The 72,089-nt window shown below is 43.2% G+C and overlaps 1 protein-coding gene across 2 annotated transcripts; it reads left to right on the top strand.

Annotated features, from left to right (window-relative positions):
- Positions 1-1,200: 1,200 nt before the first annotated feature.
- Positions 1,201-38,537, top strand: ARHGAP40 (Rho GTPase activating protein 40). 2 transcript variants are annotated; one of them, XM_083446895.1, is made up of 15 exons: positions 1,201-1,799; positions 17,702-17,898; positions 21,313-21,533; positions 23,362-23,437; positions 24,468-24,628; positions 24,778-24,943; positions 25,663-25,754; positions 25,898-25,975; positions 27,703-27,862; positions 28,805-28,887; positions 29,135-29,341; positions 30,450-30,590; positions 32,041-32,201; positions 34,295-34,350; positions 35,420-38,537. In XM_083446895.1, the coding sequence occupies exons 1-15, from the start codon at positions 1,690-1,692 to the stop codon at positions 35,524-35,526; spliced, it is 2,016 nt and encodes a 671-aa protein (XP_083303021.1). In that variant the 5' UTR covers positions 1,201-1,689; the 3' UTR covers positions 35,527-38,537. The 2 variants fall into 2 exon arrangements, with proteins under 2 accessions (XP_083303021.1, XP_083303022.1); XM_083446896.1 differs by having other exon boundaries at positions 1,384-1,799; positions 24,471-24,628.
- Positions 38,538-72,089: the final 33,552 nt, after the last annotated feature.

A 72,089-nucleotide genomic window follows, 5' to 3' on the forward strand; every position in this document is an offset into this window, starting at 1 on the left:
CCTAAGAGCCTATGATATTAGCAGTGTAGACCCAGACTAGGCCTCTTTCCTCAAAGTAACAAATACCTGTGTGTTGGGAAAAGATTTTGCTTGAGCCGTCTTTCTCTCATTATAATGTGTGAGAGAGTTGGCTCTCCTTCCATTGCACCTGATTAAGATGTAAAATGAAAATTGACAAGATGTCATGTTATACCAGCAGGCATTGATATAAGGGAAAGGTGCCATCTTACATATTTTAAGGTTGCTTCTCTTGTGAAATATATAGAGGGGTGTGTGTGTGTGTGTGTGTGTGTGAGAGAGAGAGAGAGAGAGAGAGATTAGATTTCTTACCCACCCTTCGCATAAGGTCCCAGGGAAGGTTACAACAAAACGATTCTAAAACAAAATGGTTACAACCATAAATTAAAAGAAGTGTTCAAATGGCGACTTCATTATACATCTGTAAGCGCCATGCGAAAACGTTCTTCTTCAACCAGGCCTTGGACTGATTAACAGTCTATGTCCTTTTAAATGTGTTTGCAAGAGGGTGTGTGTTTTGTTTTGTTTCTGGTTATGTTCTTTGTGGTTTTATTCTGTATTTTATGCTGTGAACTGCCCTGAGATCTTCAAACGAAGGGTGGTATACACATTTAATAAGTAATAATAATAGTAATAACAAAACAGCTTCATTTGTAAAACAATCACATTTATTAACAAAATGCAAACATTTAAAAAATAAATCTATAAAGTCAGTTAAAAATAGTTCTGAGACAGATGCAGACTGGGATAATGATCTCCACTTAAAAGACTTGTTGGAAACATGCGGGATATGTTTATCATAATGAGATCTGGGGTTCCTACACATCATATATTTAAAGTACATCCCTACCAAAAACCCTGGGAACTTTACCCCTCCGAGAGCTACAATTGCCAGCACGAACTACAGTTCCCAGTTTTTACTTTTGCGGGCTAGAGGGAGAGAAGAGAAATCTGTTTTAAATGTGTGTACACGGCCAAATTGTGAAGAAGCAGACTTCAGACAAAGGCACCGTGCCGTCTTTTTGAGTAGTGTGTGTGTCTTTCTTGTCTTTCTGGATCTTCTAGTTGTAGGCATGACTTCTGGAGCCGTACCAGAGCCTTTAAAGTGTAATATTTAAGCTTTTCACTCCCTGCCGTCTGACTACCAAAAGTAACTGTCTGTACCCTGATAGCATTTGTCGGGGCTAAACTTGGTTGTAGATTGACCTGGCATGGACAGGTATTTCCCGTTTTGTTCCCGCCTCGCAGCCGACAAGAGATTGCCCCAAAGCAGTCAAAGTTTGGATTCTGCTGGCTTCGCCTGTCACCGGTAAAGCCTTGCATTTCCAGCTTGTGCCTTCTTTATGAGCCTTCCAAGCACGAGGTGGCTGATGACTGTTCTTGGACCGAAGTCATGGGTATGTTGGCTAGATTTTTATCTCTCCGTTCTCACCCTGCCGTATATGAGAGGAGGAGAAGGAGGAGGATTTGCCGTCTAATTAGCAGCATTCCTGAGAGGTGACTGGGTGGTGCTGCAGCCCTGTTGCGTTTGCTGCAGTCAGCTGCTCAACAATCCAAAAGTGTTCCAGGAACTTACTCTGTTCTGGGACTATTTGAAGAGAGACACAGATGGACTGGTGTTTGGTGTTTCTCTCCGCCGAGAAGAGCAATTTGTACTCTGTATAAAGGGATATGGATAAATTTGGAAAGCATGGCAGGTCCGGATTTGTTAGGACTCGCATTCCTAGACCTCAGGTCCTACTGCAGCCAATCCAGCCTTCTGGTCATCCAGGTGTTTGCAGGTAATTCTCACATCTTTGTTTTGGGATGCCTCCTTTTTGGTGATTTACACTAGCGTAGAAGGTGGCATGGAGTTATTGTGCTCTGCTGGTAGTGTAATCAAATGGGAAATCCCAAATTTAAGAGACTAATAAAACTCAGTACGCAAAGATTGTAGCAATTACCGGTAATTGATATCGCTTATTTGTCTGTTTTTTTGCAATCACAGTCTAAATTGGTGCATTTTTAATGAGCTTCTTAGTAGTCTGTTTCAGGAAATGCAAAAAGTTGTTTCAGTGTTAGAAACTACTGCATAAACCCTTATTAAAGAAATGATAACTTGTCTTGGAAACTGTTTCTGAGTAAAGGGAAGTAAAGGGGATAGCATAACTTCTAATGGACTGAAATTGTCTCAATCATAGTTTAGAGCCAAATGTGGGAGTACGCCCAGAGTTTTTATATAAGATATACATAGGCTACATTTCTCAGCACCTTTGTTTGCTTGTTGGGTCCAGTGAAAGCAGCTGGACAAGCTTCCAAGGAGATATACCGGTACTTAGGATCACAGTGTCTGTATATTTATTGTGGTATTGTGGTATCATGCACTCTGACTTGGGAAGTACTTTTCATTTCCCATATTAATATTAGGCAGATTGATACATCAATACAAGTTTGGTAGTTTTGTTTTTGTTTTGACAGGCATTTGTTACCAGGAGTTTTTTCTTTGCTTTATATACTTCTCATTCTAACAGGCTAGTTTCGGGTTTTTGGGTGGGGAAGTCATGACTTGAAGGATGGGCTTATGGGAAATTGTCAAGAAGCAATGGCAAATAAAATAAGAGGAGGGTCTACTTCATTTTGAAAACTTTAGATGGCACAGTTTAAGATGACTGTGGGTTTTTTTTATTTTTTCAATATATCTGTTGTTCTTTTTGCCTCAAACTGCATCATGTATGGGATTTTAGTATTAACCAAAGCCTGATGATGGAAATTCAAATATACTGCTTAAATTGAAATCATGCATGCATGCATGTAAGTCACCCAGTGCTTGCATAATGAATACTCTGTTACGTATTTGCAGGCATGATTGATGGTGCCTGTGACTACATGATGCTTGCAAAAGGATATGCCAAAAATCCCAATAGTTTAATTGCTCTTCTGAATGGCCACATGTTCAATTAGTGTCGTAGTAACCACAGCATCCGTACTGGATTGCCATTAAGATGCCTAGCCTTGTTGAACCCCGCAGTCTTCAGTGCTATTCTTTCCAAGAACTGTTACTAAAGCTGTGGTTATTGATCCAGATTCCCTTGCATCATCTCCCTCTCCTCCTCACCCTCCCAAATTCAGGTTGATGAAGCCTGTATTTCTAGTGTCAGCACACCGACTGAGTGCCAGCTGTGCTGCATTTTCTCACAATTCAAAAAAACCTGACTCGGTCACATTCCACAAGGTGACCAAACTTCATGCAGAAACTATTTGGTGCATTTTTGTGGCGGGGTTAACTTGTCTTCGAGATAAGCCTTAAAATAAACACCTATCCCTTTTTCTCTTTGTCTGTGACCCTGAATTTAACCCCATCTGTACATCTCGCTTCAAAGAAGATGTACTTCTAAGTGGCAGGTGCAGCGCTGAAGTCTGGATTTGGTTTTGTGAGCCAAACTGACCCCTCTCCATCTGGGGGTGGGGGGGAATGGTGACTGCAAGGAGCTTATGGATCTGTGCTTTTAATTTGCATGGCCCGCAAATCTCTTTAAGCATGCAGCTTAAGTGGATCCTTCTTGGGTTCTGTTTTGGTGGCATTGGAAATAGTTTATTCCTCTTCTGTTTACATCATTCCTTGCTAATCACTGAGCCGGAATGGTTTCTGTTTCCCAATGTTCTTGAGCAGCAAATGCTTCCCAAAAATGGGGGGGGGGGGGAGAGAGAGAGAGAATGCCTCCATTGTTATATGGTAGAAATTTGGTCACCTCTGAAGGATGGGGTTGCAAAACCATATTAAATTATATGATAGGTTTTGTACTGATCAAGTTAGTTGCAAAACAGTCTAAACCGGCTTCATCACCATAACAGTCTAAGCCAGCCAGGCACCCTCCAGCTGTTTTGGACTACAAGTCCCATCAGCCCTGCACACACGCACCAGCTGGGGCTGATGGGAACTGTAGTACAAAACAGCTGGAGGGCAGTGGGCTGGTCTAAATATGGTGGGAAAGGCTTTCTGTCTAAGAATGAAAAAGGAGAATAGCATTATTTGTACATTATACATGTTATACTTTCTGGTAGAAGAGCGTGTTAGACATGTATCGAAATGACTACAAGGCCTGATATTCAAAGCACATGCTGTTTAAAACCCAACTGGAAAACGGTGGTTACCCTTCCAAACTTGTGAGGTGTGGGAAGTGAGAAAGGCCTCCTTTGGAAAGAAATTCCAGAGGGATTTGGTGGAGGGGAGAGGAAGGAATCATAAAGGTTCCTCTTTAAAAACCTTTCAGATTCTGACTTTCCTTTCATTTCAGTGGCACCACTAGTGTCCCATCAGGCCTCTCAGTGAATTTTAGATACATAGAATTGTGGAGTTGGAAGGGACCACAAGGGCCATCTAGTCCAACCCCCTGCAGTTCAGGAATCTTTTGCCCAGCGTGTGGCTTGAACTCACAACCCTGAGATTAAGAGTCTCCTTCTCTACCGAGTGAGGAAAGGTATGCAACTTCCTCTCTCCCTGGATCACTCCTACACTTGCCAGCGAAAGTCTGCCAACATCTCAGTGTGTGTATTAGTTATGCATTGGTTGACTAGCATGAGTTATAGCAAGCACCCTGCAGGGTCAGACAAGTATTGAAACAGTGTGCTCAGCTGCTTTTGAACCCTTTGTTTGTTTGTTTCATAATATTTATACAGTATGCCGTTTGATTGTAATTTTTAATTTGATTTGAATTTTATTTACAACATAACATAAACCCCCATCCCCCCATACACAAATCCACCTTCATTAAACATGAACATAACATAACATACAGTGAGCATAACATACAACAATACAAACAACCAAATAAAAGACTTCCTTTTGATTGTAAAAAACACACAGAAAAGAATAAGCAAAAAGAATAAAACAATAAAGTGATCAGTCAAGAACAGCTATATAAAACAATAAATAAATAAATAAATAAATAAAATTAATGATAAGAGAAGCAGAGATTAAAACACATGCCAGAATTCCAGATATCTGAGTAGGCTTGCCTAAACAAAAATGTTTTTATAAGGTGCCAAAAAGTGAAAGTGTCTGCCTGATGGCAACAGGCAGGGAGTTCCATACTAAAAGATCAGTTTCTTACTAATGCAGAAGGAGTATTGTGTGGCAGTTATGTAACACTGCCATTTTCGCAGTTTGAAGTGGTCAAGTCATGTAAGGGGTAAGGTGGTCCTGTAGGTAAACCAGTCCCAAGCCGCGACAGGGTCTCACTCCTGCCAGCAATCGTGCTGCACCATTTTGCACACTAACTGTAGCTTCTTCAGCCTGGATAGCTCAATTGGTGGGAGCATGGTGCTGATAATGCCAAGGTTGCAAGTTCGATCCACGTATGGGACAGCAGCAGATGCTTGCATTGCACAGGATTGGACTAGAAGATGATCAACTCTGCAATTCCATGATGCTGTGATTCTAGATCACGTGCAAGAGAAGCCCCAGATAGAGCATTAGAAGTCGTCTTCTCTCCCCCACCTCCTCTAGATGACTGGGACAAAGGCCTTTATTGTACATCTATTGATTTACCGAAGTCTAGTCAAGGAATTGGCAGCTGAGCTTAAGAGGGAACCTAGATGTTTGCCTTCCACATCCCATCCAACCGTCTTACAACTTGAGCCACACTGTTTCCAAAACAGTTTTGAAGTTCAGTGGTACCTCGGGATGTGAACGGGATCCGTTCCGGAGCCCTGTTCACATCCCAAACAGAACGTAAGACACGACAGTGCGTCTGCGCAGGTCGCATTTCGCCTCTTCCGCACATGTGTGTGACGTCATTTTGACCATCTGCGCATGGCCGAGTGGCAAAACCCAGAAGTAACGCGCTCCGTTACTTCCGGGTCACCGTGGAGTGCAACCCAAAAGTGCTCAACCTGAAGCATATTTATCCCGAGGTATGACTGTAGTTCAAAACTGCAAAAACTTCTTCAAATTGAGGAAGAAAAGCTGCTGTTTGTTGTCAGGTGAAGCAAGGAAGAGGTGAGGTTAGGCAAAAAACAAACAAACACTGATCTTGGAGGAAATACAAATCGCCCCACATTGTGCTTTTGGCTCAGCAGCAGAGAAAGCAGGAGATCATCATATACGTAGTAAAAGCTGTTTCATTTTTACCCCTTCGTTATTGATAAATCAGTGTAACAGGAAATGGAGGACACAGCTCATTCAGCATCCAGTTCCTTGGCGCATCGGGGATGACTTTGCAGAGGGGCTCTCAGCTGCATGGGCTTCCTTTGAGAGAAGTTCTTCTCTGAACTGTGAGAAAGCCCGTGCATTTTGTAACTGGCTAAGTAGCCTGTCAGGGTTACATTTAGCAGGTGCCAATGCCATTAATACATTGATTTGGAAGTGAAGGTAGTCCTGTCTCACTACCCTTTGATTTTGACTTGGCTCATAAATTTGATAAGCAGGTGCTCTCCTTTTGGTTGACCTAGTTGCCACAAATGTTGAGAAACTGAATGCCATTTGTGCCTGTAGAGGCAACAGCCACCCTAGTTCATATAGGGAAAAACAGAACTGGGAGTGGTGAGAACTGCCCTGTGGCTGTTACACAATTACTTCACCTCCCCGTTCATTGCCTAATCTTTTTATCCTTTTACGCTAACAGTTTCCATCCACGTTAACACTGAATTGGCATTTGTGGAACACCTCAGAGCCCTGCTTTGAGCATGTCTACTTATTGGAGTTTTATTTATTTTACAAGGAAATTCACCAAGATAAAAAGAAAAATCCAGGCATAATTAATAACGCCAAACAGGGAGAAAGGGAAGAAAGAGCTTCCATTAAGCCACAGGTCATATATGGCTATATTCCTTAGCTCAAAATCAGTGGTCACACATATGCTGATTAAACAATTTCATTTTCATTCTCAAAAAATTATGAAGTCATAACTATTATACAAGGATCAGCCTTGCGTTCTACAATGTTGAATAAATACATTCAGTCAGGAAATGTGTATGAGAAAGAAATTATGTTCTCTTGCTCTGATGAGATACCTTAGCTTGGCCATCAGGGTATAATCTCAACATCTATTAAAGCACTCTGTGATAGATGGAATGTTCCTTGACATCCATTTGGAAATAGGTATCTATAGTATTGGAATTTTGATCTATGAAATTCTTAACCTGTTGTGTTGCTTTGTTGAACTAGTGGCTGCATACAAGAGCCACTTATAGTGGAATTAGACCTGAATTTAGATCTGTTAAAACTATTGGATGGCCATTTGCCCGTATTCTGACTGACCTCCTTTGCAGGGTTTGTGAGAATAACATGAAGGGAGGTGGAAGAGTGGAACAATACGATAATCTTTATTGTTGTTGTCCCATACAGAACAACAAAATTGAAAAATCTACATAAAACATTCAAAACCCAACAAGCCTGCTATCCCAGCTATCCCAACCTGGTTAGCCCCCTAAAAACTCTGATACCCCATTTTTAAATACAATATACTCCCATAGAGACTCCTTATACTGTGTTTAAAACCAAAATCGCATTTGGGTAGAAACTGTTTCTCAGGCGGCTAGTCCGAGTCCTTATAACCCTGTACCTTCTTCCAGAAGGCAGAAGCTGAAAGAGATCATTTCCGGGGTGTGCACTATCCTGCGCTATCTCTGCAGCTTTCTTATGGCACCCGGAAGCATAGATTTGATCCAAGGTGGGAAGAGTGCACCCAATTATTCTCTCCACAGTCTTTATAACCCTGGACAGCATTGTTTTTCCCTGACCGTTCAGCTCCCAAACCACACACACAGACCATAAGTTAATACACTCTCCACAGTACAATGGTAAAATGCCATCAACAGGTCCTCTGAGCGTGCTCCTCTGAGGTCTTCAGAAGGGTAGGATAAAATGCAATTTAAAAAGGAACTAACCTCCACTGGCATCTTGTAATGTAAAACCATAAAGCAGATAAGCATCATAAAACAGCATTCCAGCAGCAAAGGGAACCAATTCTTTGAATCAGTTACCTCCCAAGACCTGAAGGAAGTGATGCATCTAAATGTGAAATCAGACAACAAGCAATGTGTGGGGACAACAGTCAAGTCCACGAGCTTGCTTGTGTCTCAAGTTGATTCTTAAGCTTTGCCTGAGCAGATTCACACAACATACTAAGCCACACTTTAGCTTAGCAGGACCATGCAAATGTGCAGATTCCTGGAGGGGAAGTCGCATCCGCTTTGCTACTCTCTAGGGCTCCACACTAAGCAAAGCCAAGGTTTGCCTTCACACAACCTTGAGTCTCCGTTCCAGTGGCCTGCTAAGCCAAACCGGCAGCAAAAAGGATCTGGGAGGAGCAGGTCGGCTCTGGAGCCCAAACAGGAGCCCACCTGTTTGTGCAATCTCACAAAACCAAGGTTTAGCTTAGCATGCTGTGTGAACCAGGCCACTGGTACAGTGAACCAATGTTAAGAGCCCAGAAGTTCGAACCCTGTATGGGACAGTTGCATGTGCTGGTTGGACTAGATGAGCCATAGAGTCACTTCCAACTCTACGATTCTGTGTATGCATAGTCCTACTAAGCCAGTATTTGGCATGTTGTGCGATAACAGTGCCAGAGGCTGCACCAATAGCCTCTGGGAACTGCAGATGTTTGTGGAGAGGCAACAGTCCTGGTTGCAGATAATGGGCTGTCATCTCCACACTGTTCTAATACAGCATCTATACCGAACAGGTCCTTAGCAGTTGCTAGCCTTTTGCATTCTTGATTGTAATTCTGTTGCATGCAGCTGTGTCAGAAATAGAGGGTTGCCAGGTAAAAAAAAAGCCTGTAAAAACATTAGAGCCTGCTAGGTCAGGCCAATGTTCTACCTGTTGTATGGAGATCTCCACACCAAAGATTCAAAACACATGGCAATCTCCCAAAGGATCCTGGGAACTGTAGTTTGTGAAGGGGGCTATAGCAATTGTAGATCTTGTAAAGAGCAAACTACAGCTCCCAGGATTCTTTGGGAGATGCCATGTGCTTTGAATCTTTCATGTAGAAATCTCTATACAACAGCCAAGTTACTGTGGCATCATCTGAAGTAAGCCCTACTTTTTGCCTGGCTGGAATGTGCCCTGGACATCTCCTCCTTGCTGAATAGAGGTGTGTGTGTGTGTAGAACCCTCTTGTGTTTTGCATGGGCAGAAAGTATCCTACTGTACAAAGATAGGCGTTGGATCCACTGCTGCTTCTCATTTCGGCTACTGGGTCCTGCCCAGATCCCCACAAGGGAATGTTACTCACTCCTGCCCTATCACCATATCTCCCCTTGCCTGTGCCCCTGTTGATCTGCACACCCCAACTTTTCTTCCCTCCCTCTCCACTGTCTCCAACTTTTAACTCTCCAAGGCACATATCTTCCTGTTTTCTCACTTGGCTGCTTTCCCCACCTCTTTTATGATTATTGTTGTTGTTATTGCTGCAAAGTTTCTGCACTGCAAGGAAGACCTTGTATCTGTTGATCAGGCCAATGTAGGCTTAAGTAATTGCTTAGTACAATCCGTTATTGCAACGAGAGTGCTCCAGGCATAAACTTGGAAGCAAATTAAAGAGGGACTTAGTTTCCCACTTCATTAACCCCCTCCCCCTTGCTCTTTTTTTTTTATCCCTTTCATCCATCCTGTCTCTGCTAACTGATTATTTGACCTTGAGAGACTAGTTGAAGGTTGGCGGAAGAGCTGAATTTTTGAAGCTGTCTGTCATTTCCTCTGACTTCCTACAACTCTCCGCGCCCCTCTTTACCAAATCCTTCCCTGGTTATATGTGTGGTGTGTGTACTGTGTATACACAACTTTGTGGCCTGATCCACTTGAATGGTCAAGCTTTCACCGGGCTCCTTGCTCAGCTGTGTCTGAATAAATCCTTTCTGCTTAAGTTCTGATAGCATCAGGCTAAAGGACCATTTAGTTCAGCATCCTGTTCCCACAATGACCACAACTGCCATTCAAAGGTAGACAGTGGAGGTACTTTGCCCCTAGAAATTACTCTAGTATTCGGAATGTTCTTCCAGTGTCATTGGCATGAATGTCTTTGAGATGTCGCCGTCACCATTTCCGTTTTTATTGCAAGCTAAGTTGGAACCACTGTGAAGTGGATCACATTATTGTTGGCTTCTGCTTGTGGCAAGCAAGTCTACCCTTTAAAGCAGTTGAGAACAATAAGAGGAAATGCTCTATTAACGCAGCTGCTGAACTGGAAGGCTGTCTAATTCCATCCTCCATGTGGAAAGGGCGTTGAGAAACACAAGGCAGGATTCCAATAGCTTGCGGGGGCGGGGAGCATCTATTTGGGTGGAATGATTCAACCTTGGAACAACCGACTGCATAGCAACCTTGGCTTATGTTTACTGGTCAGTAACCAGTGCAAAGGGCATATTTTGGCCTCGTGTGCATCTTTTCCCTTTTTTGGGGTCTGTTTTTAAGGTGATGAATATTGAAAGTTACTTGATGGGCTCTAATGTTGAGTTAGCAACTGGAAATGTCCTCTAGGGTTATGTACACATTAGTGGCTTAAAATGCAGCAAATCTGTTTTCGCCTTCTGCGTTTCAAGTCATATTTGCATGGTGCTGTACACATCGTAAGTGGAAGTGGGGATATCATCATCACCCAATATGCACGGCCTATTCAGACACACATGCCCCGAACTCCTGTTTATGAAGCTGTCATTTGCACATGTGCACTTATGAGCACACGTGTGATTGCTGTCTCAAATGTGCACGTATGTCTTAAGTTCAACGTGACTGTGGCCTAAGGTTTCTAGTTGGATTGAAGCGGGTTAGAGAGAGGGGGGGAAACACATCAAAAGCAATAGATCTCCAGTAAGTGAAGGAATGATGTGGTTTGTGGCTACCATCATGTGTATATGACTTCAAAAACTAGCAGAGGGAGTACGCTGGATGCAAAGTAAGTAGTAATGCACACACAACCCTAGATTGCAATTCTCTGCATCCTTAGCTGGGAGTAATCTTCTTTGAACACCACATCTGACATAATAAGCATGGGATTCATCTGCTTGGATGACTTAATTTCTTACAGGCACACCACAAACCAGGTTGAGAAGAAGAAGAAGAAGAAGAAGAAGAAGAAGAAGTAGAAGAAGAAGAAGACAACGACGACAGTTTGGATAGGAAATTAACAGCTAACCACTTGTGTTCTGGGTCCTTAAGCACATATAATGAGATTTAGGGCAGAGCTATGTCTTCTTTCTTCTCTTTCTTTGGCGATCACTCGTAGCCGAGTAAGATTGTCTTCCATAAACACGGTTTTAACAATGAGTCCGTAAGTGACTGTGGAGGCCAATAATGGATCCACGCGTCCTTTCACAGTGGGGACATTGGTTTCCGAGCGGGAGTTGATCACGGTGTGGATTTGCCAAGCGTGCCTTCCTCCTAGCACGTTTCTCCCTTGCGTCCTGAGTTTGAGTGTCTTCAAAGTCCATGACACCTTTGGTAAAGGCTGTTATCATAGCGTTGACAGGCCCAGGTTTTGACTTCCAAAATGTATGCATTTGCTGCAGGAAAAATGCTGCTGTGTAATACATGCAGGGACGCAGGTGGCGCTGTGGGTAAAAGCCTCAGCGCCTAGGGCTTGCCGATCGAAAGGTCGGCAGTTCGAATCCCTGCGGCGGGGTGCGCTCCCATCGTTCGGTCCCAGCGCCTGCCAACCTAGCAGTTCGAAAGCACCTCTAAGTGCAAGTAGATAAATAGGGACCGCTTACTAGCGGGAAGGTAAACGGCGTTTCCGTGTGCTGCGCTGGCTCGCCAGATGCGGCTTTGTCACGCTGGCCACGTGACCCGGAAGTGTCTCCGGACAGCGCTGGCCCCCGGCCTCTTGAGTGAGATGGGCGCACAACCCTAGAGTCTGTCAAGACTGGCCCGTACGGGCAGGGGTACCTTTACCTTTACCTTTAATACATGCTATTCCTAAAACATCAGTGCATAGAAATGAGGGCAGTGCTATATGCGACTTGGTTGTTGGATTGGGGGCAATGCAACGCCAGCACTTAAGGGTTCAATCCAAACTCGCAGTCGACTTCATGTGTGTCGGATAGGGTGAAGTTCTCCCTTCACTCAGCTCAGAACAGCTCCCTGCCTATGGAATGATGCTCCCTGCTCTGCCCACAGGCAGAACTACTGCTAGTGTACTCTTTATAAAGCCTGGAAATGGAGCATCTGGGCAGAGGGCAGGGGTTGACCCAGCCTGGGAACCACTGGTGACATCATGGCCTTCCTACTTGACAGGGGTTTGGATTACCCAATAAGGTTTTTTAAAATAAAAATAAAAAATCGAAAATTAAAATATGAGAGTTCAAGTGGACTTGATTTAGTCATCTTCTTCTAACCCTCTTCCCCACTGTGCTATTGTAGCAGCTGCCCCCAATGTTTCATTGCCAGAATAATCTGCACTTTATCTAAATTGCTACTTGCCAGACATCACTCAGTGTTCCTTCCTTGCTGCCTTCAAAGGGAATTTGACTTAACTTCACTGACACACACGTTGATTCAACAACCTCCATGTTTCCAGATGTTGCTTATTTGTCAAAGGATTTCTTGAATCACATACATTGTGTTTCCATAAAACAGAGCAGATTCTCATCTACATCAGAAACAGCAACTTTGAAGTGTGTGTTCAATTTTTTTTTTGAAAGCATAATTCTCTGAAAATGTAGCACAAAGCAGATTCTTCCATGACTGATACTATTAGTGAGCAAAGGCATTCAAATGCAACAAGTTTAAAGTTGCACTCCTTCTCTATGCATGGTTAGTCCCTGTAACTCATTGCCATAGGACATGAGTAGGTAAACAAAGGCCCAATCCGGATCAGGCCCAATCGCCTTCTAAGTCTGGCCCACGGATGGTCTGGGAATCAGCATGTTTTTACATGAGTAGAATGTGTCCTTTTATTTAAAATGAATCTCTAGGTTATTTGTGGCGCCTGCCTGGTGTTTTTACATGAGTAGAATGTGCACTTTTATTTAAAATGCATCTCTGGGTTATTTGTGGGGCATAGGAATTCGTTCATCCCCCCCCCCAAAAAAAATTATAGTCCGGCCCCCCACAAGGTCTGAGGGACAGTGGACCGACCCCCTGCTGAAAAAGTTTGCTGACCCCTGCCATAGGATGTGATGGTTTAAAATTTGGGTATCTTTTTAATGAGTTATAATGACCTACATCTTCCTACCAGGAGTGCTTTAGTCTACATAAAATTGGAAGTGGATAACTTAGCAGAAGTTTTGTCCTGCCTGATTAGCATCCTTAAAAATCTGGTCCATTGTCCTTTATCCTGTAGCGGCCTATCGAGTACCTAGAGAAAGCACACAAGCAGGAAATGAAGGCACTAACCCTGCTCTTGCTGCTGTTCCCCAGGAGCATGCTGGATTTTGCATATAGTTGTAGCCATTGATTTCCCTATCCTCCAAGGATTTGTCTCATTGACTTTTAAAGCTATCTGTTGACTGGCTGGTAAGATACTCTCCCAATAGCTAGCAAATAGCTGGAAGGCTCAGCCTGTCTTCCAGGCAGCGATCGCTGTTGGGGAGCTAGTCTAGCACAGGTGGGGCAGCACTGGTTCTAGGTTCAAAGTCAAGTCCTGGCTCCAGTGAGCAGAGCTGGGCCAGAGTCAAATTCCAGAAAGGCCCGAGAACACAACTCTGGTTCCAATATAAAAGTCAAATATAAATGGCCGCTATGGGTGAGGTTCCAGAAATGTGCCCAGGCAAAGTCAAGTTTAGGTCTTTGATAATCGGAAGGAGCAGCATGGAGAGCTTTGAGCGGTACTGAAAGCTGGGCAAATTGAATTTGGACGTTGTTCTGACGACTAGCAGATTCAAGTGGCTGTCTCCATCCCCACAATGAATGAGGATTTCACTGTGAATGGGGAACTGCTTACTTTAGGAACCCCTGAGTGTGGAGGTGATGGCAGCCTACTGGTAGCTATGGTACTGGATTTCAATGATGGGTACTACCTTCTCAGCACAATGTGTGTGTGGGGGAACTGTTTTGTTGTCCCTTCCCACACAGGAGCTACCTTTGTGGCTTCTCTCACTTCAATTAAAAGTGGATGATGTGATGTGGTAACTTCTCCCATGGGTCTTTTGTTTGTTTTGTTTGATAGCCATGTTCAAATATATAAAAGGATGTCACATAGAGGAGGGAGAAAGGTTGTTTTCTGCTGCTCCAGAGAAGCGGACACGGAGCAATGGATCCAAACTACAAGAAAGAAGATTCCACCTAAACATTAGGAAGAACTTCCTGACAGTAAGAGCTGTTCGACAGTGGAATTTGCTGCCAAGGAGTGTGGTGGAGTCTCCTTCTTTGGACGTCTTTAAGCAGAGGCTTGACAGCCATATGTCAGGAGTGCTCTGATGGTGTTTCCTGCTTGGCAGGGGGTTGGACTCGATGACCCTTGTGGTCTCTTCCAACTCTATGATTCTATGATTCTATGATTCTATGTTGGTTTGTTCAGGAATGGTGTGCAGCCAGAGAAACTGCAGAGCGCCGGATAAATCAAACATTTGCAAATTCTTAAGTGTACTGCAAAAGAGGCAGAAATACAAAAACGCCTTTTGCAGGTGAAGAGAAATTGGAAGACAGTTTTGGCACAGCACAAGATCTATTCAGCACATCTTATTTCAGGTGTGAGAGTGAGGCACTTCCTTGGGCCTCTTTCGCTGAGGAGGTGGGATTAGGGCCCTGGTTCATGACATCCTTCTTAGTAGAGGCATACCTTTCTTGCCCTCCCTACCTCAGCTAAGGAAGATATCATCTGGGTCTGTGCCCTTCAAGGGAAGGGAAGCTGGAGTGTTGGTGTGAGACTAAGTCAGAGAACTAGCTGTGAGCTCTGGAGAACACCTTTTAGGGCAAGCTGATACAGGCACAAGAGACTTCACTCTTTGTAGAAGTAAAGCTTTGTGTCCACATATGCTCAACGTGGTTATGGCTTGCTTATGTGGTATCTTTGCCTCACGGTGCCCTCTCCTGAAATACCAATTTTGTCACAGTTACCAATGCCTGGCGATGCCTACATTGGATTATGATTATTTTAATGTTATTTATTTATTCGAGATATTTCTACACTGCTTAATTATTCCCCCTTCTTAAAAAAAAAAAAACATCAGAAAAGGGGACAATAAGACAATAAACAATTATTGTGAAATTAAACAGAATCTTGAAATGCCTGTTGTAATGCATTATACACGGGGCTGCTTGTGAAGAAAGTTCAGAAACAAAATGGGAGAGGAAGGTTATGAAGTTGGAATTGATCAGATATTGTCAGTATTGAAAGACCTTCTTGGCTCCTGAGTGGTTTCCAGGCACAATGCACTGTACCGTTGTTTTGTTTTGTTTGCCTGTCAAACCACAAATAGCCTAGGACCCAGATTATCTGAAGCACCACCTGCTCGCAGATGAACCTATCAAAGTGTAGACGTAGTCAGATAGGTCCTGCTTTTGAGGTCCACCAGCTTCAGGAGTGTGGCTTGTCATTGTTGGTAACTCTTGCAAACACTTTTGCCTGGTGCTCACCCTACTATTCCCAAGGCACCAGGTGAAACCTGCCCTACTTTCCAAACTTTTTGGCAGGATGGAATGATGACATTGGTAGATGACTTTTCCTGTCAATGCTGAAGCTTTTCCTGCCTGATTTGGACAACTTCATTTTGTGTTTTCTTGCTGCATTGTCTTAGCTGTGTATGTAAGTTGCAATGGGAAATTATTGATTTGGTATAAATCATTAAATAACAAAAAGTTTGGATTTGTGGGTGAGTTTAGGCAGGTTTTATGAAAGCTGAATGCAGTGGGAAATGAATTACAAATGCTTTGAACTAAGTGACCTCAAGACATATTGTTTCAAATGAATTAAGGAGGCAAATAGTATACAATCATTCTGGATGATTTAATCGTTCTTGAGTGAGTTTGACTATATATCATTATCTTGTAGCAATTTTTTGGCCCCCAAAGGAAAGGTGGCTGCAGGAGGTTTTCCTCCTCACGTGACTGTGATTTCCCTCCCCATTGCAGCACTGGCTGCATGGAGGGGTTCCTCTTTGCCTTTCAGCAATATGAGGGGAATTTAAGATGGGTCACCTGAGCTCTGGGATGGGCTCTGTGACTGCACTGTGCTAAGAATATAAGAGCTTGCTGGATCAGGCCAATGACTCATCTAGTTCAGCCTCCTGTTCTCATAATAGCCAACCAGAGGTGTGTGGGAAGCAAGATATGAGTGCAACAGCGCTCTGCCTATCTCCATTTCTGAGCAACTGGTATTCAGAGGCATACTGCTATTAGCCATTATGTGTGTGGTGTACAGACATACCTCGTGTTGCGTTAGGTTCATGTTGCGTCTTTTCAGCTTACGAAGGCGGCAAACCCGGAAGTGTGTATGGATCGTGTCCGCAACTAGAGGTACCACTGTACAGTGGTACCTCTGATTATGAACTTAATTCGTTCCAGAGGTCCGTTCTTAACCTGAGGTACCACTTTAGCTAATGGGGCCTCCCGCTGTTGCCATGCTGCCGCCGTGTGATTTCTGTTCTCATCCTGAGGTACAGTTCTTAACCCAAGGTACTACTTCCGGGTTAGCGGAGTCTGTAACCCGAGGTGTTTGTAACCTGAGTCTGGGATCTCTTCCGGAGCCCTGGACGCTCAATGAAAGGGACACTCAACAAATCGCCACTCTGCGCACGCGTGTGGAGTGGTTTGCGCTTCTGTGCATGCGTGAGCGGCAAACCCAGAAGTAACCCATTCTGGTACTTCCAGGTTTGCCGCTGACATTCGCTGAAATGGACAGTCGACGGGGCGGACGTTCGCAGAGGTATTACTGTATGTGTGTGCATGCGTGAAGTTAAGAAGTAACAATGCCCACTGCATGCCTGCAGCCCTGGGGGTTTTGCAAAAGGGGCAATGTGACCCTTGGGCTGAAAAAGTTTACCCAACCATATGTCAGGAGTGCTCTGATGGTGTTTCCTGCTTGGCAGGGGGTTGGACTCGATGGCCCTTGTGGTCTCTTCCAACTCTATGATTCTATGATTCTAACCCCTGTGGGTTGAGTATGGCAGGGTGCTTTAATGGGTTGTATGTGGCTTAAAGTGAAAGGAGATGAAAATAAATAGCCTTTTTCAAGGTCAAAGGCCTACCGCATATATTCAGCTCCCACTTCAGTTTTATGTGGGCCCTAAGTGCTACCAATTCTTAGTTCTCTCCCATCACCCTGCACCCAAATAGGTACACATAGAGACCAATGAAGTGAAGCCCCTCTTGTGCTTATGCCATATTTAAAAGGCTTCCAGGTCAGACTCTCATTTTCCTGGGATTGCAATGATTTTCCTCTTCAAGTTTTGGAAGCTTTGACTCTCACAGGCTTAAATCAGCTCTGAATCTTTCCCAAGAACCAGAAGCTCTGGTGCTTCCTTTGCATTCTCCGCAGAGTGTTCCCTTCTAGGTCATGTACAGGACAGTTCAAGGAAGTTTGCATTGTTGCAGCTCCACTCACGTCAAAAGGCTGGGCTCGGTTTCATCCTTCAGTCCACATTATCGCTAAACAAAAACAGAAAAATCAGACACTTTGGAATTTTATCTATTTTCTGGATGTCATCTTTGTAGGGAGAATGATGGGGGTTTTTTGTGTGTGTGTGCACGCAGTAAGCATGAATGCCAAGCAGATATTTTTCAGTCTCTGAACCATTTGCTTTGCTTTCCCCTCCTCATTAGAAATTGTGCTTGCAGAATGAGCCGCTTTCCTCGGAAAAGTTCCTCGGAGCTGCTGCAGTCAGAATGCAGGCATTCCAGGGCAGATTCCTCCAGCAACTTAGCAATGGATACTTTTTGGCTAGAGGTGGAGAGCATCAAAGAGAGTACCGAATGTGAGCCGGATGAATGCAACCTTACAGATGCCAAACCCCCAGAAGGTAAAAAGTTTCTGTAGCTCCACTTGAGTTGTGGGAACAAAGAATAATATGCAAAAGTGCCTGTTTACTGGAGTCATCAGCTGAGTAAGATGCTTAAAGGGGGGGAGGCATATTTTATTATTTACTGTATTTTTCGCTCTATAAGATGCACCAGACCATAAGATGCACCTAGTTTTTGGAGGAGGAAGAAAAATATTCTGAATCCCGGAAACCAGAACAGCAAGAGGGATTGCTGCACAGCAATCCGTCTTGCTGTTCTGGCTTCAGCGAAAGCAACGCAAAGCCTCTTCAGGGCAGCAGGAGGAACGCTCTCCCTGCCCTGAGGAGGCTTCGTGTGGCTATACCAGAAGCCAGAACAGCAAGAGGATTCGCTGCACAGCGAAAGCAGTGATCCCTCTTGCTGTTCTGGCTTCAGCGATAGCTGCGCAGCCTGCATTCGCTCCATAAGACGCACACACATTTCCCCTTCCTTTTTAGGAGGGAAAAAGTGTGTCCTGCAGAGCGAAAAATACGGTATTTTTGTGCTGCATTTATATCCCTCCCCTTTCCTCCAAGTTTCATATATGGTTCCCTCCTCTCTCATTTAATTCCCCTGTGAGGTAGGTTAGGCCAAGGTTGCAGGTTCAATCTCCTTAAAGTACAGCTGCATATTCCTTCATTGCAGGGGTTTGGAATAGGGTCCCTTCCAATTCTGTGACTCTATGAGATCCTTCTTTTTTTGAGGGGCAGAAGAAGTCCCTGTAGACATGTGACTGGTTCCCAGATGATGAACTGAAATTCTGAAAACCAGTTTCTGGATACCGCAGGAGGGGAGAGTGCTCTTGTGCTTGAATCCTGTTTGTAGGTTTCTTAGAGGCATCTGTCTGGTCAGCAACTGTGAGAACCGAATGCTAGACAGATGAGCCATTGCATTGATCTTGTGGGCTCTTTTGTGTTCTGTGTTTTTAGGGGTATGGAGTTTGGGTTCATTGTTGTGAAACTTGGGGCATGGAATTTGTTTTGAAAATAATGCTTAAAAGTACCCTTCATTCCCCACTCCCCATTTTTTAAAATAAGATTCTTAAAAACAAACAAACCCGGACATATTAATAATCGGTTGTGTGCACACCTTTCTCCTTCACCAAGAAGAATTGGGCTCTAAATGGATGCCGAGTTTTGTGGTTAGATCCCCCATACATGTTGCATGTCTGGCTAGACTTAAGGGGAGAGGAAATGAAAACTCCTATGGGGAAACAACTACCTCTGCCTTTAAGAGGAACTGAGTAATAATCATTGCTTGCTTGGAATTTCTTGCTTGTGACCAAAGCTTGTCAGAAGAAAACAACTATATAACAGAAGGTGGTAGGCTGCTTTTCATGTTAATACAGTTGTACCTTGGTTCTTGAACGGAATCCGTTCTGGAAGTCCATTCAACTTCCAAAAACATTCGAAAACCAAAGCACGGCTTCTGACTGGCTGCAGGAGCTTCCTGCACTTAATTGGAAGCAGCAGAAGCCGCTTCGGACATTCGGCTTCCAAAAAACGTTAGAAAACCAGAATACTTACTTCTGCGGCGTTCAGGAGCCAAAACGTTCAAGTCACAAGGTGTTCAAGAACCAAGGTACAACTCTATGTCTCTGTGTGTATATACACACCTTAGTTTCACAGTAAATGCTGATGCTACACAAAGCCTAATTGTTTGGACCCACTAGGTGGTGCTACAAATAATCTCTTTTCCAATAGCCTGTTTCTCTGTGTGTAAGCATCTTAGTTGGCCCTACACAGGGCCTAATTGTTTGGGACCACTGGGGAGTGCTGCAGGTAGTCCATTATCCAGTAGCCTTTTTAAATGTATTGGAGGTTTTCCAGAGCAATCATAAATTTGAGCATGGGAGGAAATGTCACGTCCTGCATAGATGAACAGCCGCACGAAGAAAATAGTTGGGGATATTATCCTCATTTTAAGAGACATTGAATTTTATTCTCAGCAGAAAACCATTGTTTATCCATGGATAAAACGCTAGAACATACAGACAGACAGAACCAAATATATCCATAACACATATCCAACACAAAATTGGAGAAACTACAGTCATGGTGAAGGTTTGTTTTTGGCGCAATTGTATTTCCAGATGAGAAAAGGCTTAACCTGTTGAAGTGTTTGCCCAGAAAATAAGACAGACACAGGAAAAGTGCATTAAAAGGGAAGGGGAAACAGCAGGTCTTTAGGACCCTGAGGGTCCTAATTATTACCTGGTGTTCAGACAACTCACCAGCCAGAGTTCTGACTTTGGCTAAAAGAGCTGGCAGGGGGGATCAGCCAGTCTTGCTCATTTTACAGAAATTGCTTAGAATGGTGCCTGTATATTTTACTGCATAACTTGCTTTAGAGGAGAGCTTGAGACTTTGTTTTTTAAAACAATGAAAGCTCAGAGTCTTGCGACTGTGGGGCCCAGGCTGGCGACCTCAGATGTGGAGCATATAATCCATTGCAGTAATCTATTGCAACTAAAGCATATGCTTCCTTAGCTAGATAATATTTCCCCAGGAAGAGTCACAGCTGGTGCACCAGACTAAACTGAGCAGAGGCACATTTGGCCACTGCTGCCACCTGGCTCTTCAAATGTAAAGCTGCACCCAGGAGCAGTCCTAAACTGCAAACCTGATTCTTCGAGGGGAGTCACCCCCATCCAAAACAGGCTGAATCCCTCTTCTGTCGCCTGATTTAGGAGCACAACTGTCCCGTCTTGATTGAGGCCTCCTTAGTCCAGCTCCAGAACTCTACATCAGTGACAGTTCATAGACTCATCATTATTTTGTGGGTTTTCTTTGGGCGTTTTTTGTATTCCAGCTGTTGAACTGCCCATGATAGATGCTGTGTAACTGCTTTTGGAAACCTCAAAGGAAGGCCACCTAGGTATGTGGTTTCAGGTAGTTTGATGGAAATGCCTTGGCTTGCCTCCTTTTCTTCATGAGAAGGAGGGACCACATAACATATATCTTGCTTATGGGAGTTCTCAGGTTCAGTCCCCTTGCAGTAAGAGAGGATGTTGGGTAAGGAGGACTGGCAAAGACCCCTCTGCCTGAAACAGTGAAGAACCACCACCACCTGGCATAGTCTGTTTGCACCAGATGGACCACTAGTCTAGCCCAAGACTTTATCTGCTATGCACCTTTAAGAGCTGAATGACAGGCAGAAATTCAACACACTTCCATAACTCCCTAGCTCTGTGTTTGGGAAAGCTCAACATGCTGAAATTAAAAACATCATCTTGGCCAGATTTTGGGGAGGTGATAACTGAACCTAGCTAGGATAAACATGGTAACCTGCCAGAAGGCTGGGAGCTGGGCAGTCTAGCCTACCAGGATTTACCAACTCTGTGGCTCTTCTCATTTTTTGACATTGCCTTCCTCCTTGTTCCTTGTGCCTCTCAGAAGGGGAAGCCGAAGCTGAATGGCTCCAAGACGCAGGGCTTTCGGATCTAATTGGGGACCATGCTGCAGAGAATGGCAACAGTGTCCTGCTTTCCACGTTGACCAAGACTCAGGCTGCAGCTGTGCAGCGACGGCTTGACACTTACACCCGCTCTCGGAGAAAGAAGAACAAGCAGCCTGTCCGTGATGTCCGAGACATCTTTGGAGTGGTTGGCTCTGCGGTGTGTTTACTTCACATGCTTTGCTCTGCGATCGGCCCCTGACCCCACTTTTCCAGCTCTTGTTCCTCCGTTAATAGAATGGAGTTGAAATACAATCATGGAACTACTGTACAGTCACAGAGGTATCCTGATTCAACCTGATAAGGGCTGAACTCTGCTGCACAAATATTCATGATGTGGGCATACAGTTCTCTCTTACTTTCCTTTTTGCTTTTCTATTATACTATCACACCTGAACTGAAAGTGTTTTTTAAAAAACAACAACAGACAAGTGTGCCCTTAACTTGCAGCCCCACCCAGTGGGTCATCAGCTGATGGAGCAACCCAGTTTTAAAACAACTGTAGAGCTTACAGTCCTAATATTAAGCAAATTTAACAGTGCCCTGGGGGAGAAATGTACTTAAACTTACAGTAGATTTGTTTTGTGTGTGTGAAAAATTTGTTGAAAAAACAACTGGGTTCTAAACTGTAACCATGAGCAGCCAGTTACAGGACATCAAGACTTGTCTGAATTTCTCTCTTTTGGTTAAATACCAAGAATTGTCTCTTTTGCCCCTAGCAGCTTTGATTTAATTTTAGAACTTTTGCACCCCACCTTGAGTAATCTATTTTTGGTTGACAAAACAACCTGGTGGCTGAGTGCCACACACCCAGATTGTTCAGTGACTCTCTAAAAATTTGGAGCATTTCAGCATCACATAGCGTGCCTTCTGTGTACTGACCCATAGCTACTGTGTTCCTGGGACGTCTGCAGGTCTTGTTGAAGGAAAAAGAGAACTTCTCTGACTCAGGTTGTCTCACTTGATTTGCGTTAGCACTGATCCGCTTTTTGCGCTTTGATCTATGGCTGTATGACATCAGTGTTCAATTTGAAATAGAGCTTAGCAAAGAACCTTAATTCCCAGGTGAAGCACTGAAGCAAATGCAGGAATCATGACACCACCCAGCTACGCAAAGAATGCCCTTTCCTTTTAAGCATAGAGATTAGAGCTCATAATTTCCAGGTGGGAAGACAAGGCTTTCAGGTGGGATGGGTTCCCTGGCCCCTCTCTTTGAAACTATACCTTGATGCTGCTGTACCATAAGATCTAGTGTACCTCCCTTAGAAAATATGAACCACCTTGTGGCAATCATAATAATGAATAGTTGGAAGCAGTTTTGAATTTGGGGAAAAGAACTGGCTGAAATTATTCCATGTTGACAGGAATCCTGCCTAAGCATGGAGGTTGGATCTAGCTGTTCATAACCATTAGGCATTGGAAAATATATCCCGTATGTGGATGTGCTTAAAAAAGGAGGTTCATTCTTCATGTGTTGCAGTTGCCTATTCATTTTGAGTTTTACTCAAAAAGCTGGTAGAAGTTCTGCATTAAAAAGCTGTACTTACGTGCATATACCTACCAACGATAGCATATTCTTGATGGGACTATGCCACTGACCAGCAGTGAGAGTTTGGAGCGTATCAAGATTCTAACACTTATTCTGGACAACGAGTTCCTTTTTAATATTCCCAGCTTCCTGTTCTCCATGACCAGTGAGGCATCCTTTATTTTGGGAGGAAGGGCTGTAGCTGTGTTGGTAGAGGAAGTATTTTGAGTGCAGAAGCTCCCAGGTTCAATCTCTGGGGTCTCCAAATAGGACGAGCTACTGATTCAGTTTAGACAGCACTGATCTGGGTGGACTGGTTTTGTCAGACTTGTCATAAGGCAAACTTCCTACATTTCTGTTTTGCTGTATGTTCCCTGTGTCTAAGGTATAGTACGCCTGGTATTCTGTTCATAGATTTCATGGAATGTGGCTTCATTTATGTTCTTTGCCCTGCATGTAGGAGACTGAGCCAGAGACAAATTTGGAAATGGACAGATCACACCGCAAGCCTGCATCATCAAACAACATCCAGAAAAGTAAGACAGTAGCTGTATTGTCATATTGTCATGGGTAGAGAGAAGGGAATAGATCATTTTAAAGTCTTTAGTCTACGATTCCAACTCTTCCTTCCTTAAACATACAGTGAGTATGCAAAGGAACTTGTAATTATTTTTTTTAAACAAAAAACTACAGTCCTGTACATGCAAGGAATAATGTCCCATTGAGCTTAATGGGGCTTAATTTTGGGTAGGCATATACAGGAACCAGCAGTAGGTAGGCTTAATGTTATACAGCATTTCCCAAGGCAAGTTTAGTTAATTATTGCTTTCCCATTGTCACAGAGGGCAACGATTCATTCATTCAACGTACTTAGGATAGGTGAAGCTCCATGTGAACCTTTGATATATTATAGAAATAGGAGTGTGGGATATGGGATTTTAATGGAATTTAATGGAAATTTTGTGGGAATTGTGATGTCAGTTTGCAAGTAAAAGTGACCCAACGCAGGTTAAAAAGTGAAACTCATCAAGCTGCCTGGATTGATCAGACCAGACCTAAAACATGGGAATAGCCTTCATTGTAACATCATTTCTGAAGCAGCTAGATTTGCAAATCAGAAGACCTTATTGTAGCTTTGTCACTTACAGAAAATTGCCTATTTGGGTAAAAAGATTTGATTTTTACTAGCAATGGATTAGTTGTATTTCATGATATAAACTCAGCTGATTTTTAACTTTTCAGTTGCCTTGTGTGCTCAGCTTTATATCTTAGCATAAGCCTGCCTTCCGCAATATGACACATTCCAGATGTTTTTGAACTACAACTCCTGTCAGTCCCATCAAGCATGGCTGTGGTGATGGGGGTTGTAGTCCAAAACATCTGAAATTCTCCAGGTTTGAGTAGGCTGCTATAAGCTCCTCAAATGGGCCAGAATGTGGTCAGTGCTCAGTCTAAATGTGAAGGCGGCCATGCATTTCAGGTGTCTGTTGTAATTATGCATTTAAATTCAGGTCTATCTTGTGTTGCAAATCTTGAATGCAACTTTGCATCCCCCCCCCCCCTTAGCAGATCCAACGGAAACCCAGGACTTCCCATCGCCACTGAGAGGCTCTGCAAGAGAGGAGCTATTCAGCACAGAAATTGCTTATTCTGAGCAGGCAGCCATCCTGCTCAAAGGATCTTTCCCAAGGGAATCCAGGAGGATAAAGGATGAGAGTTGTTTACCTGTAAGTGCAAGACTTTGCTATATCCTAGCAGATTCCTGTGGTTGTGATTTGACAATTATGATAATAATCACCAATAATAGCGACATAATAATTTGCATTGACTCTGATATGTCACTCCAATCTCCATCCCCCTGCCCTTCTTGCTTTAGAAATTTAAGATTCCCAAGGGGAGGCTGGGAGTGACCAGAATAGGAGACTTATCTCTGCAGGATATGAAAAAGATTCCCACGCTGGCACTCATTGAGCTAACTGCTCTCTGCGACGTCGTTGGCTTGGAGCTGAAGAGAAACAAAGCAGTAAAGCGGAAGGCTGCAGGTACCTGTTTTCCTACTGCTTCTTAGCATGAATTTGACATCTTGTGGTTCTTGTCACTGACTAAAATTAGGGAAGGAAAACTATTGGTAGTTCTCAGCTATCTGAGTAAAAGGGCTTATCTGCAAGCGGTCTCCTTTTGGGAGAGCTTGCAGATGTTTTATTCAGCAGATTTGGTGTATGTACGGCAAGGATGTGGGTCTTGCAGGGATTGTCAAACTCCTGTTCCCTTCATCCCTGACCATCGGCCATGCTAGCTGGGCAGGTGAAGTCCAATAATGCCTGGAGCATCACCATGGATTCTCCATGCCTGATCTGAGACATGTGTGCCTTGAACTGGATCGACTAGTGTGGACTAGCATTGGCTATGCACAATGTACACTTTGGGCAGTTCTACACGGGTGCTTAGTATTTTGGGGTATTGCAGATGGGCCATTGGCAACAGCATTTTGTTTTCTTGTAAAAAACAAAAACCCCTACCAAAATCTTGCTGAATTTTCCTTGATAAGGGCAAACCTGATAGGGTTGGGGATATAGGCTAGTATTTTGATTATAACAGTATTGTGTGAATGTGGCAAGTATCGAGATAATTTGCCCTTCGTTATGTCACTTCCTGGATTTCTATGGATAGCTGTGTGTCCTTATTAATTGAGGAAACAGAAATATTTATTTATAGATGGAATATTTTTTAAACGCTTATAACACAGTGTCTTCCATTGCAGAGCGCAAGCTTTTTGGGGTTTCACTTGGCACTTTGTTAGAAAATGACGAAAAGCTCTTCCCAAATACCAGGGTTCCATTGATTCTGCAAGCAGTAAGTTTATTTCACAACTTCATTTGTTTTTCTCCTGGTTTTTCCCCCCATTAAAAAATATCATTGTCTATTCTTTGCTTTGAGCTTCATTGCAAGCTCTTTGTTGCCTTTTGGCGATGACGTTTTGCTGTCTTCTTTTATAGTTGCTGTCGTGTTTAGAAAAGAAAGGTCTGGACACGGAAGGAATCCTAAGAGTTTCAGGATCACAGAGCCGCATTAAGGTAGAATTCAATGGTCAAATTAATATCCTATGAAATGTCCTGCAGTTCCTTGGAAACTTAGGTGTTCCTCATGAGAAGGTCACACTTCCCGCATAGATTTTGATCTACAGCAGGGGTCAGCAAACTTTTTCAGCAGGGGGCCGGTCCACTGTCCCTCAGACCTTGTGGGGGGCTGGACTATATTTTTTTGGGGGGGGGAATGAACAAACGAATTCCTATGCCCCACAAATAACCCAGAGATGCATTTTAAATAAAAGGATACATTCTACTTATGTAAAAACATGCTGATCCGTGAGCCGGATTTAGAAGGCGATTGGGCTGGATCCAGCCCCCGGGCCTTAGTTTACCTACCCATGATCTACAGCTACAGTATCTACATTCCTCTGTGATATACAGACAAAGGAGAGTGCTGGGTATGATCCAGACTAAGGTGGATTAAAAAAAGGGAGACCATGGCCTACCTCTGGATTACTAATTTATTGTGGACAACCTAACACCTTCTGGTTGTTGAGATTCTTGTAAAAAAATTATCTTGGACTAGCAAGGTAATTGTGCCTGCAGTAAAAGGGCAGGGACCTACAGCTTAACCTGCTCATCCTCACAGCTGGAAGGCAACTCAACCACCATGTTTCTGGGTAATCATGGGTGAAAGGTTGATGGTGGATAGAGGTCTGATGCAGTTAGGTCTTCATGCCCCAAAACAAGCATTGCGGTGGCTGCCCTTATTTTCATGTGCAAATGTGCATAATGGGAATCACTTGACGCATATGAGTTCTGAGATCCTGAGGGTGCCCTTTATCCCTTTGTAATTGTAAAGTGGACTGGCAGACCCCAGAAGAAGTAGGTCACATAGGTCAACCCACCGCTGCTTTCAAGCACACACTCAGTTCATGTGAGGTGAGTCAACGGAGAAAACCCCACAGTGCCTGAGCAAAGTGTGGTGTTGAAAGTCATGCTCTGGAACCTTCCGTAATATGCAGGAGTCTTAAGAGATTCATCATCTGACAGGTTGGTGTGGAAAGTGTTCCCTGGGGGTTAGATATTTGAAAACTACCCACATGGTGTTGTGCATTAATGGATGCAAAAGGTTCAGTGTGTCTTCCTGTGCTTGCTTGTGGAAGTTTCACTGTGAATAACTTCTATAAAAATGCGATAGCCTGTATTTCCGGTCAGACCAGAAGGTCTGCAAACAGAAATAGTCCTCCTTTTGCTGAACTCCAAGCCATAGAGTAACCTTCCCACAAGCCTGCTGGAGTTTTGAACTACAGCTCCCATCAGCCCCCACCAGCATGGCCAATAGTGTGGGATGATGGGATATGAAGTTCATTACATTTGAAGGGCAGCAGTTTGGGGAAGGCTGGCATGAGAGAAATCATGGTCTGTCTTAATTACAGTGGTGGATTCTCCACCCCCAAAGGTGAAATAATTCATAGGTTTTACTTGCATGTTACATTGGAATCCTAGGTGATTTTCCTTATGGAAACGTTTCCCCTGCTGGGACATCTCAGTCTTCCCAGTTCTTTCAAATGCAGTACTTTGTCACCAGGGAAAGAAATCCCACTTCTTCCCTTAGCCTGCACCCCAAACTCTGGTTTATTATTAATATTCATAGCTGCTTTTTATTGCTATTCTGTTGAAAGATTGCAGTCATTTCTCCCCACCCCTTCCCATGTTTACTTTTTCCAAATCTTTCTACCTTCAGTATGTGACTTTCCCCTCTTTTCCAGAGCCTGGAACAAAAGCTTGAAAGTGAGTTCTATACTGGTTTCTTCCAGTGGGATGAGGTTCATCAGAATGATGTCTCTGGCTTGCTGAAGAGGTTCATCCGGGAACTGCCCACCCCTCTGCTGACGGCAGAATACTTACCTGCCTTTGCAGCTGTGCAAAGTGAGTTAGGCCTTGGCCAAAGAGATCAGGCCCTGCCACCTTAAGCACTGATTTCTGTCTTCTTCCTTGTTGAGTGTATTAGGTGGCCGTTGTATAGCAGATACGTTGTTGGATGTCAGATAACCAAGGTCAATTTCTTGCTCAGCCATAAAGCTCTCACTCAAGAAACCTTGGGCAAAGTCATGCTCTGTAAAGCTAAGCCTAAATTTTCCAGAGCTTCTTGGGGGGAGAGTGTGATACAGGTGTCACTGATAGATGGCTGTGAGCCAGGGATGGGGAACCTAATGCCCTCAAGATGTTGCCAGATGGTCAACTCCCATCACCCCAAGGGTGACTGGTAGTTGTAGCCCAACAGCAACAGGTTGTCCTTCCACACAGTAAGGGGTGGGTATTTTCAGGTGGTTGAATAGGAACAACAGCAGGTATGCCATCCTCTTAAAGGTGTCCGTGTGTATTAAATGTTGGAGTAATCTGACATTTCTAAGGCCATAAGAGTTGTCTTCATCTCATGCTAAGCCATGCACGCTACTTAAGAAACTGCCTAGGTATTACATGCTGGTTACTGCGTACGAGAGGCAGTGAGCTAGTATGAAATATGTAAAACAGTCTTCTACTGGTATAGTCAAACCTCAGTTCCTGAACGCCTCTGTTTTGGAATGTTTCGGCTCCTGAACATCGAAAACCTGGAAGTAGGTATTCCATTTTTCAGAACCAGAACGTCCAACGCGGCTTCCGCTTGAGTGCAGGAAGCTCTTGCAACCAATCAGAAGCCGCTCCTCGGTTATCAAATGTTTCGGAAGTTCAACAGTCTTCCGGAATGGATTATGTTCGACAACCGTGGTTTGACTGTCTATAAAATGCAGTTTTAAAGAGGCAGAGCTTCTAGGTCAATGTTTTCTTCTTCCCATTAATTTTGGATGTTGATTGTTCCTTCCATTATAGATATCCCAGATCTGAAACAGAGGCTGCAGGCTCTCAATCTGCTTATACTGATTTTGCCAGAACCCAACCGAAACACCCTGAAGGTAATATCGCCACCTCCTGGGGATCGTAGTGCCCTGACTGTACAGTGCAAAATGATACACAATCTAATTCTTTTAGAAATGTGGTATTGCTGTACGGACAACATTCTTATATCACAATGTTGCAAATACGTTGTCTGCAAGCACTCTCATATTCATCATCTCAGAACCCAGAGACAATTTGACATCTCTCTCCGCTGCCTACAGCGGATGTTTGATAACGGAAAATAATTTTCCTCCCCTTTTCCAGGCTTTGCTGGAGTTTCTGAGGCTGGTGGTTACCAGGGAGCGGAAAAACAAGATGAATCTTTGGAACGTTTCCACAGTCATTGCTCCAAATCTCTTCATGCACAAGGGGCTGCCGAACAAGATCCCAGAAGGGAAGGAGAAACAGCTGGCTGAGGGTGCGGCGGACGTGGTGCGGATGATGATCCATTATCAGGATTTACTCTGGACTGTAAGTTGGGGCCACATTTTCCGAGTCCTCCTTCAATTGCCATTGATAAAACTCTATATTGATTTTTTAAATACAGTCATAGCTTGGGTTGAATGTGCTTCAGGTTGAGCGCTTTCGGGTTGCGCTCCGCGGCAACCCAGAAGTAACGGAGCGCGTTACTTCTGGGTTTCACCGCTTGCACAGTTGCTCAAAATGACGTCATGTGCAGAAGCGGCAAAATGCGACACGCGCAGATGTGCCATTGCGTCTTACGTTCCATTCAAGATGTGAACGGGGCTCCGGAACGGATCCCGTTTGCATCCCGAGGTACCTCTGTATCTTTTTGGTATTTAAAATGGCAGCCGCATAGAATGTAAGAGCCTCCTGGGTGAGGCCAATGGCCCATTTCATCCAGCTATCCTGATCTCACAGTAGCCAACCAGATGCCTATGGGAAGGCCAGAAGGAGGACCTGATTGTAACTAGAGCTGGGAAAATTGTCTGAAACAGTATCAGATCGTGACACCGGTTTTTGAGCTGGCAGTACATCGCAGTGGCTGGAGAGCCATGAAGGATTCCCAGCTCAAATTGCCTGCAGACAAATTGACTTCCCTCCCCCTCCATTCTGCCTGCAGCTGATTTTTGACAACGGAAATAATTTTCTTCCCTCTTGGCCTCTGTCTTCCTGTCTGCCTGTGCCTTTGAGGAAGCCCCACATCCCACTCCCTGGCATGTGCAAGCTGGAGAGGTTGGGGACTTGGCTGGGTGATGTATCTCGGCTGCCTCCCCTAAGATGGGGAGAAAGAAGCAGCCGAGATACATTCCAGACATCGCGATATATCAGAATATCGTGGAATTTAGCTGCTGAGATATCACAGTGTTGAAAACAAGGTATCACCCAGCTCTAATTGTAACAGCACTCTTTGTGATGCCAAGCAGCTGTTATTCACAGCTGTAGGTACAGAGTTTTGGAATAAAAGATCCTAAAAAGAAGGTCAGACCTGCTGCGCCAGAAAGGTTTCCCTCCCATCCACCCCTCTCTACATCCCTTCTGCTTCTCCTCTCTTCAGGAGATACTTTCAGAATGACAACAGCCTCACACCTCTTTCTTTTTTTGCATTCCCTTTTAGGTTGCATCTTTCTTGGTATCTCAAGTGAGAAAACTGAACGAGAGCAGCAGCAGGAGGTACCAGTTCTGTGACAGGAGGATCAAAAACCTGTTAAGGAAGATTAATCTGGACAAGGAGAAGACAGAGAAAAACCATGGCGAAGTGAGTAAAATCCCCATTGCCCACTGCAATGTTAATGCATTGTTGATGCGTTAAGAGCATCCTTCACCAGGCTGGTGTCCTCTACAATTCCATAAGAACTTAAGAAGAGCCTGCTGAATCTGGCCCATGAATTCCAGCATCCTGTTCTCTCGGTGGCCACTTTGATCCCTGTAGGGGCTCAAACAAGACCCAATCATAAGAGCATTCTCTACCCTGCAGTTTCCAGAAACTCCTATACAGAAATATTGCTGCCCCCACAGCCATGCTGGCTAGAAATGATGGGAGCTGGGAGTTGTAATCCAAAATATCTGGAGGATTCCAGGTTGCTGAAGGCTGCATTAGAAGATGGAACTGTGGCCAGCCAGGCCCACTTGCCATTGTATTTTGGCAGATGCAAACTGTAGGATAAGTCTTCGCATGTTGACTCAGAGTTAGATTGGATTTGCAAGCGTGAGTGATTTAGCAGAATAAGCTGGGAGAGATACAGATAGAACTTTCAAGGAATTAGTGGGCCACTACCATGTTTGGCCGTTGGCTGAGTCGATAGGCCCCAAGTAAGTGGTGGTTCTCAGAGAGGCAACAGCAGCCGTTGTAGGATAGGTTCAGCATGAGATCAGGGGATCCTGTGGTTTGATGCCTCTTAGATCTGTACTTAAAAAAAAAAAAAGAACTCTGCTGGTCTGAGGGCACTTCTAGGTTTTGTAGGTGGGAGCCAGCCAAGTTCTTACAGATTCAGGTTGTGCAATTAAAAAGGGACTGGCATTCTGGCATGGCATGCTACCTTAAGAAACCCAGAATTGCTTTAGACAACATTGTATAACCTCCCTGCAAACTAAATTGGAATGAATGCTCAGTGAACAGCCAACATATATTTATAACCACCTTGCAAAAAAATCAGGATGAAGTCCAGTGAACAGGTTATCTGGGGGTGACCTGGGCCCATCTGATATTTCTTGTTTGCTTTTTTAAATCAAATGATTCCCCAGAAATCTGTTTTGTGTGGACCTTTTGGTTCTCAGCGGCAACCAAACTCTGAGATGCCTGGCATGCAGGTGTTTGGTTTTTTTAATTGCTGTATATGAGATTTGCTCAATGGAGAGAGAGAAATTATTTGCATGGTCAACTGGCTGATGGTGAAATTTTCTGCTTGAAACAAACACTTTCCTTGTGTAAACACCAGGGGGCACTCATGCTTACTTTATTAACTCTAGTCAAATACTACTGCTTCTCACACTGTGTGACGGAATCAAATTTAATCTTTGTTGCTTTGCATCCATCCTGCCCTTTGCCTGCTTTTGGAGATGTGCATACATAACCATTTTACTTGGAGGATAACAAGCATTTTCAGAGTGTTTGATTAGGTCTTCATGTTTTGTGCACATGCTTTGGATTTCCTTACATCTAAGTTTCCTCCCGCCGCCCCCCTAATACTGCCTCCTTCATCTTCCAGCCATCCAAAATAGTGAAAGTCCAGGCTTCCCCGTTCCTAAAGGATTCCCTGGAAGTTCGCTTAACCAGTGGAACCAAAGCTGCAGATGTCCTGAGGCAGTTCCAGAAGAACCTCTGTCAAAACGGCTGGAATATTGTCAACACGGTCAAACTTATCAAATGGTAAAAGCACCTCCTCTCCTTAGCTTAGAAGGAAATGTAGCTTGTCTTCTTTATGCGTGATTAGGCAGGAGGCTTTTTTTAATGTCTGTTGAGATGAGCAGCATTTAATGAAGGGCACTTCCACTGTGTCACTTAAATCAGTCTTTTTGTTTTCTACGAGTGGAATCCAATGTAGAGCTACGCCAGTGGTCTGTCAGTGCAAGAATTTCTCTGTGTCAAAGGAAACGTTCTCTCCCTCTCAGATTTTACACTGAGGTCCAGCTCCGAGGGCCTTCTGGCAGTTCCCTCACTGAGAGAAGTGAGGTTTTGGGGAACCAGGCAGAGGGCCTTCTTGGTAGTGGCGCCGCCCTATGGAACGCCCTCCCATCAGATGTCAAGGAAATAAACAACTATCTGACTTTTAGAAGACATCTGAAGGCAGCCCTGTTTAGGGAAGTTTTTAATTTTTGATGTGTTCTAATTTGTTGGAAGCCTCCCAGAGTGGCTGGGGTAACCCAGTCATATGGGTGCAGTGCCGGATTTACATGATAAGCTAGACAAGCTATAGCTTAGGGACCCTCTCTCTTGGGCCCTCCCCCCAAAAAAAAATTTAAAGGAAAAAAACCCTGGATGTACATTTCCAAAATATAAGATAAAAAACAAACAAATTTGATAAAATTTGTTATGTGCAAATGGCTATAGATACCTGTTAGGTCCATAAATTTCCATATAGCATATATTCAACACAAAAAACAGTGACAATTTGTTGTTGACAAAGGACAGCTGGACATATAAAGGGCCCCATTACCTTCAGTAGCTTAGGGCCTCATCAACCCTAAATCCGGCCCTGGATGGGCGGCATATAAATAATAAATCATTAATATAATTATCCCCCCACACCCGCTAAATGTCTTTTAGGGTCCCCCTCCCCCAATGGTCTGGAGCAGATCTGGGGAGTGCATAGGATGCATTCATGCGGAGGGGCAGAAAGCCCCATTGTTCATTGATGGGGCACAGTAGTTGATAGCTGGGAACTGTGTGTTCCATGCATAGTGTGCAAATGTTTCTGGATACAGGGGGAGACCATCCAGTGGTTGTGGTCTTTTTAAACCATTGCTGGCAACTCCTTAGGCCAGGTTTGGGTGCTGCTCTTGAGAGCCCCTAACTTCAGAGGAAAGCTTTTTTCGGGTTGGGGGTGAAACTGCTATTGAGAGGAGAAGCTAAAAGGGTTTATGTGAGTATGAAACACAAGTCCACAGCCCAGGCATTAATAATAATAATAATAATAATAATAATAATAATAATAATAATAATTTTATTATTTATACCCCGCCCATCTAGCTGGGCTTCCCCAGCCACTCTGGGTGGCTTCCAACAAAATATTAAAATACAGTAAAATACAGGGCTGCCTTCAGATGTCTTCTAAAAGAATACATATATATTACTTAAAAGGTAAAGGACCCTTGACAGTTAAGTCCAGTTGTGAACTACTCTGGGGTTGCGGCGCTCATCCCGCATTACTGGCCGAGGGAGCAGACGTTTGTCCACAGACAGTTTTTCCGGGTCATGTGGCCAGCAAGACTAAGCCGCTTCTGGCGAAACCAGAGCAGTGCACGGAAACGCTGTTTACCTCCCTGCCTGAGCGGTACCTATTTATCTACTTGCACTTTGACGTGCTTTCGAACTGCTAGGTTGGCAGGAGAAGGGACCGAGCAATGGGAGCTCACCCCGTTGTGGGGATTCGAACCGCCGGCCTTCCAATCAGCAACCCCTAGGCTCAGTGGTTTAGATCACAGCGCCACCCGCGTCCATATTACTTAAAACGATCCATTACATTTAATGTGCATGTTTTTTTAAAGGCAACCTTAAAGGATATTTTCCAATCCACTATACTGTTTTAACATGAGCTGGCCATCCTCAGGTCTAGAACAGCTTTCCCCAACCTAATGCTTTCCATGGCTGATAGTCAGGGATGATGGAAAATCTAGTTCTGAGCTACAGCTGGAAGGAGCACCATGTTGGAGAACTCTTATTTAGAGCAATTCCAATATATGTATTTTAGCCTCTTTGTCTTGGAAATGGTTATAATTAGTGTGTGTTTTTTAATTTTGCAGTAATGGTTCAGTAGATACAATGAACCTGCTCTTCTATGAAGTCGGCGGCAACATAAGTATGTAAATTTGAACTGTTGTCATTTTATTTTTCATGGTGGGGAATGTGAGTTAGTGGGTTAAGAGGTGGGCAGCTGAAGCAAACAGTTTTCCTAGGAATGAATCAAAATGGGGAACCACTAGGAATTAGCAGGCCTAAGCCTTGCTGGGCCACATAGGGTTGCTTAAAGGCATTTCCTTAATAATCAAGCAAATAACCAAGTAAGCTGGTTTTAAAAAGAAGTGGCTTCGAACAAAGAAAACAGAAATACATTTCGAACAAAGAGTACAGAAACAATTTCATAGTAACAATTTCCTAATGATAATAATAATAACAAAACAATAGCAGATATAATAATGTACAAAACCTACATTTCAATGCTATAAATATAACATTACCTAAACGACAAGCAGTATCCAAAAGCAAAAATAAGAAGAGAGCTTCACAGTTTCACTTAGTCCTCCTGAAAACACTTCTCCCATGATGTGGTTAATGATTATGCCTCTATCTCTTTTTTAGCCTTGATTAGGAACATAGGAAACTGCCTTATAACAAGTTGGCTCATAAGTTCCTGTGGCTCTATACTGTCTTGCTTCTCCCATAGCCACAGCCTTGGATTCAAGCAGAAATCAAGCATGGCTTCTTCTGGCAGTCTTCTTCCAGCCCAGCACTTACACACCTCTGGCTCTTGTCCTTCTCACCAACACCCAGGTGTAGAGGGCGGAGGCACACCCATTTGACTTCTGGCACAAAGCCACTTTCTTTGTTACCCTAGCGACTCATACTTAGAGTGGCCTTTAGCTCACCAAAAAGCTGGCCTGGCTATTCCAGCAATTGAATCCTTGGTGGATTCAGGAACAAGAAGAGACTCATGCTTATAGGCAACCCACCCACCCCACAACTCACAATACTTGTAATCCAGAAAGTGATAGGAGATATTATTTTCCAAAGTCCTGACACTGTTAGGGACTTTATTAAATAATCTGAAACTAAGTTACCCAAAGTTACCAGGCACAGGATGAATAGTGGGATCTATATTTTTTGGGAATGGTGTCTTTAAAATAAATCTTTTCTCTCTATCCCAACAGGTGAACATTGCTTGGACCCAGACACATACCTCTTAGACCTGTACCATGTGAATCCTCATGCAGAATGGGTTATAAGACAAAACCCATCTTTTCCAAGGACACTCTAGGAAGACTGGCGAGAGGGAAATGACCTAGCTGGAAATTATGTTAAACAAATAGTCAAATGGGGCCAGGGTGGGGATGAATTTTTTATTCCTGGATTTTTATTTTTATTTTAATGGGAGGCTGTGAAAAAAAGAAGCGATTCCCTTTAACTGTTCGCATGAACTTGTGGCTAATTGAAGGGTTACATTGGGGTAGCAGAGCTTCTATAGGATGTGAATGCCTGTAGTAAAGGACTTCTGGAAAGAAAGTTTTAAAAAGAGACAGTCTTGTCCTTGAAGAAATTGTTGGAGATCATCTGGGTTTGATTCTTTTAATGCACAAGCTTCAGGTTTTCACATTAGTGGAAAGACACCCCAGTGAACAAATGTGCTGTCATGTAAAGCCTGCACACTTTCTAAAGAAGTAAGGCTTCTCAGATAGAAGCTGGGGTTATCTACATTTTGCTTCTGAAGGGCTTAATAGGTAACCAAATTGCCCGGAATGTAGAGGAGAAGTTCTGCCCTCAAAATGCTAATGTCCCAAGCACAGTGTTGGTGACATATTAACTATGCACAACTGTAGGTGTGCAATGTCTTCTGGGATGCAGCCTTGACATTGCAGTTCAGTGCACAAACGTGTATTTGTGTGTGCACACACAGTTCCACATACATGTTGCTATTTGATTAGAGTAAACCATCTCAGTATTACTGTTTAATTCAACCTTTTTAATATTCAGATTGGATTTCACATCCCTGTCTGGTTGTAATAATTTTTTCCAGCAGAGACTTGTCTACCTATACTGGGCCCTAACAAGTCTTTTCGTTATGACCAAGACAATCCAGAAACACCTGAGCCATATAACGTTCTTAGTCTTCATGTCTTCATTGTTTCTTTGGTGTTACATTTTTAAAACGTTGTGTTTGTAGGTATATTTACCAAAAGCCTGTTGAAATGATCTAGGTTTTTCTGGCGAAAGCGATGATCTGTACTTAAAGATCCTCCTTTCCTTGTTTGCTCACATTTTTTAAAAGGCCAAAATATCCACCTAAATGTGTAGAGGGTTTCTCAAAATTGGTAGTTTTGAATATCTGTATTTTGCACTTGTGACTTAAAAGAGGGCCTATTTATTTTGAAAATGTCAACTAATAGAGACATTTAAATGGTTATTTCATGTTATCCACTTCCAAATTAGTGGACGTGAGAAAGCTAAACCCTTTCTCAGCCCAAACACCAGAGCTGATGTTGTCAGAAGAGCAAAATATGAACACATATGTCGGAAGATTGCCGCATTTGGGCATAAAAGGGTTTAGAAGGAGGCATTTTGTCAGCATAAGAATGGAATTCATGCTTGAAGGTGGATGAGTAGGGCAGGGAGTCCACCTTTAATACAAACGTGCATTACACATCTGATCTCTGTAGAAAAGCAGCTTTGGAAGGAAGGAAGCATGTATCTGAAACCCCATTTCTTCTTTTGCAGCGGGGAGGGGAGAAGCTACCTACACTAGGAGGGAAACGGTTAATGCCTCTCCCTGCTGCCCAGCTGTCAATCATGCCCTCCTAAGGCTGCCTTTTGAAGAGAGGATCAAGGGGTGTTGCATGTAACATCTGGTGAATGAGTTGCCATTTGGATAGGAAGAAAGCAAATTAACCTGGGAAGTTACTTTCCACTTGCCCTGTACTTTCCTTCCTTAGCCCCATTTATAGTATCATCTGACTCCTTGCCCTCCAGTGTAAATGGGTGGCGTTGAGAGGTGATGTGTTCACGAATCCCTTGGGGCTTTATTGGAGGTCGGAATGAGAAATTGCATGAAGAGGTGTCTCCTGGTAAAAATGGCAACAGCATGTAAATCTCCTCTTCCTTCCCTCTGTGTAAGGTTGAGTCTATCCTAGCCCCATGTCTTGGTATCATTACCACCAGTGTTTTCTTTTCCCAACCTCACTGATAGTCAGTGCTGGGGGCAAGGAAGTAGGGAATCATGGTGACATCACAACACAAAGCAAGTTTTATTTAACCATACAGATGGGGGCGGGGAATAGTTTATGCGGAAGCTGTTTTCTTCTAAAGCTGTGTTGTTTCATTCTGACCAGAGTGCTGGAGTCATGTCTTGCTCAGCATAAACATTTTCCAACTTTGCATTTCTCATCCTTTGTACACTTTTACCAGAGAAAGGATAGGTGCAGAAGTCCATTAGAATTTTCTGGAAAAGTACTAACAGATGTAATGAGCAGCACTGGCTGGATGACTCAGATGTGTTTAGGAAAGTATCTACATGTCACAGCACAGCCTTAAAAGAATACAGAATTGCCTACAAAATCCCTTGAGTATTTTTTTATAGGTATAGCACACTCTAAATCCACTGTTCAAAATCGTTTCATGCCAATGCATGGAAAGTAGTCAGTACAGAACAGTCTTCCCCAACTTGGTGCCCTCTGCATACTCCCACCTAGCATGGGAAATTTTCCAGGAGTTATGGGAGTTGTAGTCCAAAGCTTGGGGAAGGCTGGTGTAGAACTTTAAGAGCATAGCAGGCTTGCCAAGCAGAGGGTATGCTTTGATCCTGTATGATAAAGGGTGCAAGGTGGCAATTTTGGTAACTCCGAAAAGGTCAAGGTAGAAGAGAGGCCAATCTCTGCTTCCAAGATATGAAAATTAAGTTTTGTACTTGGGGCCAATTCGAATGAATAGCTTGGGGGATGAAAGAAAATGACTCGGATTCCTCAAATGCTAACAGAGTAATGTGAAATGAGTATTGTGAAAAGCTATGTGTGCAGGAGCAAAACCCGAGAGAAACTAACATTTGAGGGGGAAAGATGGTGTAGGCCCAAATCTGTCCATAATATTGATGGTCTGTCATCACTTTCACTGTCTTTTTGTGTCTCTAGAAATTTTATTGATGGCAGTTAAAGTGGCAAGGCATAAAATGGTAAAGCTCACTTGTGTGTGTGCGTGTGTGTGTATTTTTTTAAAAAACGATGGTTTATATTATTTTTAATGCTGTATTTAATCAATAAAGAACTAGATACGTTTCCAAAATGTCTTCTGTTTTGTAATTTATTTTGTCAGTTGCTGGATTTGTTTTCGTTGATGAGGTTCTGTGAACTAAAAAAAACAACGGGGAAAGAAATGGTTTTGTACTAGACTAAGAAGGAATGTAAACAGTATGAAAACACACTTCAATAGCTAAGAAGGCGAGTAAGCAAAGACCCAGAAAGAGATACAACGTGGGATCGAGACATGGTTTTCAAACCCTTTGTTCGTCTCTCAACCGGTGGCCTTAGAAGTACAGTCCAGAAAACATCCAGTTCTGTTCTAACATGAAAAGGGGTTTTGGCTCTCGATTCAACTTCCAGATTGACAAATCACCAATAAGCAGTGGTGGTGCAGAACCATCATCTAGTGTCACTGCTGTTTACCTGGTTACAAGTAGTTGAGGCCAGGCAGTTGCACCAGAGGAATTGCTGGATTGGCCAATCTCTTAACCTCTTGCCCAGCCTGGTCCAGGTAAGAAACAACAATGCTGGAGTTGGGAGGGAGATTCTGTTCCACCACACACACACAGCCATTGTGCTGTTGTCAATAAGAATAAGCAAAATGATGACTCCAGAACAATTTTTAAAAATGAATCAGATTAGCAGTGACAATAAAATACTGTGATTTCAAATTGGTTCTGCTGGAATAAATGACATTCTGGAATAAATAACATTCCCCAGACCCCAAAGAAAAATGTCTTCCCTTGCTGCTGATAAATTTTGCACCAGGCAAGCCTTCCTAGGTAGTGACATTCACATGGCAGGGATGGGGAACCTCTCACTTGGGGCTGAAAGCAATCCTGAAGCGCTCTCCCTATGGACCTTGGCCCTTTGCCCAGACTATGCCCCCTTGCCCAGGGGCACATCCTTGAACTGTGATAATGCTTCCTGCTTGCCTAGATAGTGTGTGTGTGTGTAGAGTATATGAGCACTGCATGGTTGCATAAAGGAAATAATCCCATCCAGTGCCCCATTTGCTATTGACACATGGGCCCCAGAAGGTTGCCTTTGGGCTGAAAAAAGTCCTCCACCATTGACCCACTGGATGCCACAGCCAACAAAGCTCTCTAATTACTGCCTGACTATCCAGAAGGTGGGAAGACTCTAAGAAGGGCAGCAGAGGATGATCGTATCAGGGAGGAGATGCTCTTTAAGACACTTGCAGCCAAAGCCATCTTCATGTCATTTCCGGCCCTTTCCTAATTGTGCTCATAGAGTGGGACCCTGACTGGGGGCATGCAAGTGAATGAGAGTAGAAGCCCCAACATAATTTGATGGCGTGCTGGGCAGGCTTTGCATGTGTGTCCCAGAGCACCTGAACCCACACCTTTGGAGCTGTTGGTGAGGCGGTAGGAACAGAGGCTGAAATAGCTGTGCAAGACTTAGGGGAGCTGTGGCAAATTGGTTTCTGTCAGGTGCAGGTCTGAGAATACTGTAATTAACTTAAGTGCGTATCTCCTACTGCCTTCCATTACAGCTTTTTATGCATGGATGTAAATTGAGGTGGCAGTTCTCATCTGTGCTGATGACACTGGGAAGCTGTTCTCTGGACACAAGAGGCTGCCAAAAGGGGAATAATTGGGTCTTATTTATAACAAACCAACAGAGCTGGTTGATGAGCTGGATTCCCGTTTACAAGAGACAATTAAGGATATTGCATTGTTTTTCTTTTCTCCACCCTCTTCAAAAAAAGGGGAGCAAAGTCGCAGGGGTTCTCTAATAGCCCTTCTGACTCTGCTTCATGTCCTTAGAGCACATTTGTTGTGTGTTGCATTTATTATGATCCACTTGTTATTATCCCCTAATTATTTTGCTTGGGGGAGGTCTTACTCAACAGCGAAATTTGTGACTTGATGATCACTCAGCTGCCTGCATTTAAGGTAAAATTACTGCAATTAACGAACTGATCAATCCCGGTAGCTGTTTGACTTGCTCGGGACAGAATAAAGGGGCGACAAAAACGAGAGCAGCTTTAGCGGTATCAAGGCGGGGAAGGAGGGCTGCAAATTATAGGAGTAGCAAAAGTGGATTGCATCTTAAGCTTCCCAGTAACAAACCAGAATGGAAATCTCTGCAACTCTTTCTTCTTGGGCCATTCTGTCTGCAGCCAGAGCACATTGCATCCACTCTCAGAAACTGGTACAGAAAAGGATAATCAGGGAAAAGAACAAATTCACTGAAGATGTCCGAAAGCACATTTTGTAATGTTTCCATGGGTTAGTGAACTGTTTTACAAGCCAGATCAGGCCAAGACTGTGTTCCCACTGTATATTTAAAACACATTTTCCCTTTCTCAAATCCTGGGAACTGTAGAGGTAAATAACAGTTCTCAGGATATATTTTTTTTGGGGGGGGGTCTGGGGGGATGTTATTTAAATATATGGTGTGTATGCAGCCCAAGACATTTTGTTGCCAAAAAATCCCAAAACATCCTGGGGCTTTTTTGTGGGGGTGGGGGTGGGGAGACAAGGTCCTGGATATATTCAAGTTTAAATAGCAAATTCTTTTACTATTTTTGAAATATTTATTATAGTTCATAATCATCAATGAGAGGGGAGTATTTCTGAGCAGTAATTATGTGTTGTTTGAAACATCCAGTAGAGAAGTGTGTCTTCACAAAATGTAGCCCCCTTTTATCTGGAAGATCTCACAGCATGAAGGTAATGATAGTCATCTCTTATTGTTGGCCCCTGTTATCTAACACCCACCAATCTCTCTGAAGATTGCATTTCCATTTAGATGTCATGAGTAACAGTTGCTGACAGGCCCTTCTTACTTCATACAGCAATAATATAAATTAAGGTTAAATGCATTCTGTATTAATGCTTTGTCTCCATGGAGGATCAGAATGCTCTGCATTCCTATCTAAAGAAAAAGCAGCAAAACTTTCTATAATCCTTTTACTGTGTAAAGTTCCCCTTCTCTGGCTCAAAGGACTTCAGCTCACAAGCCCTAGTGGAATTACAGCTTTCACTCTGTCAGAGTCAACGACTGCCAAAGCAGGCTGGGCCTCTTTTAAATAAAGCGGTTCTATCACTGGAGGCAGAGCTAGCATCTGAGGTAGTGCTGAAACATCCTACACTACAATATTCAAGCCTTCGGCTTTGAGCAGAGCTGTCCATGGTACCATGGAAGCCTTGCCCAGATACTGCTGAGGCATTTGCTCAAAGCAGAACACAAACAGCATCACTGGGCACAGCTGGATTGCAAGGCCTGCCTTGCAGCTGTTTTTGTTGTGTAAATAACTTTTTAATTATTTTTTTAAAAGAGAAAATACAATAACAAAAATTTTGATTTGCATATGTAAGAAACAACATCCTTGGAAAAATTATACAGAATATAGAAAATGTTGGATAGCATGCCAAGGGCCTTAGAACTAGCTAAAGCATAATATTTCAATGCAATTGCATCCTGAAAATTGCATGTATGCATGCAAATGCAAAATTGCATATTTGCAAGGAATGCAAGTCTACCTCTCTCTGAGACGTTTTCTATGTTTTGCTCTTGCAGCAGATCTTCAGGCAGAGGAAGGAGCTGCAATTGCATGCTTTGTGCAACATCAAGGCCCTCTTTCCTTTCAGCTGCTTCCCTCTGAACAGCTGATATATGGTACGATACCAAGTAGATTGAATGAAGTCTGCTGAAGGCCTAATTTATAGAGCACTATCAGATTATAGGTTGCGTCTTACAGACCAGAGTTGCAAATAAAAATATCCAGGCTCTTTATCAAGGGATTTATAAATGAACTAATCCAGGAAAAAAATATATTCATCTTTTATAAGTTGGACCACATTTCTTCTGTGCTCTGGCATCAGGTGAATCATTGACTTCAGTCTTGGAGAACAGAATTCTGCTCTGTGTTGAAAATTAAATGTACACAGTTTTGGATTTAAAGCATTCATCGGGTCTGCAATTGGTGTGTATATGTTTGCTTGTTTGTTGGTTTCTGTTTGTTATTAACTTCTCTTTCTCTTCCCGGCTGTCCTCCATTTTGGAAACTAGCGGCTGCATATCTGTCAGACATTTTGCTGCTCATACTCTATCTTGTCCGTCTGTCACTTTCCATTGGGCTTTTCCTGTCCAAGCTCAGGAGGCATTTGTGTTTTGGAGGGGATGTCGCATGGCTGCTGTAACTGTCGCATACATGCGGGGAGAACCTGTGTTGAACCGTCAAAGGCAAGAGCCAACAGCATTTGAAAGCTTCATTAGCTGGCCTTTGTTCTGACTCAGTGCAGTCAGGCGGGCAAATAATGCCTTGAGTGTTATCAGCCATGTGCAGGCCTCAGTTGCCTAGCAACCCAGATTGGTCTACATCTCCAGTTTTCTGGGAGGAACGGGTGAGGGGGGAAATACTCATAATTTTCTTCAATTTAGCTGCAATGCAAATGAGAATTTATTCCTAGCTACATATTGATAGGTTTTTATAGAAAACCAAAAACCAGTTTATGCCACGAACCCTTGGTTTTTTCTTACAACAGTTCAAGTCTTCAATGCACACCAGCCTACCCCCAGGTCTGTTTTGGACTCTTTGAAGCTATTTTTAATCTTATGACTTAACGTGCTTACTGGCTCTCTTTCTGCTTCCTGCTAGAATCTGTGTCATTCCCTTCAGACACGTTGGGAAGGTAGGGCTAGGGGATTCCTGTTGTGCAATCTGATTGCATTACTATTTTTAAATCACAAAACTGCCACAAATAGACTGCTTGTTTCTAAATATTTGTGTTTCCAGCGTCGGTGCAGAACCTTTTCAGCTGCTTTCAGAAACCAGGTCCATGGCATATGCATATCCCATAGCCATTTATTTGTGATAATAAACTTATCACTTACCACACTACCAACTTGACTCAGTTTCTCACCCTGGCAAAACATGGAATTTGGCTCCTTGGAACTTGCAATATACTTTGCCAATGAAAGAGGATGGTTAAAGGGCATGTGCTATTTTCATATGTACAGTGGTACCTTGGGTTACAGACTCTTCAGGTTACAGACGCTTCAGGTTACAGACTCCGCTAACCCAGAAATAGTACCTCGGGTTAAGAACTTTGCTCATGGTGGTCAATCAGATGCCTATGGGAAGCCCACATGCAAGACCTGAGTGTATGGGCAATCTCCCCTTCCTGTAGTTTCTAACAACTGGTATTCAAACACACAGCCCTTGGTGTTTATGCTATTTACAGAAGCGTTCTGGGTGGCTTCCAAGATAGAAAAAAATATGACAGACTTAAAGTAATCATAAAGGAAAATGCAGCAAACACAACACAACCATAGAGTTCTAAAAGGCCACTTCTGTGAACTGCCCTGGGACCTAAGGGTATAGGGCGGTATATAAATTCAATAAATAATAATAATAAATAAAATAAGATACCTGGGGCTCCTTAATGGACATGGATGAAATGCTTTTCTAGCCCTTTGCAACATTTTCCCAATGTTTCACGCCTGTCATTTCTGTCTCCTTTCATAACTGCCCTTCAGGCTTGCATGAGTCATTGTCGAAATTGGTTTGTTGTGCTCCTGAGGCAGCAGCTGGCCAGTGAATTTTATTTTTCTTGCTCAGGCGGCATTTACACCTATAGCCAGGGCCTGACAATCTCATTCACTCCCCTTACTATAGTGAAGGAGGAAGCAAGGTTCTGGCAAGTGAGATAAGCTTATTCCAGACTCTGGAGCTCTACAGGAGAGAGGGTGAACCCCAATTCTTCTCTGTCCAAAAATATGGCTGAAGCTTGGGGTTTGATTTGGCTCTGCATTTGGCAGGAGCAGAATCATAGTAAGCCCCTGTTCCCTCACCCCACATGTCCAAGGGGAGGCAGGGACACATAGGAGCCAACTACTAGGAGCCGACGTCCCTTTGACCCCCCCAATAAAATATTTGAGGGGCTCATCCCCCCTTCCAAAGTTGATGGGCATTGCCATTCAAATTGTTTGTGTGTGTGCCGCATCTTGTGATCGCTTATGCAGGGTGGGGCTTAACTATGCGTCCTCCCCCCAATATTTTATACAAGTTGGCACCCCTGCAATGGTAGGCTATGACCTTCCACCCAGATCTAAGCTAGGTAAAGGTAAAGGGACCCCTGACCATTAGGTCCAGTTGTGGCTGACTCTGGGGTTGCGGCGCTCATCTCGCTTTATTGGCCGTGGGAGCCGGCGTACAGCTTCCGGGTCATGTGGCCAGCATGACTAAGCTGCCTCTGGCAAACCAGAGCAGCGCACGGAAATGCTGTTTACCTTCCCGCCGGAGCGGTACCTATTTATCTACTTGCACTTTGGCGTGCTTTCGAACTGCTAGGTTGGCAGGAGCAGGGACCGAGCAACGGGAGCTCACCCTGTCGCGGGGATTTGAACCGCCGACCTTCTGATCGGCAAGTCCTAGGCTGTGTGGTTTAACCCACAGCGCCACCCGCGTCCCTCTCAGATCTAAGCTAGGCTGGAGCCAAATCTTCCTGCTCTCCACTTTCTCATGCATAGAACGACAGAAAGAAGATGGTATTTATGAAACTTACTTCACCTTGATTGTGCAAGTGGATTTACTGACCATGTTTAGCACCAGGGCTGGCCCACCCAACCCATGAGGCTAGGTGAGACAGCTGCCTTGGGTGAGATCTCGCTAGAAGCAGCTGTCACTACTCAGCCAGTGCCACCACCACTCAACCCAGGTAAGGGAGGCTGTGGTGGTGTGGCAACACAGCATCACCACCCCTTTTTGTCTCAGGCAGCAAAACGGCATGTGCCACCTCTGCACAAGACAGTCTCATGTTATTCTGATCATCCCCAAACATAGCAAATGTTGTATTTCCAAAGGCGATTCATGAAAACCATGTAAAATCTTTCTGCATGAGCATTATTGCTAGGGTTAAGCTAACCAGACAAGGTCATTATGCTGTTTCCCCCCACTTTAAACCCACACACAGAGAGAAACCGTATCTTTCTTGAGTTTCTCATATTGGTGGAATCCTACCTTAAAAGAGGTTAAGCCATTTCTATTTTGTCAGGCATTTTAAGTTGGGATCCTTTGACTCTCCAAATGTTGCTACCGACTATCTTTGCTGGACTGGTTGGGAGTTGGAATCCATCAACATTTGGAAGACTGCAGATTTTCTGCTGCCACCTCATATATTTGGTATTATTGTATATTTTAGCAATTATGATATGTATAATTCATTATTTATACTTGTTCTTCACCATAAAATTTGAATGTAGGGCTGCATGCAAACGTTTTAAATAAAGTAAGTAATTGTATCAGGATACGACACCTCTGAAAACTGCAACTGCTAAATGGGAGTTCCTTCTTTAGTCTCAGTCTCTACTCCCAATATTTCAATATCCAGAAATGATAGATTTTCCTCCTGTCTCATTAGTGATGCAGTTTGTGGATTCATACAGATTAACGACAATTCTCTGTGTATCAGACATTTAAAAAGAGAGAGAGAGAGAGAACCCAGGATGTTTATGAAAAGCAATTTCCTCAATGCCAAACAGTTTAATATTAACTCCAGAGTCAATGGCATAGAGACTCATTTATTTTGAGCTGCATTTCCAAACTCTGACGGGTCAAGAATACATAAATTTCTTGGATGGCAGATTTTTTAGACAATATTGGGTTTTAAGGGAAGAAACCAATCTGATTCTCAACACAATGCCAGTTTGTTAACAGAACTGACTGGGAAAGCAAGTGTGTAATCAAGCTAAATTGGGGGGTAAGGTTTTCATTTTGTGAATGTACCAGTACTATATTTTTTTTAAAAAATTAATAAATAAAGCCATGCTGTTTGCAGTCAATAAATTCTAGCCTTTAAACCCTCACAGACAAATGAAACAGAAATATTATGACAGGTTGCTGATTTGAAATGGCTGCCCTCCCCTAAAAATGACAACTGGAATGTTGCCCCCCCCCTTCATAGTATTATTTATTTATTTATTAAAATATTTATTTATTTATTTATTTATTTATTTATAAATAAATAAATAAAATAGTTATATACTTCAGTCTCAGAAAACATCATGGTGGTGTAGAACAATATGTACACAATAATAATCAAACACCATTTGAGGCACTACAAAATAATGATTAAAATGACTTTCAAATCAGTGTTTTTACAGAGCTGAACATAAGAAGAGCCTGCTAGATAAGAACAATTGCTCATCTAGTCCAACATCTGGTTTTCACAGCAGCCACCTCTGGGAAGCCCACAAGCAGGAGCTGAGAACAAAAGCACCCTCTCCTCCCACAATTTCCCACAACTGGTGTTCAGAAACATAATTGCCTTTGACCAAGGCTGCATGGGCCTGTCAGCATAAAAAGGTTTTCAAGAGATGCTTGAAGCGGTGGCTGGTGCCCATTGGGAGCAGAGAGGCCAACTGCAGGTGGAGTCAGAGGAAATGACAGGCAGAGACAGGTCATTCAAGTTTTCCTCCGATCCTCTTCCTTGCTGAGTTCTACAAGGGCAGACCAGTGGCGTCGCAACAGGGGTGTGTGTGTGCGCGCTCCAGGTGCCATGTCTGGGGGGGTGACAAGAAGGCACCCCGCGGGGGCTCGCCCTGCCACTGTGGTGTGAGCAGCCGTCGCACTGCCGTCGCCGCATGTGGAGGATCCTCTGTTTGCAGCTGCGAGCAGAGGATCCCAATGCCAGTGGAGAACCGCTATGTACAGCACATGTGCACTGTCACATGCATGCACTGTACGTAACGACACTGCTCATGCGCTGTACATGGTGGTTTGCCGCCGGAGCCTCTCATACAGGTGGTGGTGGGATCCCTCCAGCACCGCTACAGATGCATGTAGAGGATCCTGGCACCGTGCGTATGGTGCTGGAGCGGCACCAGCAGCAAACAGCTATGTACAGCACATGTGTGGCGTCGCTATGCCGCACATGCACTGTACATGGCGAAGCCCACCCCAGGTGTCACAACGCCTTCGTTCACCCCTAAGGAAGAAGAAACTAGCATACAGTGCCACCCCCTGGACTGGATGCAAGTAAGAAGGTAGGTGGAGGGCTTGCTGAAGTTGGTGGGGCAGTGCCCAAGTGGTCCTAATGGACCAGTCTCCACTGGACTGGACACCTGAAAGTCAAAAGTGGAGATGCCTGCTGAATCTTTGCTGGAAGAGGGCTCCACAGCAAGGGACCAGCAACACTAATTGCCTGGTTTCTAATGCTGGTCAGTTGAGCATCTGTGACATGGGGGACAACTAGCAGCACACTGCCAGGTGATCTAAGTGATCAAGCTGGGATAGAAATAATAGAATCATAGAATTGTAGAGTTAGGAGGGACCCTGTGGGTCATCTAGTCCAATCCCCTGCAATGCAGGAATCTCCGCTAAAGCATCCATGACAGATGGCCATCCAACCTCTGCTTAAAAACCTCCAGTGAAGGAGAGTCTACAACTTCCTGAGGGAGCCCATTCCACTGTCTGGCACGTCTTACTGTCAGAAGATTCTTACTGATGTTGAATCAGAATCTCCTTTCTTGTGACTTTATTATTATTATAACAATTATTAAATTTGCATACTGCCCTATACCCAATACAACATAAAACCACAAAATAAAAACACAAAATGTATAATAAAAACAAGAACAAGAACAACCCTATTCAGTATATTATAGAGTTCTAATTCTGGAAATTAGGTGCCATTGGTTCAAGTCCTACTCTCCAGAGCAGGAGAAAACAAACTTGCTTCATCTTCCATACGGCAGTCTTTTAGATATTTGAAGATGGCTATCCTATCTCCTCTCAATCTCCTTTTTTCCAGGCTAAACATGCCCAGCTCTTTCAACTGTTCCTCATAAAGTTTGGTTTCCAGACCCTTGAACATCTTGGTTTCCCTCTTCTTGGTTATATCCTCCTCTGGGAGGAGGATATATAAAGCCTCCTTCATGGCTTTATATATCAGCACAAGCACTTTGAACTTGGCCCAGTAGCATAACCCTGCTCATCTGTAGCCATTAACTGCTTTTCCAAATATGGACACTGAGGTTTGGCCACTTGTCGCAAGGGTTATGCCAAATGCATTAGATGTCAAATTGTACGGCTTATGAAATGCTCTGTTGTCATTGCAAGCCTTTCAGCAAGACAGGGCGGCTTTGTGTTTAAAAATCTAGGCTAATAAAATGGAATTGTGGCTGACTTTTCAAGAAGAGGTCAGCCAAAAAAGATGAACCTTTGTTTCCTCCTTTCTGCTCCTCCTTTCATTTTAAGGCTATGAGCTTCATGACTGAAGAAATTAGAACTTTTGGCATCGCTCTGTGCCCGTATGAAAGGGCTACAGCTGGCAGCCTAATGAGATGGAAAAAATAATTATTCACCTTGGATTTACCCCTCTTGGTTTATTCCATTACTCCAGGCATGTTTCCCCTCCCCTGCCTAAAAACGGGGGTTGTTTATGGTATACATATGGCACAGTGTACTGGGAAGGTCTCCTGCAAAGTGCCGTCGTGATGAAATGGGATTTCATTTCAAGGGAGCGTGTGCAGGAGAACATCTTTGTGTGTTTGTTGTCCAAATATAGCCAAGCCTCTTACAGTATTTCAGTCTTATTTGTGATGGATTAAATGGGAAAAACAGATTATCCATTCATCCATCATCCCTTTCTCCAGCCTGGTCCCCTGTCAAGGAAGGATATCTCTGCATTCAAAGACACTTCTGAGTCATCACTAGATGAGCTAGGCTGCAGGGGCAATGACTATATTTAAAACGCTGGAACACAGAACATCACAGAGGGATGCCCTCCAACTGCTACATCTGAAGGAACTGGAGAGATCACTGCCGACTGCCTTTCCCCCCCTTTAACTACTTAAAATTTAAGGAGCCAGTTTCACCCCATACATTTGCAACACAACCAAAGTAATTTTTTTTTTAAAGTCTTCTCCCAAACAATCCTGGGAACAGAGCTACAAAGCTCAGCACACTTAATAAACTACAGTTCCAAATATTATCCCAGGGGTGGGAGTCATTTGTTTTAAATGTGCTTTGGATGGGCTTTAAATGCAAGGCTTGGGTCTGCTCTGTGTCTTTGCTTATATGTATGAGCTGTGGTTTCTGAATGCATAATTTTCAGAACACTACATGTGCACTATTTCAATGCCACTTACAGGAACCCTGAAAAAGTAGACTGGTTAGTTCCATGAAATTGTCAATATGCAGACAGATTTTTCATTTTCATATGTAGTTAACATGTCCTGTATCATTTTAAAGATGATTTTTCCAAAGTTTCAATTCATAGAATCCTAGAATCTTAGTGTTAGAAGGGACCCCACAGGTCATGTAGTCGAACACCCTGCAATGCAGGAATCTCAGCTGAAAAATCTCCAAGGAAGGAGAGTCCATCACCTCTTGTGAGTGTCTGTTCCACTGCCAAACAGCTCTTACTGTTAGAAAGATTTTCCAAATGTTTAGCTGGAACCTCTTTTCTTGTAACTTGAAGCCATTGCCTCGAGTCCTACCCTCCAGAGCAGGAGAAAACAAGCATGCTCCCTCCTCCTTGTGACAGCCCTTAAGATATTTGAAGATGGCTATCATATCTCCTCTCAGTCTCCTCTTTTCCAGGCTAAACATACCGGTACCCAGCTCCTTCAAGCGTTCCTCATAAGGCTTACCGGTAGATTCCAGACTCTTGATTATCTGACAACAGTTTTTTAAAAATTGGATTTTGCACATTATTAGAAGAACCAGTATTGGTATTGATCGTTTTGCTTTCTCATTTGGTGAAATGACAAGAATTTTTACGTTAGCAACAAAATTAGATGAGTTTAGGACAGCAAAGCTTAGGTTGCTTGAGAGTGTTACATTTGTCACAAAAATGCATATTCCCCTCCTCAAACAAATGGAAAGACAAATATATATATTTGAACTTTATTCTCATATTTGGGATTCTGAGCATTACAATAATGAGGTGCAATATGTTTTACATGCAAGATTTCTTGTGACCAACATAATACCGCAATGGTGCAACTTTCATAACATAAATGTGTGTCATCTCTTTTTAGAACTGTCGTATTTTCTTCCCTGAGAATTTAATAATTATTAGGGGGGAAAGTTCTGTGCACAAGAAACTGGCGTGAAGCAAGGTGTATGTTAAGGTGGGGTAAAGTTATGCCGGATCCAAACAGGGCTGCTGCTGCCTAAGCCTGGCAGATGGGAAATAAGCCTTTAAAACATTGTTCTGCAATGGGTTGCTTGGTCATGTAGCTGAGCTGATCTGGTTTTAGATCCAGCCTAAGTCCCCACTCTCTGATCCCACCCCTGATACACTCTTGGAATGCCTTTTTTGGGGGGGGTGACTTTCACCAATCTTGCCTCAGCTAGCTGAATAAATTATGCTGGCATATCTTTGGCTGAGCAACGGGCAGAGACTTAATACCAATGGAGAGTCACTACATCATAATTTGCTTTTTCCAGTCAATATTGCCACTGCATTGCACCCAAAGCCTATTATAAGGACCATGCCATTGATGTATTTCATTTTACATTGATAAGGGGCTCAATAGGCATATGATATTGCTTTGAGAAGAAATATATATGTTAATGTATTTAGTCATCAATTGCCTTTTAAGCTTAATTTTCACTAACTTCAGTGTGGGTGTGCTTTAGAAAAGTGCAGAATTTATATTTCTCTACTAGAACCCCCCTCCATCCTTTCTTGAAGCATGAAGAGACTTCTACCAGCTCCCCCTCAGTTGCATCATCCTGACTGCCTCTCCCTTGTTGGCTAAAAATACATGTTAGGGGGCTTGGGTAAACTTCCCTACTTCAGCATAGTTACCTGGGCTACAGCCATTCCCCGAAGCTGATTATTCCAGGGAAGAAGTAGTGTGCAAAGCACACAAGAATACACAACAATTTGCAATCTGCATATTCCTGACTCCTTGCATTTCGTCCTCTACCACTGAGTCACAGCTCTTTTGCTGCAGGCTTGAGGTCTCCAGTTCTGTTTTATGACTGAGCAAAAGAGAACAAGAGGTGTTAGGAAACTGGCCAAGCCAAAAGCACTGGAAATGAAAGCATGTTCCTATTTGCACCTGCTGTCTTGCTTCTACGCCCTATTTTGTTCTATTCTATTTCAATGGAAAAAGGCTCCATTCTGCTGCCTCTTAAAATATTGGCATGTCACAAAGCTTGCGTGAAAATAATCTTGGCAGTTTAAGAAAAAGAAAAGTCATCCACCATTTTAATCAACAATCCTCTAGATGCAGCATACGAGATGTGAAGCAAACCCAGGTTTAAATCTCATAATCTGTGTGCTCTCAGGATTGACGTACATGGTTAATTCAGACTAAATAGCTGGAGATGCTTCCCTAAGGCTAATAGCAATATAATAATAATACCAGGAGAAAATACGGGGATGATTGAATACAGGATATCAAGGGCTACTCTGATAATGATTAAGTTCCATGGGTACAGATCACGCTAGCTGAGACGGGCTTGTGTTTTTGAGGCACACTCACAACATCCAATCAATCATCAGGCCAGATACAAGGCGGTTTGAGGCAACTGTTTGTGGACTGATGGCCAATGTGTTTATGATCCAGCAAATGCAAATAATAAATCAAAGGCTGCAAGCAAGTGGAAAAGGTTCCACTCACACTACCTATGAGTGCTAGCCTTCCATTGACTATTCAATATCAAAGCTTACATGGGAACTTTGGAAACTGCTTTATGCCAGGTCAGAACATTATTCCATCTATTTCAGTATTGTCAACACTGACTAGCAGCAATTGTCAGGGTTGTTGTTGTGTTATATTTTTATTACAATGGAGACACCATTTTTTCTCTTGGACCTGGCCTGGCCTGGGTGACACCTTCAAGGTGAAGCTGTTTGCTTTTCTTACAGAATCACAGAATTGTATAGTTGGAAAGGATCCCAAGGGTCTGTAAGAATCCCTGCTCTGTGATTGCAGTCATGGGGTTGTTGTTTTTCACATGAAGATATGTTTTGACTCCACAGAGTGGGAAGTGATGGAGACAGGATGTTTGTGTTACTGTGTTCTATGAAGTGGGACTGTTGTCCTTTGTTCTTTTTCTCTTTGCTGTCTGATGCTAGAGAGAAAGGGAGCCATATTGAAGGCTCCGTTTGTCGTTATATGTAAATAAAGTAGATTAGCCAAAATGCTGAGTTGCTGAGGTCTGTCACGCGAACTGCACAGACTCTGCGGATCCCTAAGTGTGCTGGTGTCTGTTGGCATCAGTCGCTGTTATGTTCGGGCTGAAGAAAGCTTTCGAAGCTCCCGAACGATTGACCAGGAGGGAGAGAACATGCCAGTCAGGCATGTGTCTCTACCAGGGTCCTACTTGTGTGTAGGGCGAGCACCTGACAGGGTCATCTAGTCCAATCCCCTGCAATGCAGGAATCACAACTAAAGAATCTCTGGCAGGTGGTCATCTTCAAACTATGTAGACTCTTCCAAATTTTCAAAAATTCCAAACCTGATATAGGATTAGAATATAATGCACCCATAACATAGCACACTAGCTACCGGGTTGAACTCTTAATTCAGCTACAAATGTCTGGAAAATGGATATGTTACTCATGTGAAAATAGGGATTGAGAAACCTGTTCTTCTCTCTTCCCCTCAACCAACAAAGTGCTGGGATGTTCTGGGGGGAAATGTTGTGTAGATGGTCCAATACACAAGGCTCACTCAGTTGGAGCTATGATGCCTTCCATCAATGTGCTTAAAATAAAAAATAAAAAATATCAGATTTATATCCCACGCTTCCTCCCAAAGGAACCCAGGATGTCAAACACCACAAAGTTTAAACAATATTCACAACTTACCTAAAATGTGAGTAGAATCCATTGGCCCATTGACTTGAGCTGCAACAGTTCCTGGTTTTCTGTGCCATCCTCAATTTGTACAAAGCCACCCCAAGTTCTCATAGTTCTTGAAGCAGAGAATGAATGTCTACTACTCTACTACTCTGCATGCTACAAACAATGGGAGTAAGTCCCATTGAATGCACCCTTGGGATAATCTGTCAATATTGATTTATCTCAGTTTCTCATTTTTCCAACCTTAAGTCCAGGGCTTCACATTTCCCTATCAGTTTGTGATTTTTTCTTCTTAAGTCCTCATGAAAATCCACACATGCTTTAATGTGAATAAACACATTTTGATATGCATTCTTTCCTAATGCACACAAGCTTGTTGGCCTAATATAATGCATTTTGTATGCCATTTTCATGAATTTATTAATTTTTATGCACACTTTACCTAAGTTTATGCATTTGTATTGGACACATTTATGGCTGGAGAGCTGCGTTGCAAAATTTGGAGAAGTGCGGGTTTCAAAGGATGGTTTGCATATTTCTTTGGAAAGTGTTGTTTTGGTAGATTCGCTTTTAAAGGTGAACTAAATGAAAAATTCCCCCCATTTCTACTTCTGAGGAAATAGGCAAAGGGTTGCGCTGTTAAAGGCCAGGAATACAACAGAAGAGTGCAAAGAGTTTTGAACCTTACCCTGTCTGCACAATTGTGCGTTTCTCTGTGAGGGGGGAAGAAATTGTGTTAACAAATAGTTGCAAATGATGATAATCATTTTTCAGAGACTGCATCTGAAAGAGAACAAAGAAAGCTGGCAGTCTCCTGATTGTGCCCTCATGCAATTTAATGCTCTAGTTAAGAGCCCCCCAGTTTTTATCTTCATTACCAGCCGGGGGGCTTCCACGTAGTAATGTGCAAAAATTATTTTTAAAAGGGGGCCTCTCTTTGAATATCCAGGCAAGATCAATGCCAAAGAGAACGGGGTGGGGGATTGTTTATTATAAGGAAAATTACAGCATTGTGAATAATGGGGAAGGAAATGCAGCTGAGGGCTCAAATGGAACCTCCATTATTCTTGTGATTAAGGATAATGTGTGAGGGGAAGAGAATTGCAGCGGGCTGAGTGGTGCGGGTGGAAAAATATGCTCTTTTGCTGGCCAACTCTGCCTTGTTTCATGAAGGTCGATACTGTGCAAAGAAGGCTAGCATATTGTAATCCCACATGCAGAAGCACAGCCAGGAGCTGATGTTGGTTTTAACATTCAACTTTATTATAATACCATTTAACGCCATCAAGTTTCTAGCTCTTATTGGCTGTGAAAATACACATTAAAGCAGGAGTGGGCAGGCTTCAGACTTATGGGTTCTACTTTGCTTTGTGTGGTTTTTTTTTACTAGAGACCTGAGATTCACCCAATGGAGCCTGGTACAAAAGGTAAACACTTAGAAATAATGAATTCTGAGCCTTGGGGTTTTGTTTTGAGATTCAGAACAAAATGGAGCTCACAGTCCATCTACATGCAAAAACACACCATTCCTGTAATTCTAAGCTTTCTCCATTTCTGAAGTATAATTTAGGGGGAATCGTTTTGTTACTGCTATCACTAAACATAAGAAATCCTTGTTGGTCTACTGCAATTTACTCAGCAATCTACCTGTAGGTTCAGATTTACCTTCTGTTCACCCCGTATATGGGAAGTGCCAATTGATTCTCAAAACTCAAAAGAAACATTGAAAAAGATTAATACTGAAAGTGAATTACAATCCTATTCAGAAATGGAGGCATGAGGACACATCAAAACTTCCTTCTCAGTAAAACTCTATCAATGCAACTAGGGCATTGGACGTAGGCTTAAGGACCGGGTAAAACCTGCACTCTTGCCACATTAGAAATGGAAACATGAGGATACCTGCACTTTCTATTATTTGGGTTCTTAATTGCGATACAGGTGTACTTTTCCCATAAAGAAAATGAAAATGTGCTCCTGTTGGTTGAGAGAAGTGGCAGTTATATTGGGATGGTAGCTGGGGAAAGGTATGTCATGGACACATGAGCAAAATGGACTCTATGGGGTGAAGATGGTGAGTCCTTCATATCTTCTATTCCTATTGGTTGGATAATGGGCAGGAGCACGAAATCAACTTAACACACTGGGGGATTTTAAACACTAGCCAATACGTTGTGGGGACTAAAGCTACAGGGTTTGCCATCACCTTGGAGGGACTCAAAACATATTCCTTAGCATCAGGGGCAAAGTGGGTGGTGTACTCTCCAAAACAAACTTTCTATCATCAAAGGCCCTCGTTAGAGCCATTACATAGGTGTGGGGTGGGGGGAGACAGGACTCAAATCTTCTCCTGCAGATTGGCAGCAACACTTTGTAATGTACAGACGTAACACAATACAGTGGTACCTCAGGTTACATACGCTTCAGGTTACAGACTCTGCTAACCCAGAAATAGTACCTCAGGTTAAGAACTTTGCTTCAGGATGAGAACAGAAATCGCGCGGCGGTGGTGTGGCAGCAGCAGGAGGCCCCATTAGCTAAAGTGGTGCTTCAGGTTAAGAACAGTTTCAGGTTAAGAATGGACCTCCGGAACAAATTAAGTACGTAACCAGAGGTACCACTGTACCCTATAACAAACTGTGTGTGTAATTTATATTAAACAATATAAAGTTTATATCAAACAATCTAGCATTTAAATTGTATTTATATTCTGATGAGAGGGGTGGGACTTTGGTGGAAAAGGGACAAGACACCTGTCACTTATTTTGTCTGATATAGGATAGTCCAGGGGTCAGTAAACTTTTTCAGCAGGGGGCCGGTCCACTGTCCGTCAGACCTTGTGGGGGGCTGGACTATATGCGGGGGGGGGGGGAATGAATGAATTCCTATGCCCCACAAATAACCCAGATATTCATTTAAAATAAAAGCACACATTCTACTCATGTAAAAACACCAGGCAGGCCCCTCGAATAACCCAGAGATTGGTTTTAAATAAAAGGACACATTCTACTCATGTAAAAACACGCTGATTCCCGGACCATCCACAGGCCGGATTTAGAAGGTGATTGGGCCAGATCCGGCCCCGGGGCCTTAGTTTGCCTACCCATGGGATAGTCCCTCAATTATTTTTACATGCCATAAACCAGCATAAAACCCTAAAACAGCCAAGAAAAAGAGATTAAATGCATTCAGTCATTAAAAAAATAAATTAACCACAGCAATTAAAACCTCTTTTAAAAAGGAGCCACCATACATGCCCCCAAACCCTTCCAAGGTGGGACGTTTTTGACTATGTTACAGAAAGCCACTTATTAGAAACTGGGCCAAGCAAGCTGGTATTATACAGTATCTGGTCCACTTTAGATGTACGGTAGTTCTGCATCTACAATTTAACGAAAAGAGCTGGAAATCTTAATTGTTTTGCCTCCACACAAGCCTTCTGTCCTGTTTGGGAAATGGCTGCTATCAGCAGCAGGCAGACTTACTTGGTTCTGGCTTATCTTTAAGTGGCACTGAGAGGTCAATGTTGGTTGTTAATCAGCTCAGTATCTGTGGGCTCCTTGAGAAACCTTAACAATGCCTGCATCCATGTTTTCACTGCTCCTTTGTAATGATCTTATAACTCTAGACAAACATTGCCTTACTAATGGCTTTATTTTTGAACAAAGTTTCAACTGACATTTCACAATAATTTCCCCTGTGTTCTGATCCCAGGGAAAGCAGCATTCCCCTTAATGAAACCTGTAATGAAATCCCCTTAAAAGTTAAAGGGACCCCTGGCCATTAAGTCCAGTCGCAGATGACTCTGGGGTTGTGGTGCTCATCTCGCTTTACTGGCCGAGGGAGCCGGCGTTTATCTGCAGACAGCTTCCAGGACATGTGGCCAGCATGACTAAGCTGCTTCTGGCAAAACCAGAGCAGTGCACGGAAACACAGTTTACCTTCCTGCCAGAGTGGTACCTATTTATCTACTTGCACTTTTCCATTTTAGCCACATCAGCCTCTGTATTATTTAAAAAATTGCAGGTAAGAGGGGAAGGTTAGCACAAAAGTCCCTTCATGATTGCTTGAACCCTTAAAGCCAGCACAATCATTGAGATCACCTGGACAGGCGCTGTTAGCTGTCTCCCATATTAAATATGGCTGACAGGCCTCAGCTACTACCCGGGTACTTTCCAGCAGAGATTTGGCAGCTGCAACCTTGCTTTTGACATTCAGGCATCTCCTAAAGGACATTTTATGCCAACAGGTCTTTGTAACTGTTTAAGTTTTAATCTTCTGATTAGCCATCTCCTGTATTGTTTTTAATGGTGTTTAATGTTTTAATGTTGTACACCGCGCAGATATTTTATGGTATGGCAGCATAGAAGTACAGTGGTACCTCGGGTTAAGAACTTAATTCATTCTGGAGGTCTGTTCTGTTTCTGTTCTCATCCTGAAGCAAACTTCTTAACCTGAGGTACTATTTCTGGGTTAGCGGAGTCTGTAACCTGAAGCGTCTGTAACCTGAAGCGTCTGTAACCCAAGGTACCACTGTACTCTTATAAATAAATAAAATAAACAAAGGTTAGGGTGGCAGGAGCCTGCCCCTCACCCACTGGCAGAGGAAGGTGGGTGCAGTCCACCTCGGGTGTTAACCAAAGCACTTTTCAGTTTGAATCCTGATTGCTGTATTAGGGGTCAGGATCACCTAGATTTCCCCCTCAACTAGATTAATGTGTTTGTGTGAGTGTATTTTGCCTTCAGCATAACATGTAACTTAGCTCAGTAGCTCAAATTATCTGAGACCATTTATCATTGGGTGACGTTGACATTTCTGCAGAATGTTACAGAGGATCCTGGGGAGTGATCAAGGGCACACACTCAGTTCATAAGGGATGCTGTTAGAGCTTAACACAGGGCCTTCCTGCAATCAGTGTAAGTATAGTTGCTGTTTGATTTGACAATTTTAAGAGTGGATTTGGAGCTGATTGTCCCTTTTGTCACATGTCACAGTTATTGGAGAGGGAGTGTGGTTTTCCTTTGCAAACCAATGATGGGCTGTACCCAAATGGAGAAACACGATGTGCCCAAAGCTGCTACAATATATCCCTTTGGGGACCTCTGGTCCTTTCCACTGTTTGCTGTTCTATCATGAGCCAATCAGAGGTGAAATCAGATGGAAGTTAAATCACACAGTGAACTTTCTTGGGAAGCAGGGAGAGGTTGAGTTTGGCAGTTATCCTGAGTGTGTGACAATTGACTTTGAGCTATTGGACTGCAATATTAGGTCCCATTGGGCTTTTCATTTGTACAGGAACATTATCACACTTGTTCTGATCCAGGAGCAAAAGTTTTGCATAGATCGGTCTGTGTGGATGTAATTTAACATTGTGCCTTTTATGTGCTATGTAAAATGGGCAGATGTAGAAATACAGTGGTACCTCGGGTTAAGAACTTAATTTGTTCTGGAGGTCCGTTCTTAACCTGAAACTGTTCTTAACCTGAGGTACCACTTTAGCTAATGGGGCCTCCCACTGCTGCCACACCGCTGCCACACAATTTCTGTTATCATCCTGAAACAAAGTTCTTAACCCAAGGTACTATTTCTGGGTTAGCGGAGTCTGTAACCTGAAGCATATGTAACCTGAGGTACCACTGTACTGAGAACATAAGTAGAGTCCTGCTGCATCAGACTGTGACTTTGTTTAGTCCAGCATCAAGTTTTCGGTGGCCTACTAGATGTCTCCACATAGGTCACAAGAAGTGCATAAAGGCTGTCATCTTTACACTCATAGCATACTTCCAGTTTCTGTTATTTAGAGGTAAATTTCCTCTGAACATGAAGGTTCCTTTTAGCTATCATGATGAATGAATGAATGAATAAGTTTATTACGGTCATAGACCAGAAGAAAAGAAAGAAAGCATAAAAACAACAGTAGTTTACGAGGGAATGATGGTGTCAATTAAAAGTTGTAAAATTATACATAAAAACAATACACATATGCACACACACCCACACACACGCACATATATACTCATATATGCGCTACAATATATGTGTAGACTTTAAAAAAGGGGGGGGGCTTGTCCAAGGGTCAGATCTTTTACTTTTTTACAACTAATGCCCTCCGCTTGATCGCGGCCGCAGAAAACTTGGCCACTTTCAGTGTTACTTCTGGGTTTTTATCTCCTAGTAGGATTTTCAGCCGCTGAGATTCAGATCGACCTGGGAATTTCTGAACGATAGGGGAGATAAACAGTGACCTGATATCCCCGTAGAGGTCGCAGTGTAACAACACATGTGAAGCCGTTTCCGCCTCCTTCAGACCACATGGGCAAACTCGTTCGGCATAGGGTGTGCCCTCGTATCTGCCCTTTAGTAAGGCAGATGGCAGTACATCAAATCTGGTAAGGGTAAACGCCCGCCTATATTTTGCGATTTGTAGATCCAGCAGATATGGGGTTAGATTAAACCCTTTTCCATAATCTTGGATAGCTGGATATTTATCTATCTTGCTCATATGGTCCTGAAGCTCTATATCTCCTATTCGCTGGCTCACCATCATTTTAGCCTTTTCAAAACCTGCGGCTATAAGTTCCTGTGGGGAAAGCCCCAGGCCCTTCAATTTTTCATAAAGCGACAATCTCCATTTAGACTGGAACGGGTCTAGTAAAGTCAATGGAGCCACTCCCACTGGGAAAAATATGAGTTTTAGCCAGAAGTGAATCTTCAGGATCCATATCCTGGCATTAATAGGGAGTTGACCTACCTCCAGCCTAATGGCAGTGTTGGAGACACAGGTAGGTAACCCTAGTAGGGAGCGGTAAAATTTAGTTTGTACAGATTCCAGGGACTTGAGTTTTTGGCAATTAAATATCTGGGTGCCATACATCAGTTGTGGAAGTATTTTTGCAACAAAGACCTGGGAGGCGGCAGGAACATATTGACCTCCTTTTCTGTAAAAGAATCTTATGATAGCTCTAAAAGATCTTTGCGCATTTACAATGGAATTCTTAATCTGATGGCACCAAGATCCCTTCTCATCAAAAATTATTCCAAGATATCTAAAAGATGTTACTTGCTCAATAGGTTGGTTATTAATTTTCCATTTATGTCGGAGTTTTCTCTTGGGGAACACCATAATTTTTGATTTAGTGTAATTTATTATTAGGTGTTCAGCTTCGCAGTACTCTGTAAGAGCTCGTAAAAGTTTTCTTAGACCCACACAAGAGAAGGAAATAAGTGCCGCATCATCTGCGTACAAAAGGACTGGGATTGGTATATTGTTTAGGTTTGGGGAATGAGTACTTGCTTCCTCCATCTTTCCGACTAAGGAGTTTATATAGAAGTTGAATAGAATAGGGGCAAGAACACAGCCTTGCTTGACACCATGGAAACTTTGGATTTCCTTTGATAGGTTCCCATAACGGTCGCATCTAACACGGATCCGAGTATTTTCATGTAGTCTACGGATAAGAAGCAAAAGACGTCTATCGATGTTTGTGGCATTTAATTTTTCCCAAAGTCTGTGCCGGGGTATCGAATCGAAAGCTGATTTGAAATCTATAAAGGCTACATAGAGAGAGCCTCCTTTCTTTGAGGTGTATTTCTCCACTAGATGTTGCAATACCAGTCCTTGGTCTAGAGTTGATCTATGTGCCCTGAAACCAGCCTGGGCTTCCTTTAAGACGTGCTCCTGTTCCAGCCAGTCCGCAAACTTTTCACGTAAGTGAGTTGCATAAAGTTTGCTGATGATGCTTAAGAGACTGATTGGTCTGTAATTGGCTGGATCAAGTTTACAGCCTTTCTTAAATATGGGAACGATGATTGCCAATCCCCAGTCCTCTGGTATTATTGCTGTTTGATCTATGCTGGTGAAAAGGGTGGCAAGGACTGGGGCCCACCAGTCAATATTGGCTTTGAGAAGCTCAGGAGAGATATTATCTGCTCCCGGGGCTTTTCTATGTTTGAGTGCCTGAATAAGCCTCCTAATCTCCGCAACCGACACCGGGGGCCACTCATCACCTGCCGCACACTGTATTAGTGGCTGTGTCAAAGGCAGAGCTGGATATAAAGATTGGAAAAATGCCTCCCAAGTCCCTGCAGGTATAGTATACTCCACTTCTGAGGAAGTAGATCGCACTCCATTTGCTACCAGTCTCCAGAAGGTGGCCGAATCTCTCTCTCTGGATGCATCTATTAGGCATTTCCATTCTCTTTTCTGTGCCAGGAGTTTTTTGTTTTTGATCAGAATTTTATAGTTTCGTTTATCTTCAAACCAGCCCGTGGGGAGTTGGGGTAAATTGGCAGATCTATAATTCTTGTATTTTTTCAGTAAGTTTAGCTTCATGTCCTGACATTCTTGATCAAACCAGGGTTTGGAGTTTTTATATACTGAAGATTGCCTACTTGGCCTGTTCCTTTTTTCCTTCAGGGAATCTTGAAGGAGTGAAATTAACTCCTGAAATAAATTTATCTTTAGTTCATGGCTAGAGGAAGTTATGAGGTTTTCTCTCTTAGTAAGGAATTCCTTTGAGCATAGCCTACTTGAAATTTCCTTATGCAGTTCATCTGTCCATCTGATACGCGAATATCTGAGCTCCAAAGCTGTAGGGCTCGAATGCTCGATTTTCTCAGCGCAGGATAAATCCTTTCCCGCAGCTACGAGTGCACTTAATGGCAGATGGTCACTGTCTAAGCGCTCCTCCACTTTGCATTCCAGAACTTTGTTTTGAAGATCATACGACACGATTATATAGTCAATTGTGGAGGCGCCATTGTTAGATATAAATGTGAATTCTCCGACCTTCTCCCCCTCTGTACGGCCATTTAGTATAACCAAGTCCAACTTGTTGACCAAGTGTAGTAGGCATAAGCCGGCATAATTGCAGCCTTTATCCTTTGAGACTCTAGCTGGTATTGGGTGGGTTTCCTCTATAATGGGGACTGTTTCGTGGAAATGGGCATACAAAGCCTCATCAGATTGTCCAGTTCTGGCATTTAGGTCGCCTGCCACCACTACAGAGGCATCAGGAAATTGATTTGATAGTTTGTCAAGATACTGTTCTAACTGAGCCCAATTGTTTCTTATCAATCTTTTCTCTCTTTGTGGGGGTAGGTATACGTTAATCAGCAGCAAGCTGTGGGTTCTCCACTGTACTTGCACAGCTGTGGCCAGATGGTCTAGTGGGTCTAGTTTTTTAAATATGGCCCTTAGCCTTGTTGAGATTAGGGTAACTAACCCACCTTTAACTCGCCCCCCTCTAGTACTTAAAAGACCTGGGAGGGAGAACGCAGAAAAACCATTTAGCTCCACTTCACTTGTGCTCCAGGTCTCCTGGAGAAACACAATGTCATGTCTCTGGATGTATTTAGCAAAGGATTGGTCAGAAACCCTCTTTTGCCAACCTGCAATATTCCAAGTTAGCAAGGCAAGGTTGCACGTTGTCTTGCCAAACATTGATCTTAGTCAATTTGCCTTTAAAAGATTTTTTGGGCCTATCTTTTTATCTGTTAGTTGGATTTCATTCATTTTGGCAATGTCCATAGATGTATTGTCGCCCAGGTACTCAATGGAGTCAATTGAAGGGTGCAGCGTGCTAACATTAGTGATCAGAACTCCTTTTTTTGGCGAATCTACCTTGAGGTGTTCTATTTGACTGATACCAAGTTCATCCTCATCCAGGTATCTCATGCTGGTCCAAGAGCGCGTTGTGGTTGTCATAGGGATGGTTTCCTTCTTAGATGGTAGATTGTTGCTGTCCCTTACGCACTGTGTTAGATCTGTTGCTGTCAGGTTTATCTCTGCAGCTGCAGAGGTATTATAAAGGTAGTCTTTCATGGTTGCCATAAGGATGGTTTCCTTCTTAGATGGTAGTTTGTCCCTTGCGCACTGTGTTAGATCTGTTGTTAACAGGTTTATCTCTGCAATTGCAGAGGTATTATAAGAGTAATCTTTCATGGGGTCTGTCTTGGCTTTTTCAGAGAGGTTCTCTTTCTTTAATTGGTCCGTTGCCGGTTCTTCCTCTCTTACTTTTTCCTGAGCATTCATCTCTGTTAGCTTATTTCTAAGGGTCTCCAATCTTCTCAAGATCTCAGATTGGGCAAGGGAAGGCAACAATCCAAACTGATTTATTAATGCCTTTTCTTCTGGATAGAAGTTATCCGTCCCCTCATTAGGCAGTCTCATCTCCTGTCTTAGTTTCAAGGACCCTTGCTCAGTATGTTCCAGTTTGTCTTTTGAGTGTCCTCTCTCCTCCTTTGGTTTACAAGAAAATCTTATCTCAGCTGTCGTAAACTCATCAGGGAACAATTTCAAACATGTGCTGTTTTCATGATGGATGGGCTATCATGATGTTCATCTAGATCAGTGGTTCCCAAAGTGGGCAGTAACACCCCCTGGGGGGAATTACTCCCACCATCCTTGACCATTGACCATAGTATCTGAGGCTGATGAGAGTTGGAGTCCAACGACATCTGAAGGACTTCCGGTTCCTCACTGCAGCTCTACACAGATATATGACTGGGTGTTTCCTCAGAGGATGGAATCTGTATCTGTCAAGGTCCAATGGGGTCAGGGGCAAACAGCAAAGTCCAAACAAGTTCCAAAGCAGGAAGAAAAGTTTTCCGAGGGACAGAGGTGGATAACATGCTCTAACACATGATGATGGTCACGATCTATATGAGATGAGGAAAGTTTCTGTTTAGTAGCTTCTCTCACAGACACATTGCTCAAGCCTGGTCCACTGTTACTGAGCCTAACTCAATCAGCTCCTAGTTATTCAGTGCAGTGTCTCTGCTAATAGCTTGTGTGAATTTTTGTGTAATATTTCTCACCCCCAGTGATTTCTGAGATATTACTGACATATACTCACATCCCAGATAAACTGGTAATTTAATTAGGGAGGGGAATCAGGGACAATAAACAAATAGCAGTCTCTTAAATGAACTCAGTGTTTCAGAGTAAGTATTAGCATAGTGAATCCCCTCCACTATCCCCAACAGACCTAACCTTCTGCTGGTGTGGAACTCACAGCCAGGAGAAATTGCAAGCAGGATGAAGCCCTGCTCTTCTCTGACTCAGCAATGTGCCAGCAGAACCTATGAAGTGTAGCATTATACACACACACACACACACACACATCTGCTCTCATTTCTTTATGTTGTCCCTTGCACACATGATCCAGCATGATGAACTCACAACAGCCTAATGGCCATGTTTGTTACGTTTTGGAAGGTGAACCACACATCTCATATAGTGCACAATTCTGCGTATTTAAGTCATGCCCATCAATGCAAACATGGAGTGGCTGCCAAGGTCATAGCTGCTCATATGCCAGGCGTTTGGGCAATTTTTGTGGCAGAAGGATGTACAGCCTGTAGGACTAAAAGTTGGAGCAAACCCAAGTGACTATTCTCAGTTGGTTTCATGACCTTATGGCCTCTTGTTTCTCCCCTTGTCTGAGAGGTGAAGATGAATGAGATGTTGTGGCAAAGTATTCTTGGTTATCGCCCTGATATAAGTTGGTTCTCCAGATTGTGGCCTTGCAAACTTACTGAATGAATCAGATCCCACTGTTGCATTCTGCAAAAGCAATTAAACTAGTGCTGGTACCCAGTTTATAACTGATTACTCGAGAGCCAGTGTGGTGTAGTGGTTAAGAGCGGTAGTCACGTAATCTGGGTAACCGGGTTCGCGTCTCCGCTCCTCCACATGCAGCTGCTGGGTGACCTTGGGCCAGTCACAGTCTCTCAGCCCCACTCACCTCACAGAGTGTTTGTTGTGGGGGAGGAAGGGAAAGGAGAATGTTAGCCGCTTTGAGACTCCTTAAAAAGGGAGTGAAAGGCGGGATATCAAATCCAAACTCTTCTTCTCTTCTTCTTCTTACTCATATGTGTATTAGTTGATTAATCAATCCATCTTCCTCATCTGATCTAAATTTGCATGAATTTCCCTAGTGGTAAAAAAAGTGGTTCAGAAGCAAGGCAACACTACCTTTGATAATGCACTCAAACTCTGTAGTATCTTAGAAGAGGCATCTCTCCCTATATGAAAAAGTGGGAATGACTCTTCTGAGATGGTTCTCACCATCTGCTGTTTTTAGGAATGCTTGTTTTATATATGAGAGAAACTTGTGGGGGGGGGCACCTTTCAGCTGATCAAAATTTCTTTTAGTGCATTCAACTGATTGGCTGAGCAATTAAAACTCCTGTTGATTGGTGACTGGCTGTCCTCCCACTCAGATCATACAGCATCCCCCCTTCTACCCACCAAATGTATAGGCAAATGGGAACACCATCAATGAAATATCTGGTGGCATTCTGAAGGTGGGGAGGGTGTAGGGCCAGGGCCGGATTTAGGTTTGATGAGGCCCTAAGCTACTGAAGGTAATGGGGCCCTTTATATGTCCAGCTGTCCTTTGCCAACAACAAATTGCCGCTGTTTTTTTATGTTGAATATATTCTATTCAACGTGCAATGCAACCAGTCCATGCAGAATGTAGGCACCCTATATATAGAAATGAGCAAACCAGTGATATTTTAGGGAGCAGGCTAGCAGGCAGGGCCCATTACTTATATCACAGGAGCCTACACAACACAAAACACTGTTGCTGTATGTAGGTTTTATTTTGTTTTTTATCTTATATTTTGGAAATGTACATCCAGGTTTTTTTCCCCTTTAAATTTTTTGGGGGGCCCTAAGAGAGTGGGCCCCTAAGCTATAGCCTGTTTAGCTTATACATAAATCCGGCACTGGGTAGGGCTATGTCGATCCAGTAACTTTTAAATTCCAAACTGTGTTGTTTTTTGCCATCACACAACAGCATGCCATGCCAGTTCTAGGTTGGTGCAGTAATCTGCCTGCCCCCTGCCCCCCCCCTGCCTTGGCTAACATGAGCAGCAGGGCTGTGGGCCTGCTGTTTCAAAAAGCCCTGCCAGCGGGGTGTGGTGGGAGGCCTGGAATGAACCCTAAAATACATCTTAAAGTGTCCTTGTAAGTATGGATTCACAAGTTATTTGAGAACATTTCTGTTGTGCAAATCTCAGGGCACTTCCACAAGGCAGTTTATGGGTGCTGATCATGCCTGTAAGCTTTGCACAATGGTGTTGTCCTCATCTAAATGTCCTCCCTCATGCAATCCAGATCGACCAGTTTTGCTGAAAAGAGCAGTACAAACAAAACAACTCCCAAACTAGATTAGGTATGTGGGGTGGGTGGGAGCTAATGGGCTGTTATTTTGACGAGAACTACGGTTTGTCTTATGGATGCTGTGAAAAGCTTGCGTGCATCAACAGCACTAAGTCCACAATAAATTGCCATGTGGAAACATTGTAGTCAAGTGAGCAATACCTCCCCACCACCACCATCATAAAACCACTCCCAGTTAAAGCATATTTGAGAAGCAACTTCTTTTGAGGGGATGGGGGAGAGGAGCTGTTGATATTTATCTGCACTCCAGCCTGGTCTGTTTACTCTGCTGCTGTCTGTGCAACATATGCCAACAAAAGAGAAAAAAAGAATAAATCGAGCTTTGGCTCCATATTTGGAGAGCCAAGCAAACAGAAGTGCCAGGAACTGCCTTGGGAGGACGCAGGCTGTAATTGAGGTTATTAGCTGTGCTTCTCCGCTCCCCCGCCCTTTGCAGAATGGCAGGATGGTCTTTCAATTCGCTGCCTCCCTTTCCATCCAGCACTTTAAAATTATTGCATGTAATTGCCTTCCATCTCAAAATCCAGCCTCCCTCCCCTCCTCAGCTTCTCCATTTTTTGTGTGTGTCTGCAGGGTTGCCGATCCCCTCTCTCACCAGGGAGCATTTGAAATGACAGCCTGTCTGTTTAAAAATAAAATGAAAATTTAATGACTACAAAATACCTCTCCATTCATCAGACTCTCTCTCTCTCTCTCTCTCTCTCTCTCTCTGTGTGTGTGTGTGTGTGCAGTGAGGAATAGGAGGACAAAGGGCACCTGGGGGAATATGCAATACATTGGGAATTGAATGACTGCTGTTTGTATTTTTATTCGGAGGAAAGTCTTTGGGGGGTACTTTGCTCTCCTGCATTTGCCTAGTACCACACATGGAAGATGGGACGCGGGTGGCGTTGTGGGTAAAAGCCTCAGTGCCTAGGGCTTGCCGATCGAAAGGTCGGTGGTTCGAATCCCTGCGGTGGGGTGCGCTCCCGTTGTTCGGTCCCAGCGCCTGCCAACCTAGCAGTTCGAAAGCACCCCCGGGTGCAAGTAGATAAATAGGGACCGCTTACTAGCGGGAAGGTAAACGGCGTTTCCGTGTGCGGCTCTGGCTCGCCAGAGCAGCGATGTCACGCTGGCCACGTGACCCGGAAGTGTCTTCGGACAGCGCTGGCCCTCGGCCTCTAGAGTGAGATGGGCGCACAACCCTAGAGTCTGTCAAGACTGGCCCGTACGGGCAGGTGTACCTTTACCTTTACCTTACACATGGAAGATCATACACTTGTGCTCTGCGTTCATAGATCTAGGGTCAGTATTACTTCCTGGTTTCAGAGCTTGCATTCACTAATGTGGCTCAAAGGTGCTGTCAGAGAAGGACTTCGAGGCAGGTGTTTCCAGGACCCTTCTCTGCAGAATGAGTAGGGGACAGGCCTCCCACCATACAGTGGGGTTGCTTTGTGAAGTAATATTCACTACCATCTAAAAAGTGCTTTCCCTCATAAGAATGCTAAGTCTATAATTACATAACTTTGCAAGCTGATGTGATTTGTGCAGTAGTGGTAGGACCAGGTCGGCTCATCTGGATTTGACTTGTAGTTTCCACCTGTAAAAGGTAAATGTCCACATCTCAATGATCTTACTTAAGGGGTGTATCGATACATTGGCCAACAACAGGGTGGTGGCTGAACAATAGCCCCATCTACGCTATTCATTTAAAGCACTAGTATTCCACTTGAACAGCCATGGCTTCCCCATGGGAATTCTGGGAGCTGTAGTTTGATAAGGGTGCTGAGAGTTGCTAGGAGAGCCCTATTCCCTGCACAGAGCTACAGTTCTCAGAGTGATTTAACAATCAATCCCTTTTCCGAGGAAACTGGCACAGTGATCAGGCCTGGCTGTGGAGCCATCTCAGGATCCCATAGCTATATAGCTCAGTTGGTAGAGCATGAGACTCATTATCTCAGGGTTGTGGGTTTGAGCCCCACATTGGGTGAAAGATTCCTTCATCGCAGGGGTTGCACTAGACGGTCCTTGTGCTCTCTTCCAGCTCCCCAATTCTATGATCCTATGACCCTGGGCTAGCTCCACAGGCTGCCAGCAGCAAATATTCTGCCAGTGACACCTGTACCCAGCTGCATATTTGGTGGACAGAATGAGGAGCTCCCTGCCAGCTGAGTGATGCTAGTATCACCCCATGAGAGGAGGCTAGGAATGGAGGGAATCAGTTCAGTTTTCATTCAAAGATAACTTACCTAATTCACACATTCCCAAACAGTATATGAAATGAAACAGTCATCCTTCGAAATTCACATTTCTCCAAACTTTACAAAGCAGTGTCCCAAACAAAGGCTAAACCCTGTAGTTGCCTGGCCTAGGTTTGGATTGTGCCATTGATTTCTGTGGGGCTGTTCTTAACATGACTTGACTAAGTTTCTGGAATCAACTGATTACAGTCTTAGGAGGTCATTGCATGTGAACTGCCTGCCATGGTGCCAGGGCAACACAGAAACTGGTCTTAGCTTAACAACCATTCCATGGATTTTGCACAATGAGCAGGTAGAATTTTGGACCATTACCACTTCAGAGTGCAAATATTGTGAATAACAATATGATGTCAAATTTTTCTAGTGTACGTAAACAGACTCCAGTATCAGGTGAAATAGGACAACAGGGTGAGGGCTATACTGAAGGTTTCTCTCTGAGGTACTTGTTTACTATATTAAGGGAAATTTGCACATGGGACAATTTACAGATACAATCCCAAGCTACAGTCTGAAATGGTGCAGTCTAGAATCCTGCTGTCTTGGTCTGCATAATGAGTAGTAGGGCTCTGAGTTGCTCTCAAACTGTGTGTGTGAGAGAGAATTCCATTGACTGCACTGCGGTCAAATATGAAAAAGGAAATGAACGGCTAGAGTGTTCCTGGAATTGTAATATGGATATGTGGATAGCAGCTGCAGTGTACATTTATTTTGATAAATGAGATTCTCTTTCTGGATTAATCTTCTCTTTACAAGGCTGAAGTGAATTGTTCCTCAGTGCTATCATGATTTTAGATGAGCAAATTAAAATTCCTTATTGAATCATTTATATTGGTCATTTTGTTTGAATTTGCAATAAAACCCTGTGTGGGCCTAATGTCAATTAATTGTTTTATTTTAGATGTATACCCTACAATATTCCCTCAGGCCCAAGGCTGGTTGCAGCAAATTCTTGTTTGCTGGAGCAGGAGAAAACAAGCTTGCTGCATCCTTCATGTGACAACACTTTAGATATTGGAAGATGTCTATCATACCTCCTCTCAATCTTCTCTTTTCCAGGCTAAAATACCTACCTCCTTCAACCACTCCTCATGCTGCTTGGTTTCCAGAACTTTGGTCATTTTGGTCGCCCTCCTCTTTAAACGTTGCAGCTTGTAATAACTTCCTTAAATTGTGACACCAGAACTGGGCACAGTACTCCAAGTGTGGTCTGACCAAGGCAGAATAGAGCAGTACTATGACTTCTTTTTATCAGGATGCTATACTTCTATTGATGCACCCTAGAATAGCATTAGGCCTTTTTTGCTGTTGCATCACACTGTTGACTCATGTTAAACATGTGGTCTACTAAGACTTCTAGATCCTTTTCACATGTACTACTGATAAGCCCCATATTTGTGCATCTGGTTCTTCCTGCCTAAGCGAAGAACCTTACATTTGTCCCTATTAAAATTTATCTTGTTAGACTGGGCCCAGTTTTTCAATATGTTCAGCTCATATTGAATCCCAATTCTGTCTTCTGCAGCATTAGCTACCCCTCCCAGTTTGGTGCCATCTGCAAATTTGATGAGCATCCCCTCAATTCCTTCCTCCAAGTCATTTATAAAGATGTTGAACAACACTGGGCCCTGGACAGAACCCCGTGACACCTCACTTGTAACTTTTTCCCATCATGATGAAGAACCATTCGTGAGCACTCTTTCTTTTATAACCTTTATTATTTTATTCACATAATATACATTCTTTACAACAAACAACTCCAAAATAAACAGACAACTCCAAAATAAAATCTTATGTAGCAAAACCATAAGTCTCATGTTTTCATTTACACTGATCTCCTCTCCGATACCTTTACTTGATATTTCTTGCTGCTTTCTGCTTTCCTTATAGAATCTTTATGAAAATTTAAATCTCTTAAACCCTATACCAATCTTTAACAATTTCAGTTAATCCCTTCACCTCCCTCCCCCACAGCCCAGTACTTCCCTCCACCCGTGTGCAATCTTCTTTACCTACTATTATTTTTGTTATTGTTGCGTTATTCACTTTATTTGTTATACCATCCTTAACATCTTATTATCCTATCTCCTTGTGCCTTTTAAACTTTTGCATATTAATTTTTAAGCTCCAGCACTGACTTTTTTCATGTATTCCTTAACACATTCCCACTCTTTATTAATTGTTTGATTAGAGTAGCCTCTAATTGATGCTGTTAATTTTGCCATCACCACGAATTCAAGAAATTTGGTTCTCCGTTCTAATAATTCTGGTATTTTATCAGTTCCCTCATTTTTTGCCACTATAATTCTGGCTGCTGCAGTTGCGTAAAGGAATACATTCCTTTTATCCTTAGGGATGTCACTCGATACTAAACCCAGCAAAAATGCCTCTGGTTTTTTAAATACTGAACTTCTAAATACCTTTTTAAGCTCTTCATGTATCATAATCCAGAACTGTTTTTTGTGAGCACTCTTTGGGTTCAGTCAACCAACCAGCTACAATCTGCCTAATAGTTACCTCATCCAGCCCACATCTTACCAGATTCTTCAAGTTGCTATAAGGTGGTGGTAGTGTTGATGGTTGTGGTAAGAACCTTACAGAATCATAGAATCTTAGCATTGGAAGGGACTAAAGAATCATCTAGTCCAACCCCCTGCAATGCAGAAATCTCCATTAAAGCATCCATGACTGATGGCCATCCAACCTCTGCTTAAACACCTCCAAGAAAGGAGAGTCCACAACCTTCTGAGGGAGACTGTTGTGCTGTTGAACAGCTCTTACTGTCAGAAAGTTCTCCCTGGTGTTTTGTTGGAATCCCCTTTCTTGTAACTTGAAGCCATTGGTTCGAGTCCTACCTTCCAGACCAGAATATACTGTCCAGAGCTCCTTGGAGAATAGGTAGGAGTTCTGATTTTTCAATATAGTTTTGCAACTATAATCGGAACTCCTGTTAGAATAAATAAGTTCCCTTTTAAATACTGGGATACTAAATAAGATGGATAACAATGTGCAATAGAAAAAGAAGCATGAAATTAGGTTAAAGGTTTGTGAAAGGAAGTAATAGAAGTGGAAAGAAATTGCAATTGAGTAGATTGGAAGTCAAACACAAGGGTGGGGTGAGGGGTGAGTGATGGTGATGGGAAAAGGAAGTATCTGTGGGATTGAGTCTGGGTATGTTTGAACATTTTTAAGGACTGTATGAAATGTATGTTTGCATATTCGTAACATGTGTGTATTAATGCTGAATTATTTTAATAATAAAAACTTGTTGGAAATGAATGAAAGAAAGAAAGAAAGAAAGAGCTGTATGTCTTTCAATCTGTGAGTATGGTCCATGCACAAGTAGGCTGTGAGAGATTTATGT

The sequence above is a fragment of the Podarcis tiliguerta genome (genome assembly GCF_965153285.1).
Source record: "Podarcis tiliguerta genome assembly, chromosome: 6".
In the NCBI taxonomy this organism is placed as follows: Eukaryota; Metazoa; Chordata; class Lepidosauria; order Squamata; family Lacertidae; genus Podarcis; species Podarcis tiliguerta.

What these genes read in the sequence shown, in the direction of transcription:
- ARHGAP40 (XM_083446895.1), top strand. Translation starts at nt 1,690, where the DNA reads ATGGATAAATTTGGAAAGCATGGCAGGTCCGGATTTGTTAGGACTCGC. An exon ending in AGGATGAGAGTTGTTTACCT is followed by an intron (nt 24,629 to 24,777) that starts GTAAGTGCAAGA and finishes TTCTTGCTTTAG; the next exon opens with AAATTTAAGATTCCCAAGGG. An exon ending in CCAACCGAAACACCCTGAAG is followed by an intron (nt 28,888 to 29,134) that starts GTAATATCGCCA and finishes CCCCTTTTCCAG; the next exon opens with GCTTTGCTGGAGTTTCTGAG.